This window comes from Coregonus clupeaformis, chromosome 26 (assembly GCF_020615455.1).
Source record: "Coregonus clupeaformis isolate EN_2021a chromosome 26, ASM2061545v1, whole genome shotgun sequence".
NCBI classification, from domain to species: Eukaryota; Metazoa; Chordata; class Actinopteri; order Salmoniformes; family Salmonidae; genus Coregonus; species Coregonus clupeaformis.
The window spans coordinates 4973994-5046082 of NC_059217.1; positions in this window are offsets into that span (position 1 = coordinate 4973994).

Sequence of the window (72089 nt, forward strand, 5' to 3'; positions counted from 1 at the left end):
GTTAACCCTAACCCTTTTCACAACCTTTACTTAATTCTGCTAACCTGCCACGTTAATTATCCTAACCTGCTGCTTAAGTTCTCCTAACCTGTGCTACGAAAAGTAACTGCTGCTAGTCAAAACCGGCAAACCTGCCTTGAGAACTGTCTTAGTTTCCACTAATGTGATACAGCCCCGGGTTCACGTCTCATCCGAGCAGCCCAGCTATAGCACAACTTAGCTAGCAAGTGAGCTAACTCGTTTAACCTTGACAACATTAACCCTCAACATACTCTTTTGTTCAATGATCTCAGCCATATTCACAATTAAATTCAACTAACAAGCATGAGCTCAGATCGGCTACAAACGTTCATATTTTTGCATCAAATCGACATCTCCACCGTAGCTAGCTAGTTAGGTAGCTACGTTAGTTAATTAAACCAATGCTCAAATTACAAACAATACTATAATTCCGTGACAGTATCATCAAACAGAAGTAGAACATTATAGCTGTCTATTCGTTTTTGACCTAGCACTACACAGCCATTTCAAATGATCAACTTATCAGCAAGTGTTTGAATCTGGTGTGCAGTGCTAATGCAAAAACAGTATACAGTGCATTTGGAAAGTATTCAGACACCTGCACTTTTCCCACACTTTTCCCACAATTCTCAGCAACCAACGCAAAACACTCCATACAAAGTGAAAACAGGTTTAAATAAAATCAATAAAAATACCTTATTTACACTAGTATTCAGACCCTTAGCTATGAGACTCGAAATTGAGCTCAGGTGCATCCTGTTTCCATTTATCATCCTTGAGGTGTTTCTACAACTTGATTGGAGTTCACCTGTTGTAAATTAAATTGAGTGGACATGATTTGGAAAGGCACACACTTGTCTATATAACGTCCCACAGTTGACAGTGCATGTCAGAACAAAAACCAAGCCATGAGGTCTAAGGAATTGTCCGTAGAGCTCTGAGACAGGATTATGTCGAGGCACAGATCTGGGGAAGTGTACCAAACAGTGGCCTCCATCATTCTTAAATGGAAGAAGTTTGGAACCACCAAGACTTCCTAGAGCTGGCCGCACGGCCAAACTGAGCAATCGGGGGAGAAGGGCCTTGGTCAGGGAGGAGCCTGCTTGGAGTTTGCCAAGACTCTCAGACCATGAGAAACAAGACTCTCAGGTCTGATGAAACCAAGATTGAACTCTTTGGCCTGAATGCCAAGCGTCACGTATGGAGGAAACCTGGCACCATACCTACGGTGAAGAATGGTGGTGGCAGCATCATGCTGTGTGGATGTTTTTCAGCGGCAGGGACTGAGAGACTAGTCAGGATCGAGGGAAAGATGAATGGAGCAAAGTACAGAGAGATCCTTGATGAAAACCTGCTCCAGAGCGCTCAGGACCTCAGACTGGGGCAAAGGTTCACCTTCCAACAGGACAACGACCCTAAGCACACAGCCAATACAGAAGTGGCTTCGGGACAAGTGTCTGAATGTGCTTGAGTGGCCCAGCCAGAGCCCGGACTTGAACCCGATCGAATATCTCTGGAGAGACCTGAAAATAGTTGTGCAGCGACGCTCGCCATCCAACCTGACAGGGCTTGAGAGGATCTGCAGAGAAGAATGGGAGAAACTCCCCAAATACAGGTGTGCCAAGCTTGTAGCGTCATACCCAAGAAGACTTGAGGCTGTAATCATTGCAAAAGGTGCTTCAACAAAGTACTGAGTAAAGGGTCTGAATACTTATGCAATTGAATATTTCTGGTGGGGGGCGTTTATTAAATCTGCAAAAACATCTAATAGTCAAAACAGTCAAACTGTTTTTGCTTTGTCATTATAGGGTATTATGTGTAGATTGATGAAGATACATTTTTATTTATTTTTATTTTAGAATAAGGCTGTAACATACCAAAATGTGGAGAAAGTCAAGGGGGTCTGAATACTTTCCAAATACTCTGTATCTTCCCGCAATGTCTCTGTCCCACACTGGGCTCGAATCAGTGATCCTCTGCTCGCAAACACACATGACAGTTGTCCTTGACAAGGTACCAACGATTTGAGCTATCCAAAAGGTACCAATTGGATGTCGCCGTCCTCGAAATTTCAAGGCAAACTGTGGAGTCAGCCTACGGCACATTCTTAAAGGATAAGTTTAAAAAATGTACAACAAAATTCACTATGTTTGACGTAAATGGTATGTTATAGAAGGGTCCAGACACCTTTTTTTGTGATTTCACATGTTTTTGAGAAACCTACCTGTTATGATGAGTTTCAAGGGTATCAAGTGATTAATAATCCAAACCCCCCCCAAAAATTATCCTTTAACTCTGTTACACGTTTGTATGTGATCATGTATTAGTGTATGTCTGTGATTCCTCTCTTGACCCACCTGCCCTCGGCACTACTCATTTATGTCACCCCTCTCTCTTAGACCTTGGTACTGTACTTGTACTCCTCAGTCTTACCTTCATTGTTCTTCAGTGAGACGAGGTGGTGGTATTGGGGGTTGCCCTCGGTCTCATTCATCCGAGGCAGCCTCTCCAGAGGAACACTGAGGGGGGAGAGAGTGATAGATGGGAAGGAGGGAAAATTGACATGGTCTTGTCAGTAAGGTATACCGGTATACATACAGGTATGCTGGTTAGAAATAGGGTGCTTGTCGAGGCAAATAATGCATTACTAAACCTTCTAAAAAGAGATTGAAGAGCAATTGAGGATCTGAGGGAGTTGACTCCGCACGTCTCCTAGTTGAACATCTCACTGGCATCTCAGCCATTCAACTAACAGAGAGAGCAATACAAGGTAATGGTGGTCAGTGTGTGTTTCACAGTGTGTGTCTCACTGTGTCTGTCACGAGAGTGGTATACAACAAAGCAAGCTAGATCTACTCAGGGTTTTCTAAAGCTAGCCAATGCTGAAACATCAATCCATTGGTTTGTCAGTGCCACATTTTAATTTGTGCCGAAATCAAAATGAAATTAAAGTTATCTTGCATATTCAGCAGGTTATGGTGTGAAATAGGCTTTTAGAAGTGCCGTCTTTATCTTATCCATTATTGTTAATGTCATATTTGGTGTGCTTATCAAAGTATGAGCATCTTTTTCCCACGCCTATTGCTCCTTGTGGAACAGCTTGTTGCGCTGTTGCCATAGACATAGGGTTTTGGAACCTCTATCCCTGGCAATTTGATTGTTAAACTCATGGGTAAACTAGCAATGGCTGCCAATCTTGATTTGAATGGGAACTGGCATCTATGAATTATATGTCTATGGTTGGTTGCGGCTGTCAGTTTGCCTTTCGCAAATTTCTAAATATAATGGCACAAATAATGTACCATTGGGAAAGCAAATGATGTCCTTACTAAATGTGTAATGTGATAGCAATTTTAACATAATGTTTTTACACACAAAAAACACATTTGATTAATAAAATATTGAGTCATTCGTCTTCCTCAAATGAAGGGGATCATGACACAATCTTTGTGGGAGGGAAGGGAGGAAATCTGATTTCATTGGTCCTCAACTCGTGGCTCAGACACTTCATTCAGGATAAATGGAGTTATCCATGAGTTAACCTGCCCCGCAGCAGGTTATTTCTGAAAGACTCGTTGCCATAGAAATGTATCTGGCTAAAAGGTGAGCCAGTTTCATGGTACCGGTTATCCCGAGTTGAACTCAGAGTTGACCAAAGTTACCTCGCTATCTCCTCAAACCTGATTTGTAGTATAGGGCTCAGGACGAAGCCCTCTCTGTTGCCGTCTCCAATATCCCATTGATACAGCACTGTGCTCCCAGTTCACACCCAACAAGCTGATCGCTGTGTCTGTGAATGAATCCATCTACACACACACACACACACAGAGAGACAGAGGAGACATAAAACTAACACTACCTACAAACAATTAACAAACCAATCAGTAATTAAGATTGATGAATCATCATAATGAGATGGTGAGTACTGAATGACTCAAACCACTCAAGGCCTTTGAAGACTGTACGATTTTAGCCAATGTATGCCATGATTTTGCCGTCCCAGACAAATGTTGAAGTCGTGGGCAAATGCTTAGGTCATAAATGATTGTCGGAAGTCTTGGCTCGTCAGTGTGACCGAGTATAGGTCTGCCGATTAAGTATCACTACGTGGTAGGCTCCAACAAAGTTCTGGCAGTGTCAGATTTATTTTGCCTTTACTGTGTAGTGTGGCTGGTGTTACGAGCCGGTCCCGGTCACTGACCAATAGGAACACGGCCGGCACTGAGTATGCATACAATAATACGATTATTGTGAATAGTCACATTTGATTTAAACATTTACATGCTGTTCAAGAAGAACGATTTCCCTAATAATCTTGTTTACATGGCACATCTGAAATCAGGCTACCTGATGGGATTTTGATAAATGCTCAAAATCGGCAATCAAAATAAACATTCTACCACAGCGACCATGTTATTTCAGGGAAGGCTATTTGATTCTGAGTTCGGACACAAAAAGTTTGTATGTGAAAACTATTTCTAAGATGCATAGGCCTACTTTCAGTTTTTCCAAACTCACTTCACTCACACATAAGCACAGAGAGGCTTGTGCTGCTGGTGCTGGCACAAGCGCAGAACAAATACACAGCTGAAGTTAACGTTGCCTACGTTGGCTGATGGAGCTTCGCAAGCCAATCGCAGAATCTGTCCAGGTTGATATCAAGATTTTAATTTGGTAACATCTCACGGTGAGACGTGATAATCGTAAGACTGAATCCGATGTACAGTCTGCAAAGGCCGTTAGCATCACTGAGATAGAGTTGTACCATAGCATGAGGTCATAAAGACAGATAGAGACGTGTTCACCTCTATTGTGCCTTGCTGTACCTCTTTCTTCCATTTTTTTACTTTTCTTTTCTGGTACCCACTCCTCAAAGAGAGATTTCATTAGACTCCATTGAACAACAAGGCAGACCGGTCCATTATATTACCCTCCAGCAGTCTCTAATGGTCACATTGTTGGACCTGTCACGACTTCCTCCGAGGCTGCCTCCTCTCGTTGTTCGGGCAGGCTTCGGCGTTCATCGTCACCATCCTTCTAGCCACTGCCGCTCCTCATCTCATCATGCCATTTGTTTTGTCTTGTTTATTACACACACCTGGTTCATATCCCCTCATCAGTACCTGTATAAGTGTTCCATCAGCCCCCTTCTCTTTGTGTGTGATTGTTTATTGTGGAGGAGAGAGAAACTCGGTGGAGCTCCGTGTATTTTGTTTCGCCGGGAATATTCCCAATGTGCCTTGTATTTTGGAGTGTTTTTACGCATTACTGCGTAACTCTGTGGTTCAGAATCAATCCTGTTATTCTGTGATTTACCCTCCTGCGCCTGACTCCTTCAAAATCACCTCATCACAGGACCATACACTAATATTATACAGTCTGCTACATTAGCTTGTAACACTGTTCACTACATTAGGCAATCTCTGACAATAAAAAAGGGGCTGAAGTCTACAACATCCCATATTACAGTACACTCCAATAGACTCTCTAATGTTTTACGTCATATCAGGTATGGTATGACTGCCAGAAACAAATAACGCTTAATCATAGGACAGGATGGTTTCAAATACTAACGTTAATTAGCTAGTCATCAAGGCCTTTTAAAATAGGAAGTCAACTCAGATCTTTAAAGCTAGCGTTAGACAACTAGCTAGGAATCGTAGATAGGTAAGAACTGAATGTCTCTCTGGTTGATACCGTAAACTAGTTAGCTAGCTAGCTAGCTAGGTCAAAGCAATGTATAGCCAGACATTAGTATTTCTGGCATAGTCATAAATACCTAGCAAGCTAAATAACTGGGTAGGTATCTAACGTCATAACTTTTAGAACCTAGACATGTTCGCTGACAGGAAAGATTATTATTGGTAACATCAGCTAACAGGATAGCCTCTTCGCTCCGGGAACTAGCTACTTATAAATTTTCAAATGTTTCTAACATAGATAGTTATCTAGCTAACGTAGCTAGCTAGGTCGCTAGCTAGTACATATGTTCGAAGTCTAACGTTGTTAGACACAAACAAAACGATGAATGATTTGCAGAAAAAGGCACACAAGGAAACGTTAACCAAATTCCCCTTTGGTCTGTTTAAACTAACGTTAGCTAGCACGCTAACATTAGCTAGTACACTACCATTAACTAGCTAACAACCTCACTGCCCAGCGACAGTTTCAACAAACAAAGCAACAACTTTTACCTCAAATAATTATCATATTAACATACTAGCTAGTTAGCTATTCCAGTTTGGACATTCATCACTTTTACAATAATCCAATCTCTTACGATGATGTCCCTATGATGTCCCTATGCAAAAGGTCTCCCTGTCATCTCTACTGTACTGGAATGGGTAGTCAATCACACAGTAAATACTAAATTAATAAAGAAGCAAACTAAACCCTTCTACCTATTCCTATACTACTAAGAAAATATAAAAGAGCCCTACTAACGTCTAACAAACCCTCCCCCAAATCCCTTCCACAGTGCTTGACTTTGTGCCGGTACTGTTTGTATTTAGGTGCAGGAGCTGCACAATATGTTTGAGCTGATATTCTATAAGAGGAAGAGGAGCTCAAGCAGCAGAAAATGTAAGGTGCCGGTACTCCGCTCCGTTGAGCTCCTGCCCAAGTCAAGCACTGCCCTTCCACCCCCCATTCCCGTCCAACCTCAATAACCCTACACATCAATCTTTCCCTCTGTTCCACATACCGGTACTTACAACAACAACACATCAACACATGCTTCACTCTACACACAAACCATTCACATGCTTGCCAACCAGATGTACTGTAATGACAAGTTCAATGTCCTAGGCGCAACCAAGCAAACACCACCTCTTCCTTCCTAATCTGACATTTGAACCCAGACGAGATGAGACAATTTTTTCTGAGCCAGGCAAAATCACGCATCAACGTCATTATTAAGGATATATCCAAGTAAATGCCAATAGAAAAAAAGCTAAAACAAATGAAAATGCTAGTGTGCTGTCATTCCAGGTGCAATGTTTGACGTCACTGAGTTAGCTTAAGTTGGCTAGCTAGCTAGCAAGTGACAAGAACGTTATTCTGCCTGCATAACAACCAGTTTGTTTACAATGGACAACAGTCATTTTAGCATAGATTATCATGATTTTAATATTCTGAAGGGTCATATACAGTAACTAGCAACAATGACAAGAAGCAGCCTTGTGGGGTATTGTAGGTGGCTCGTTTCAGCTCGTTGTATCTTGTTATTGATACCGTATCTTGTTTTGAGGTATTTTGACTGATTTCACGTCTATGCTAATATGGCTAAAATTTTCTAGCTATCTAACCAACAACTGTAACAATGTAATTGAGAGACAACAAGTGCTCATTGTGCAAATGTATTAATTTTTTCAAGAAACATTTGGAGACTAAATATAGGTTACATTTTGTCAACCGTCTAAGCCAAACCCGTCTGTTTTGCCCCATAGTTGCACACACCTCGGTTTTGTTGCTAAACAACCAACCTGTCTATAGCAACTATGTAAAAATAATTAACGACTGGGTCGCGTCTGTATCAAAATGATGAAAATAACTAACAAACTGATTTTGTCCAGACTATATGTACTGTTGGAACAATTAAATTGTAAGAATTTACATATCAAAATAGTGTTTGAATGAAAATATGTAATTAATTGTTATTTTAATATGTTGGTAACCGTTTTATAAAAGCAAGGCACGTGAGGCAGTTACATTTAGCTGTGACTCTATTCATAAAATCCATAATGGGGGAATTTAGGTACTGTGGTAAATGTATTCCTTTTATGCAAATGTAGTACATTATAATAATGATATAGTTCATCAACTAGTTATGTAATTGTAAGACCTTTTTACAGTTGGTATAATGTCTGTTGCTTAAACTGTTAAAGAGCCCTACAATTTTGAAAACCAACCATTGACAGTCATGTTGTTTTAATAATGTTTGGTGGCAAGACTTGTGCTATTATCAGACCAGGGGGAAAAAAAACGTGAAATTAATACAGAAAAACAGTTTGAAGTGAAATAATAGTTTTGGCTGTAGCCGAAAGGACAGCAAATTCAAAAGCTAATTTGACCTATGCACTAACAAGGCTTTTCAGCATAAGCAGCTTGACTACTGCTGGAGTTCTGTAGCTTTATTGATCTACTGTCCTTCAACAACAGATGTACTCACGTTGTATGGGTTGATTAGGATTGAAACCTTCTCTCAAACTGCCTAATACATACTCTTGGAGTAGGTTTACAGTTAAAACAGTAACAGAGGTTAACGGCTGTGATAAGAGATAACTGAGGATGGATCAACAACACTGTAGTTACTCCAAAATACTAACATAAATGACAAAGTTACATAAACATATTCCAAAACATGCATCCTGTTTTCAAAAAGAAATTAACTTTTTGTTCTGAATACAAAGCGTTATGTTTGGGGCAAATCCAACACGACACATCACTGAGTACCACTCTTCATATTTTCATGCATGGTGGTGGCTGCATCATGTTATAGGTATACTTGTCATCGGCAAGGACTAGGGAGGATTTCTTAGGATAAAAATAAACAGAATAGAGCTAAAAACAGGCAGAATCCTACAGGAAAACTTGGTTCAGTCTGCTTTCCAACAGACACTGGGAGACAAATTAAACTTTCAGCAGTACAATTACCTAAAACACAAGGCCAAATAGTTGCTTACCAATATGAAATTGAATGTTCCTGAGAGGCCTATTTACAGTTTTGAATTAAATCGGCTTGAAAATGGCTGTCAAGTAATGATCAACAACCAACTTGACAGAGCTTGAATAATGTATTTAAGAAGTCAAGGACAGGGGTCCAAATACATACACTAAACAATGATTTAGATTTATTAAGAACAAGTTGATTGGCAAAGTCATTCAAAACTGGCAGAATTAGTAGAATGAGGGTTACCACTAGAAGCATAATTGTGACGCAAAACAAATTACAATTTTGAATTACTCTGCCATTTTTATTCATGTCCCCCCTGTCCTTGACTTTTCCTAAGTAAGTCTATATAACTCACTATCATTGTTAGAATCTTAATATCACAAACAGAACGGGTGTTATAACCCGTTTTAGGAGGACATACCATTTTTTAAATGGTTTTCCCCCACTGCACCTTCTACTCCTGCCAGTTGAAGGTGTCCTGCCCAGTTGATAATCACCCAGACAATTGCCTCCAAACTGAACCTAAACTATACTGAAACCAATTTCACACATATAAGAACATATTGAATAAATTAAATATATTATGATGGGGGAGAATGGGTGAGTTGATGAGTGAGGGGAAGCAAATAATTGTTACGTGAATGGTGATGCATTGCACTTCCGCGTTGTTTCCGTACTGCTGATCTGTTTGTTGCTACTTGGCTACCTGCCAAACTTTTTCGCTTTTTACTCTTAATAGCGATTTATTCAAACTCTGTATTTAACAAGTTGACCAAGGTTTTTGTTTTGTCCTCACACAACTTTTTTCATTCAACTATTTCAACCCGGACGCTTTTTCTGGACATAGATCTGCCGGACCTCATGGCCCTCTTTCTGGGACCAAGCCTGGCCTGCTGAGGAGTGACGGACTCCATCCAAACTGGATGGGTGCTCTCATCTTATCTATAAACATAGACAGGGCTCTAACTCCTCTAGCTCCACATTGAGATAGGGTGCAGGCCAGGCAGCAGGCTGTTAGCCAGCATGCCAGCATAGTGGAGTCTGCCACTAGCACAGTCAGTGTAGTCAGCTTTCCCCATTGAGACCGTGTCTGTGCCTCGATCTAGGTTGGGCAAAACTAAACATGGCGGTGTTCGCCTTTGCAATCTCACTGGAATAAAGACCTCCTCCATTCCTGTCATTATTTAAATAGATTGTGATAATATCTCACATCTCGAAATATGACTTCTTAGATCCCTCACTTCCAAGGCAGTCATAGTCAATTAACTAATCACTGATCATAACCTTGATGTGATTGGCCTGACTGAAACAGGCTCAAGCCTGATACATTTACTGTGTTAAATGAGGCCTCTCCTCCTGGTTACACTAGTGACCATATCTTACGCGCATCCCACAAAGGCGGAGGTGTTGCTAACATTTACGACAGCAAATTACAATTGACACCAAAAAAGAGGACTGCGTTTTTGTCTTTTGAGATTCTAGTCATGAAATCTATGCAGCCTACTCACTATTTATAGCTACTGTTTACTGGCCTCCTATGCTATATACAGCATTCCTCACTGAATTTCCTGAATTTCTATCAGACCTCGTAGTCATGGCAGATAATATTCCAATCTTTGGTGACTTCAATATTCACATGGAAAAGTCCACAGAACCACTCCAGAAGGCTTTTGGAGCCATCATCGACTCAGTGTGGGTTTTGTCCAACATGTCTCCGAACCTACACAGTCATACCCTGGATCTAGTTTTGTCCCGTGGAATAAATATTGAGGATCTAAATATTTTTCCTCATAATCCTGTACTATCGGACCACCATCTTAATACATTTGAAATCACAACAACTAATCTGCTCAAACCAACGATTATCAAAAGCTGTGCTATAAATTCTTGGACAACCCAAAGATTCCCATATACCCTTCTAGACTCCCTCCACCTACCCAGGACGTCAGAGTACAAAAATCAGTTAACCACCTAACCGAGGATCTACATTTAAACTTGCATAATACCCTAGATGCAGTCACACCTCTAAAAATAAAAAATATTTCTCACAAGAAATTAGCTCAAGCCCTGAAGCAAGCTTCCAGAAATTGGAATAGAAATGTCGCTCCACCAAACTGGAAGTCTTCCGACTAGCTTGGAAAGACAGTATATATGCAATATCGAAGAGCCCTCACTGCAGCTCGATCAGCCTACTTTTCCAACCTGATTGAGAACATAAAAACAATCCAAAATATATGTTTGATACTGTCGCAACGCTAACTAAAAAGCAGCATTCCCCAAGTGAGGATGGCCTTCACTTCAGCAGTGATGAATTCATGAACTTCTTCAATGAAAAGATCATGAACATTAGAAAGCAAATTACGGACTACTCTTTCAATCTGCATATTTCTCCAAAACTCAGTTGTCCTGAGCCTGCACAAAACTGCCAGGACCTAGGATCAATGGAGACACTTGAGTTTTTATCCTGTATCTCTCAACACATTCACCAAAATAGTCATGGCCTCTAAACCTTCTAGCTGCCTACTGGACCCTATTCCAACTAAACTACTGAAAGAGCTACTTCCTGTGCTTGGCCCTCCTATGTTGAACATAACAAACGGCTCCCTGTCCTCCAGATGTGTACCAAACTCACTAAAAGTGTGTTTGACCCAGAAAATTTAAAAACTATCGGCCTATATCGAATCTTCCATTCCTCTCAAAAATGTTAGAAAAAGCTGTTGCTCAACTGCCTTCCTGAAGACAAATAATGTATACCAAATGCTCCAGTCTGGTTTTAGAACCCATCATAGTACTGAGACTGGTAAATGACCTTTTAGTAGCGTCAGACTAAGGCTATGCATCTGTCCTCGTCCTCCTAGACCTTAGTGCCGCTTTTGACACCATCGATCACCACATTCTTTTGGAGGGATTGGAAACCCTAATTGGTCTAAGCGGACAAGTTCTTGCCTGGTTTAGAGCTTATTTGTCGGAAAGATATCAGTTTGTCTCTGTGGATGGTTTGTCCTCTGACAAATCAATAGTGCGTTTCGGTGTTCCTCAAGGTTCTATTTTAGGACCACTATTGTTTTCACTATATATTCTAACTGTTGATGATGTAATTCGGAAACACAATGTCAACTTTCACTGCTCTGCGGACAACACACGGCTGTACATTTTGAGGAAACATGGTGACCCCAAAATACCCTGGAAGCCTGTGTTTCAGACATAAGGAAGTGGATGGCGGCAAACGTTTCACTTTTAAACTCGGACAAAACAGATATGCTAGTTTTAGATACCAAGAAACACAGAGATCCGCTGTTTGATCTGATAATTAATCTTGATGGTTGTACAGTCGTCTCAAATAAAACTGTGAAGGACCTTGGCATTACTCTGGACGAACATATCATGAATATTTAAAGGGCAGCCTTTTCCATCTTCGTAACATTGCAAAAACCTGAACCTTTTTGTCCAAAAATTATGGAGAAGAGCTAATCCATGCTTTTGTCACTTCTAGATTAGACTACTGCAATGCTCTACTCACCGGCTACCTGGATAAAGCACTAAATAAACTTTGGTTAGTGCTAAATACGGCTGCTAGAATCTTGACTAGAACCAACAAATTAGACCATATTACTCCAGTGCTAGCCTCTGGCTTCCTGTTAAGGCTAGGGCTGATTTACATTTTTTACTGCTAACCTACAAAGCATTACATGGACTTGCTCCTACCTACAGTCACAAGACGCAGGCCTCCTTATTGTCCCTAGAATTTCTAAGCAAACAGCTGGAGGCAGGGCTTTCTCCTATAGAGCTCCATTTTTATGGAATGGTCTGCCTATCCAAGTGAGAGACGCAGACTCGGTCTCGACCTGTAAGTCTTTGCTGAACACTCACCTATTCAGTAGGCCCCATGATTGAGTGTAGTCTGGCCCAGGTGTGCGAATGGCAAGGCATTGGAGTGACGAACTGCCCTTGCTGTCTCTGCCTGGCCGGCTCCCCTCTCTCCACTGGGATTCTCTGCCTTTAACCCTATTACGGGGGCTGACTCACTGGCCTACTAGTGCTCTTCCATGCTGTCCCTAGGTGGGGTCCCTGACGTCGTGGCAGGCTTTTTTTGCTATACTCACCTTGAGACGGTTGAGTCACTGACGTCATCTTCCTGTCCGGTTTTGCGTCCCCCTCGGGTTTATGCGGTGGAGGAGATCTTCATGGGCTATACTCAGCCTTGTCTCAGGGTAGTAAGTTGGTGGTCTGTTGATATCCCTCTAGTGGTGTGGGGGCTGTGCTTTGGCAAAGTGGGTGGGGATATATCCTGCCTGGTTGGCCCTGTCCGGGGGTATAGTTGGACAGGGCCACAGTGTCCCCCGACCCCCCCTGTCTCAGCCTCCAGTATCTATGCTGCAATAGTCTATGTGCCGGGGGCCCAGGGTCAGTCTGTCCTATCTGGTGTCCTGTTTAAACTTAAGCATGCTCCCTCTAATTATCCCATCTCTCTCTCTCCTTAATGGCCATGTACTCTTACAATCTCCACCCGGCACGGCCAAAAGAGGACTGGCCACCCCTCAGAGCCTGTTTCCTCTATAGCAGGGTTCTTCTATTCCGGTCCTGGAGGGCCCAAACACTTCTGTTTTTTATTTCTACCTGGTAGTTAATTGCACTCACCTGGTGTCCCAGGTCTGAATTAGCCCCTGATTAGAAGGAGAGGATGAAAAACAGAGGTGTTTCGGCCCTCCAGGACCGAAATTGAAGAACCCTGCTCTATAGGTTTCTTCCTAGGTTCCTACCTTTCTAGGGATTTTTCCTAGCCACCGTGCTTCTACATCTGCATTGCTTGCTGTTTGGGGTTTTAGAGTGGGTTTCCGTATAAGCACTTTGTGACATCTGCTTATGTAAAAAGGACTTCATAAATACAATTGATTGATTGATTGATCGTGAATGAAGAACAGCCATTCTATTGTATTTATATATTTTAATTATAATCTCAAAATAGTATGTACCCTATATCAGTCCAACAATATAATTAAGCATGAGTCTGGCACATGGGCTATGTGAGCGACATACGAGGGCCAAGGCAGCAGCAAATATTCCATGCTAGCCGTTGCGCAAGCCAAATTGCCCACAGCTCCCCACAAGGAGGGCAGATGCACTCGGAACAGAACCCAAGACACCTGTGTCACCTGCAAGTGACTTGTTTGTGGGAAGTGTTTCAAGCAAGTAAAAGTGACAAAGAATTGTTTAAGGTGCGGTAGGTAGTCCAGCGGCTAAGGAGTTGGACCTGTAGCTGAAAGGTGGCAGGTTCGATTCCCATGCCAGGCGCTGGAAAAAGGGCAACTGGAGGGCTGCTGGGTTCACATCCTCAAGACATTCCCCTACCGTTGGGCCCTTGAGCAAGGCCCTTAACCCCACAACATGTTCTCCATCCAGGGGATCCAGCTTGACCCTGTGCTCGTCTCAACTGTATGTGTGCTGTCTGAGGGGGTGGGAACGGAGCAGAAGACACATTTCTGTTGTTCGCTGTAACATATGAACAACAAAGTTGTATTGTATTTGTCTTGAGCTAAATGCGATACAACTGATGCCACTGTGTGACGACGCACGCCATACTGTAAGCACGAATATGGTCACAAATATTGTGTCCAATAACTGACAATAATGGACTATTTTTTATGGCTGTCATATCGACACTTATATTCATTATAATGGCATTATTGCTTTTGTGCTGAATTTCACTATCTATCAAGCACAGTTGGCCCTTATACTGATGTTAAGGCTACTGATATTTTCTTCATTTGACTGCGCATCTTGCTGACCATAGTTTGGGTATTTTTATTTGTTTTGTCGTTATAAAAATAAGCTGTTACTGTGTTCCAATGCACATGCTTTCTGTTTCATAGTTGTAACAAAGGCACTCCACAAATAAAATTGATTTAACACTTGAAATTCTTTGTTTTTATTAGTTGTTTTTTTTACGTATAGCATACAGTAACATAAACTAATGAAAATGCTATTATGTTCTTTGAAATATATTTGTTTTCGTATTCTAATGTTACAAAAGACCTTCATAAACACGACCAAATTATTATTTTCAAATAGCATATATGAAATGTATTTATTAGACTGTAAGAATGTTGACATCTAAAAGACGCATCTGTCACGACTTCCGCCGAGGCTGCCTCCCCTCCTTGTTCGGGCAGGCTTCGGCGTTCGTCGTCACTGGAGTACCAACCACTGCCGCCCCAATCATCATCACAATTGTCTTGTCAATCACACACACCTGGTTCTATTCCCCTAATTAGTCTGTGTATAAGTGTTCCCTCTGCCCCCTTGTCCTTGTGGGTGATTGTTTATTTGTGGAGGTTAGTGAAGCTCGGTGGAGCTCATGTATTGTGTATCGACTGGAGTATTTTTCCTGTATGCCTTTTATTTTCCAGTGCTCCTGTTATGTGACCTGGAGTGTGTTTGACGCATTACTGCGTACATTTACATTTACATTTTAGTCATTTAGCAGACGCTCTTATCCAGAGTGACTTACAGTTAGTGAATACATATTTTTTTATACTGCCCCCCCGTGGGAATCGAACCCACAACCCTGGCGTTGCAAACGCCATGCTCTATCAACTGAGCTACATCCCTGCCGGCCATTCCCTCCCCTACCCTGGACAAATTGTGCGCCGCCCATGATTCTCCCGGTCGCGGCCGGCTGCGACAGAGCCTGGATTCGAACCAGGATCTCTAGTGGCACAGTTAGCACTGCGATGCAGTGCCTTAGACCACTGCGCCACTGCGCCACTCAGTAAACCTGTATTTTGCGGATTAAAGCCTGTTATTCTGTGATTTACCCTCCTGCTCCTGACTCCTTCATCACCACCTCATCACAGCATCATTGGCTCAAAGTGGGGTCCCTTGAGGCCCGGCCTTTCTAAAGGGAACACACTGCAGTGACTTTGAACGGGGACGCTGTGTGGAACACGTAACAAGTGGTGGTTCTTGTTCAATTGAAATTTAAAGAAAAATGGATTTGTAGCCTACTTGGTGGCAGAATTAATGTTTAACAATTATAGACAAGAAACCCCTCTGTGTTTAACTACACTGAACAAAAATATAAACACAACATGCAACAATTTCAAAGATTTTACTGAGTTACAGTTCATATAAGGAAATCAGCCAACTGAAATCAATTAATTAGGCCCTAATCTATGGATTCCACATGACTGGGAATACAGATATGCATATGTTGGTCACAGACATCTTTAAAGAAAAAAGGTAGGGGTGTGGATCAGAAAACCAGTCAGTATCGGTTGTGACCACCATTTGCCCCATGCAGTGCGACACATCTCCTTCGCTTCGAGTTGATCAGGCTGTTGATTGTGACCTGTGAAATGTTGTCCCACTCCTTGTCTGTGCGAAGTTGCTGGATATTGGCGGGAACTGGAACACGTCGATCCAGGTGACATGTCTGGTGAGTATGCAGGCCATGGAAGAACAAATTCCAGGAATTGTGTACAGATCCTTGTGACATGGGGCTGTGCATTATCATGCTGAAATATGAGGTAATGGCAGCGGATGAATGGCACGACAATGGGCCTCAGGATCTCATCACGATATCTCTGTGCATTCAAATTGCCATCAATAAAATGCAATTGTGTTTGTTGTCCATAGTTTATAGCTGGCCATACCAAACATTTTTAGCCCACAACCCCGTTTTGATATCTGAAAATTCTCAGGACCCCAACCATGTAAAATAATTGTAATTAACAGCCAACGTTTACTTTTTTATTTGGGGCTATGTCAGTCAATTGACAAACTTTCTAACAGTATTTCTGATTGTTTTCTCAACTCACCATCACATCCTTTTAATGTGGGGCTATGACAGTCAATTGCAAATTAGTCTGACATAATGTCTCTTATCTCACCACCACTAATGAGATGGGTGTGCTTGATGCATGTCGCGTCAGAGCTTCTCAAAGTCAGGGGGCGTGGTCGACAGTGTGCACCTCATCTCTGCTGTCACATCCAACCTGGATTGATATTTGGTTTTAAAGCAGACGAGAATACTGCTTCACACAGACATGAGCTGGCGAAGGGTAGCCTACCATGAGTTTTAAGGCGCTTTGAAGACAACTGGGAACTCGAAACAATATGCAGTCAAATCATGACGTCAGAGATCTTTAGGTCGGAAAGTCAGAGCCTGAGTTTCCGAATTGGAATTCCGAGTTGGATGACCGTTGAAAACGATTTTTCCCAGTTGGAGCTAATTTCTTTCCAAGTTCCCAGTTCCCCGTTGTTTTGAACGTGGCATTAATGCTCAGAGGGAGACGGCAGGAACCAAAACTCCTCCGTAGTGACCCATGAATGCGTTGTCTGCAGCATTCGGCCACATGGCAGTTCAATCAGCTGTTCGATTTCACTTACCGCCATGTCAACTGAGCCAGGATCACAGTCAAATGGATTAGGAAGTAGATCCCAAAGTGCTCTTCCAAGCGTTGGAGGTGAGCAGTAATCACTCGTGTGGGACACTTACTGATGCTGTTTTCTGTTATTTTATTTTCATTACACAGAAAGTTAACCAAGTCTGTTTTTTTTTACATCCATTGTGAATGACAACAGTTCCTCTCTCAATGCGAAAAATCTTCCCAACACTCCCCCTCGATAACCACCAAGTCTCGGTGTGAAGTAGAACATTGTCATGATTTGATTCCATATCTCCACATAGTTTTGCGAACAGGGGTGTGCACAGTGGATGTGGTTTATGTAGTTTACAATCAAAGTTACCTGCTACAGTATATCTCTGAGTTCTGTCCTCAGCTCTTTTGCCACCAGTTGCTCTCGGTGTATCATACAATGCGTTCATATGGTAGAGGGAGACACTTTCATAACTAGAGTGCAGAGGCCTGCCCGCCGTCCCACCATAGATGGAGCCCTATCTGTGCAAAAGCCCACTATTCAATCCCATATGAAATCAGTTTTCATCAATATAGCCACGCAGCACACTATGCCGTTTCATGCTCGGGAATCGTGAGACAGAACAATATGTCCTTGTGAATAGCATCCACCTACATGTTTAGCGAACCAAAGTCAATGCATGGGCATCTCGGACCTCACAGCTAACGTCCCTTTGGTTGAGAGCATAAGCTGGAGAATTTGAGTCGTTCAGTCAGAGCATAAATTCTTAATTGAACAGTGTTATCTGACAAAGATATTGATGTGAATGTATGTGCCTCTGCCTTCCCACATATTTTCACCATATCAATTGCGGCCCGTAATATCAAAGTCTCTGCAGTAGTGTATGGCTTCATAGCGTAGCGGACCTAGCCATTCATCGTGGGAATGATTCAAGTGCAACGGTCAAGTGCAGGCTTTTCCCATGATCTAAGTGCGCTCTCTCGTTGAATTTTATCTTTTAGATTTGAATAATTTTCATTTAGATTTTTAAGGTTAAGCACATTACAATGATTTTGAGATACAAAGTCGATATTATAATATACAGTGGGGAGAACAAGTATTCGATACACTGCCGATTTTGCAGGTTTTCCTACTTACAAAGCATGTAGAGGTCTGTAATATTTATCATAGGTACACTTCAACTGTGAGAGACGGAATCTAGAAATCTAGAAAATCACATTGTATGATTTTTAAGTAATTAATTTGCATTTTATTGCATGACATAAGTATTTGATACATCAGAAAAGCAGAACTTAATATTTGGTACAGAAACCTTTGTTTGCAATTACAGAGATCATATGTTTCCTGTAGGTCTTGACCAGGTCTGCACACACTGCTGCAGGGATTTTGGCCCACTCCACCATACAGACCTTCTCCAGATCCTTCAGGTTTCGGGGCTGTCGCTGGGCAATACGGACTTTCAGCTCCCTCCAAATATGTTCTATTGGGTTCAGGTCTGGAGACTGGCTAGGCCACTCCAGGACCTTGAGATGCTTCTTACGGAGCCACTCCTTAGTTGCCCTGGCTGTGTGTTTCGGGTCATTGTCATGCTGGAAGACCCAGCCACGACCCATCTTCAATACTCTTACTGAGGGAAGGAGGTTGTTGGCCAAGATCTTGCGATACATGGCCCCATCCATCCTCCCCTCAATACGGTGCAGTCGTCCTGTCCCCTTTGCAGAAAAGCCTCCCCAAAGAATGATGTTTCCACCTCCATGCTTCACGGTTGGGATGGTGTTCTTGGGGTTGTACTCATCCTTCTTCTTCCACCAAACATGGCGAGTGGAGTTTAGACCAAAAAGCTCTATTTTGTCTCATCAGACCACATGACCTTCTCCCATTCCTCCTCTGGATCATCCAGATGGTCATTGGCAAACTTCAGACGGGCCTGGACATGCACTGGCTTGAGCAGGGGGACCTTGCGTGCGCTGCAGGATTTTAATCCATGATGGCATAGTGTGTTACTAATGGTTTTATTTGAGACTGTGGTCCCAGCTCTCTTCAGGTCATTGACGAGGTCCTGCCGTTTAGTTCTGGGCTGATCCCTCACCTTCCTCATGATCATTGATGCCCCACGAGGTGAGATCGTGCATGGAGCCCCAGACCGAGGTTGATTGACCGTCATCTTGAACTTCTTCCATTTTCGAATAATTGCGCCAACAGTTGTTGCCTTCACACCAAGCTGCTTGCCTATTGTCCTGTAGCCCATCCCAGCCTTGTGCAGGTCTACAATTGTATCCCTGATGTCCTTACACAGCTCTCTGGTCTTGGCCATTGTGGAAAGGTTGGAGTCTGTTTGATTGAGGGTGTGGACAGGTGTCTTTTATACAGGTAACGAGTTCAAACAGGTGCAGTTAATACAGGTAATGAGTGGAGAACAGGAGGGCTTCTTAAAAAAACACTAACAGGTCTGTGAGAGCCGGAATTCTTACTGGTTGGTAGGTGATCAAATACTTATGTCATGCAATAAAATGCAAATGAATTACTTAAAAATCATATAATATGATTTTCTGTATTTTTGTTTTAGATTCCGTCTCTCACAGTTGAAGTGTACCTATGATAGAAATTACAGACCTCTACATGCTTTGTAAGTAGTAAAATCTGCAAAATCGGCAGTGTATCAAATACTTGTTCTCCCCACTGTATATGTTTTAGCATATATTTTTTTTATTGGGGGGGGGGGGGGTGATTTAGAAAATTATCCCGCAACCTCATTTTCATATCAGGAGACCGCTGCCATAACCCCACCGCCACCATGGGGCACTCTGTTCACAACGTTGACATCAGCAAATCGCTTGCCCACATGACGCCATCTGCCCGGTACAGTTGAAACCGGGATTCATTTGTGAAGAGCACACTTCTCCAGCGTGCCAGTGGCCATCGAAGGTGAGTATTTGCCCACTGAAGTCGGTTACGACACCGAACTGCAGTCAGGTCAAGACCCTGGTGAGGACAGCAAGCGCGCAGATGAGATTCCCTGAGACGATTTCTGACCATTTGTGCAGAAATTTTTAGGTTGTGCAAACCCACAGTTTCATCAGCCGTCTGGGTGGCTTGTCTCAGACGATCCTGCAGGTGAAGAAGCCGGATGTGGAGGTTCTGGGCTGGAGTAGTTACACGTGGTCTGCAGTTGTGAGGCCGGTTGGACATACTGCCAAATTCTCTAAAATGATGTTGGAGGCGGCTTATGGTAGAGAAATTAACATTCAATTCTCTGGCAACGGCTTTGGTGGACATTCCTGCAGTCAGCATGCCAATTGCACACTTGATACATCTGTGGCATTGTGTTGTGTGACAAAACTGCACATTTTAGAGTGGCCTTTTATTGTCCCCAGCGCAAGGTGCACCTGTGTAATGATCATGCTGTTTAACCAGCTTCTTGATATGCCACACCTGTCAGGTGGATGGATTATCTTGGCAAAGGAGAAATGCTTACTAACAAGGATGTAAACTAATTTGTGGACAACATTTGAGAGAAATAAGCTTTTTTGGAACATTTTGGGGATCTTTTATTTCAGCTCATGAAACATGGGACCAACACTTTACATGTTGTGTTTATATTTTTGTTCAGTATATTTGATTGTGGTAGAGATTGTACTGTAGTGCTAGAGAGTGTACTTGAATGGATTGAAAAAGGAATATTGGGCAATTTTATGTAATTTATTTTCTACTTAAAGCCCCCATGCAGTCTGTTTCTTTTTAGAGCATTACTTTGTCAAATAAATCACCTGTGTGTGTTAATTATTTTAATGTCACTCCAAAATATGTTTTCATAATTGATTTCCCTGAGCCTCCTTGAGCCACTGAAATGCTCAGTCTGACTGTTTGGGCGTGGGGATTTGAATATATTTACATATACAACCCTGATTGGCTAATATAATCACATAGAGACCACCCCATTACCCCTTCAAAATACAACAACAAAGGCACATGGTATTCAACCTGTCAGTTAGAGCTGGAGTTGGACCCTGAAAGCATCAAACTTCCACAGGTGTGTAGGCTACTTTGTTTTGTCATCAAAACAAAAGGCACACATCACGCATCTTCATTTGCTATATCATTGTTGTACTGTGTTCAATAGGTCACCAGAAGATGCAGTAGATCACCAGAAGATGCTGGATCAGAACAGCCTGTATGCATGGTGGACCATCCTGGCCTATACCCTGTCAGGGCAGACCATTGGCCTCTGCATCTCAGAGTACTTAGTATTACTTGATGTGTTAGGCCTCTGAGACACAGAGGCCAATTGTATAATCTTCAGTATCATCACAAAGTCTATTTTGTCATTTTGTGAAATAAACTGAGTAGTAAACACTCTTGAATTAAACCTTTTGGAATGTTTTATGTTATTGAAAGTATATAAAGAAACCAGACTGCAATAAAAGGTTGTCTTTATTCATTATCTTGTCAGTTATTTACATAACATAATAAACAAATCGTAAACAAGGTTATAATGAAAGTCAAGGTCATGGCATCTAAGTATCTTCTCAGTTATTGTTTTACAACTCAAGCTCTAGAAGGTATAACTCGTTTACAGTAAAAGGTATTTCTATTCTATATACAGTGGGGAGAACAAGTATTTGATACACTGCCGATTTTGCAGGTTTTCCTACTTACAAAGCATGTAGAGGTCTGTAATTTTTGTCATAGGTACAAAAATTGTAAAATCATGTAATATATTATTATTAAAACAATACTTTTGTTGAAAGAATAAGGTTAGGGGAATACATTGTCTCATTCAAACCTGAAAACAAAGTGCAAGTTAGGGCCTACATCACTATCATAACCATACCATCTTACACAAACGCTTGCACTTTCATTCAGGTGCCACACAACAAACCACGTCATATTCTCCTTTTTATCTTTCCTGTAACAAAGCAAACAATTTTTTAGAGATGTCCTCAAGTACACTGAAGTTTCACTCTTTCTCTTCTGAAAATCAGCCAAATTCGTCTTCGATCTGTTTGTGCTATATAGCCAACTCCTATGGTATCATGGCATGACAACTATCAGACATTAAGAGTTAAGCAAGAGAGCATAAACATATCTGGGACCAGGCTAGAGCATTTCTACGACCTGCCCCACCAGCTTGGTATGTACAGCAGCCACCTCCACCAGCATCATGAGCACTGCGTCGTCGATGGCACCAGTTGAATTCAGGGCAACACATTATTGAAAGCTTCACTTTGCATGTTGTCCATGATGAAAATATGAGTGATCCAAAGACCTGTCATTATTCAAATATCCACGTGGTAATATTAGCTAGCTAGCAAGTAGCCTAGGACAGGAAGTGTTTTTGACAGAAGAAGCCTCTCTCTCATTCTACGGTAGGACATATGCAATTACCAGATGAATATGCAAATACCAGATCAATGATCATTGGTCCATCAGATTGTTGTGGGACGTTATGCAGCGGCCCAAAACTCCATACCGACCCAACAGGCTGAAATTCCATGAATTTCTTCCAAACAGCTCTTACACAAAAAGGGCATTATCATAATTTTCTCAATTTCAGAGTGTTATGTAGACCTTATAATTGTTTACTGTGCTGGGCCTTTATGATTTACCAGGTGCTCATAGGTAGAGCTTTTTTTTTTTAAAGCTGAATGTCCTTTTCAAAATATGCAATTACCTTCTCCCACACACCTAATAATGGTCTTGTTATTTTACAAATGTTGTAGTACTGTAGCATTGTAGCACTGTAGTATTGTAAGGTCCATAAACACAATCCTGAATGTTTCTCTACTGCTTGGAGGTGTACTTGGTGTTCACTATTCATGCATGCAAGTATTTGTGTGATCTACAAGGTGTTGACAAGGTTAATTCTGTTTACACTCACAAAGCAGTCTGACTGGAGTATCTATCTTTCATCAGACAGGAAAAAATACTTTCCTTCGATGTTTGATTTTCCAGGAAGTCCCATCCAAAAACTAAAAGAGTGGCCTCAATGTAATCTGACAATTACAGTGGGGAAAAAAGTATTTAGTCAGCCACCAATTGTGCAAGTTCTCCCACTTAAAAAGATGAGAGAGGCCTGTAATTTTCATCATAGGTACACGTCAACTATGACAGACAAAATGAGAAGAAAAAAAATCCAGAAAATCACATTTTAGGATTTTTAATGAATTTATTTGCAAATTATGGTGGAAAATAAGTATTTGGTCAATAACAACAGTTTCTCAATACTTTGTTATATACCCTTTGTTGGCAATGACACAGGTCAAACGTTTTCTGTAAGTCTTCACAAGGTTTTCACACACTGTTGCTGGTATTTTGGCCCATTCCTCCATGCAGATCTCCTCTAGAGCAGTGATGTTTTGGGGCTGTCGCTGGGCAACACGGACTTTCAACTCCCTCCAAAGATTTTCTATGGGGTTGAGATCTGGAGACTGGCTAGGCCACTCCAGGACCTTGAAATGCTTCTTACGAAGCCACTCCTTCGTTGCCCGGGCGGTGTGTTTGGGATCATTGTCATGCTGAAAGACCCAGCCACGTTTCATCTTCAATGCCCTTGATGATGGAAGGAGGTTTTCACTCAAAATCTCACGATACATGGCCCCATTCATTCTTTCCTTTACACGGATCAGTCGTCCCTGGTGCCTTTGCAGAAAAACAGCCCCAAAGCATGATGTTTCCACCCCCATGCTTCACAGTAGGTATGGTGTTCTTTGGATGCAACTCAGCATTCTTTGTCCTCCAAACACGACGAGTTGAGTTTTTACCAAAAAGTTCTATTTTGGTTTCATCTGACCATATGACATTCTCCCAATCCTCTTCTGGATCATCCAAATGCACTCTAGCAAACTTCAGACGGGCCTGGACATGTACTGGCTTAAGCAGGGGGACACGTCTGGCACTGCAGGATTTGAGTCCCTGGCGGCGTAGTGTGTTACTGATGGTAGGCTTTGTTACTTTGGTCCCAGCTCTCTGCAGGTCATTCACTAGGTCCCCCCATGTGGTTCTGGGATTTTTGCTCACCGTTCTTGTGATCATTTTGACCCCACGGGGTGAGATCTTGCGTGGAGCCCCAGATCGAGGGAGATTATCAGTGGTCTTGTATGTCTTCCATTTCCTAATAATTGCTCCCACAGTTGATTTCTTCAAACCAAGCTGCCTACCTATTGCAGATTCAGTGTTCCCAGCCTGGTGCAGGTCTACAATTTTGTTTCTGGTGTCCTTTGACAGCTCTTTGGTCTTGGCCATAGTGGAGTTTGGAGTGTGACTGTTTGAGGTTGTGGACAGGTGTCTTTTATACTGATAACAAGTTCAAACAGGTGCCATTAATACAGGTAATGAGTGGAGGACAGAGGAGCCTCTTAAAGAAGAAGTTACAGGTCTGTGAGAGCCAGAAATCTTGCTTGTTTGTAGGTGACCAAATACTTATTTTCCACCATAATTTGCAAATAAATTCATAAAAAATCATACAATGTGATATTCTGGATTAGTTTTTCTCAATTTGTCTGTCATAGTTGACGTGTACCTATGATGAAAATTACAGGCCTCTCTCATCTTTTTAAGTGGGAGAACTTGCACAATTGGTGGCTGACCAAATACTTTTTTTCCCCACTGTATATAGAAACAGGACCATGGTTACACCATTTGTTATTGTACTATAACCCATTTCACTCAATTAGTTGCTTTAACCCTCTGTTCATGTTAAAAAAAAGGACAGACCTATTGTTGAATTGGCCGATAATTCAACCGTAATTAGGTAACTTTTGAAAGACGCGTCTCGACTTACCTTCCACTGACCAGAGGAGAGGAGGGGGACTGTGGTCATTGCACAGGGTGAACACAAGGGTGAGCATCTGTCTGTACTGTAGATTTCTGTAGATTTCAGACAACCAATATGTGACAGCTCAGATTCTATCTTTAGGTGCAGCAGTCTAAAGACTCCTCCTCTCCTCTTCTCTATTCCAGAACAGATCTGAACAATGAGATGCACAGAGATGCCAATTTTGTAGACTTTCACCTAATGTAGGTATACATGTATGTATACAGCAGATTCGTCATTTTACTGTATGGATTTGCAAAGGTAAACAATCCCCACTCAAACCTTACTCATTAATTCCTATAAACAGCGAGTTCTGTCACACTAGCTCATGTCACTCTCCCTGCCACCCATAATGCCAACTGGAACAAGCTCAGTGTAAGAGGCCACACCAGCAGTCATGAGTCATGACCGCAGTCAAATTTCACGTGACAGTTGAGTCACGGTAACTAGGTTTCTCCAAAACTGTGCTCTGATGCCGCTGATGGTCATTAGCAGCCTACCAAACTTGCTAACGGCCAGTCGCTAAAGGCCGGTACTCAGCACTGTATTGTCCCTCTAATCACTCTGACATCAATGCAAATGCAATCGAGAATCAAATCAAACACTTAATGAGAGCCCTGGCATTCAGAGTTTGATCGGAATCGGATCACAGTGAGAGCCAGCTCCTCATAGGTGGAATTAAGTATTACTATAAACCCATGTTGCACAACATTTCTATAGGCTACGCTATGCAATTGCGTGAGAAAACAGTTTTGATGGCCTCTATTAAAAAGAGGAAGATCCCATCAGCTTTCTGTAGGCTAAACCTACTATATTTATTTATCAACTTTCCTAATATCAAAGATTATGGATATAGGCTACTGACAAGATACGTGTCTCTCCGCCCTAACAATGGGAGTCACAGGAGGTTGGTGGCACCTTAATTGGGGAGAACGGGCTCGGGGTAATGACTGGATCAGAATCAGTGGAACGGTATCAAATAGATCAAACACATGGTTTCCAGGTGTTTGATGCCATTCCATTTGCTCCGTTCCGGACATTATTATGAGCCGTTCTCCCCTCAGCAGCCTCCACTGATGGGAGTAGTTGTCCACAAAGCTGCACAGTGGGCTGTCAGCCTCATGACATGAATATGCATAGTACATTGCTTTGCTTTACAACTGGAGTAGCCTACCTGGCTAGCATGAAAATGAACTGCGGGAACAGCGTCCCCCATTCGCTATTCAAGTGCATACGGATGTCGTCTTTTTTTACACCAACCCTGTTTTGACAGGTGCATGATAATGGCTCATTCTAAATCTAAACTACTAAACTAAACTTTTTTTGTATATGTTAAGTCAAGATTATATTGTGAATAGTCTGATGGGTGAGAATATTATCACTTGTGAATAATGCCCAGCCTGTGCAGTCTTAGGCAAGAAACATATAATCCTGAGTGGCGCAGTGGTCTAAGGCACTGCATCGCAGTGCTAACTGTGCCACTAGAGATCCTGGTTCGAATCCAGGCTCTGTCGCAGCCGGCCGCAACCGGGAGACTCATAGGCAGCGCACAATTGGCCCAGCGTCGTCCAGGGTAGGGGAGGGAATGGCCGGCAGGGATGTAGCTCAGTTGATAGAGCATGGCGTTTGCAACGCCAGGGTTGTGGGTTCGATTCCCACGGGGGGCCAGTATAAAAAAAATAATGTATTCACTAACTGTAAGTCGCTCTGGATAAGAGCGTCTGCTAAATGACTAAAATGTAAATGTAAACAGCGCTTGCATTTTTCTGTGACTTTTTCAGATGAGAGTCGCATGCATCATGTAGCCTAACTCATAGGCCTATATGTTTTTATAAGGTTTGTATCACAACTAAAGTAGCCAAATAACTCCAAACGTAGCCTTTAGGCCCAATACCCCAGGATCACGATTGGAGAGCCCATAGCCTACAGAGCCTAGTCAATGCGTGTGAAAACAGAGTTTTGACTGGCCATTATTTAAAAGATTAAAAGAGGATTCCAGCTTTCTCGTGCTGCTATATTTATTGCAAAATTCTTAAAATTAAGCACATTAATTTGCTTTACAAACGGTGTGGCCTATCTGGCATATAAAACATGTAACTGCATGTAAACCTCCATTCGCTATTCGCTCTGATTATTATTACTTTTTTTGTGGGCCGTTCTAAATAAAAAATAATTTCACACATATATTATATTAGAATAGTCTGATGGATGACAATATTATCAACATCTTTTCAAGTGCTTGTGAAATTGAGACTGATGAAGTGTGTGCAGCCTGCGCAAGAAACAGAGCAGCTTGCATTTCATCACTAGAGTTGCATCATGCAGCCTTAGAATGTAGAATTAGAAACCTAAACACATATCCTAATGTTGTATCACAACTAAAGTTGTGTAAATAACTCTAAATTAAGCATATAGGAGGACCTGTTTCTTTGTTAACTGCTCAACACAGTATAGCCGCATGTGTACACTACCTCAGAAATTGTTTGGGGAAAATATCCTTTCTATTTTATTCAGCTATGTTCAATTGTATTGTTCTTACTATAAAATAATATAAAATAATCCCACAGGAATTATAAGCACATCTTGCCTGTTAAATGAACTAGTGCAGCCCACAGCCATATGGCATAGCCAGATCAGGGCCAAACATAAGGATGACTCAGAATATGCTATTTTGTTCTTCTGAAATAGGCTACATTTTCTTCTTATCATAATGTTTTTTTAGACCTGCCTAAAATAAATAATGGATCTATTGTGATTGTGTAGGCTATATTAAATTGACTTATTTATGTATTTTGTTATGTAGATGTTCAATGGTCTGGCTACATTTTCTTCTTATCATAATGTTTCTTTAGACCTGCCTAAAATAAATAATGGATCTATTGTGATTGTGTAGGCTATATTAAATTGACTTATTTATGTATTTTGTTATGTAGATGTTCAATGGTCTGCATCAGTGGCTTGTAGGCTGTGAGTGGAAGCCGGAGATACTAAACGTGTTTCTGTTAATTATTGGGTCAATTACCGTGAGACCGGCAGTTATTTGCATGACAATCACCAGCTGACAAAATGTCATGGCTGCCACAGCCCTACATCTGCTCAATGCAAATAATAAGCTGTTCTATCACAACACTCTTCAGTTCCAGAGTACAGACAAATCTGTAAGAACCTCACACTAGGTTTATGATAACATTTGTTTAAATCACCCCCCAAAAAATTGTGTTGATCAGCTTTAATATTGCAGATAGATTGTGGGTTATATCAATGTAATTGTCTGCATCATTTCCAATCCCCAATATATTTATTAAATATTGAAAAATATATTTGTTCCTTATTTATTATTTTCCCCTAACCCTAGCACCTCTCCCCTAACTGGAGTAAACTAATGTACACCAATACTTAGGCTTCTACTTCCAGATTATACACACTATACACAATTTTACATTAGTTCTCTTTTTTTATTTGTTTTTATTCCCACCCTTCAGCTACCCTCAACCCCTCCCATATATCTCTAAAATCCATTCAGTTTTGATTTCTAATTGCCATATATTTTTCAACTGTGCTGTAATGTTTCACAAATGTTCTGAACCTTTCTATTCTAATAGTTTATTCAGATTGTAAATTAAAGATTACCATTTTACTAAGAGTATTATTATATTATTGATCAAATGACTATGGCTTTAAGTCACCCAGCAGTGCTATTTGCAGATTTAGCTCCAGGTAAATTTTGCAATTCTTCAGCCATTCCTGAACCTGTGACCAAAAACAAGCTACATATGGGCAGTACCAAAACAAGTGATCTAATGTTTCTGTCTCTTTGTAGCAAACTCTGCAGAGCTGGGATGGTTGTATCCCCCATATACAGCTGAAGTCGGAAATTTACATACACCTTAGCCAAAAACATTTAAACTCAGTTTTTCACAATTACTGACATTTAATCCTAGTAAAAATTCCATTTTAGGTCAGTTAGGATCACCACTTTATTTTAAGAATGTGAAATGTCAGAATAATAGTAGAGAGAATGATTTATTTCAGGAGAGGATTGGGAAACCCTGGTCTATGGTGTATTGTATTCCATAAAAAGTTATGGTTAACAAGGTCTTTCCCTTTGCAGGAGAACAGTATTGTTCTGAATGGGTCGGTGATGGTGAGCGTCACTCGCATGCCTAACTCCTCAGTGGGAGCCAACGTGTATTTCGATGAAGGTCTGTTGAGGGACAAGCTGTGTATGTGTGCAGACGGCACTCTGTTCCGTGTCCAGGTGAAGTATCAGAACATGGGCTGCCAGACCACAGACAACCCCTGTGGAACGGCCCACTAAAGGGACTGGAACACAAACTGAGGTTACACCATCCATCCTGTCCTACAATCAATAGATGGTCAAGTATGGCCAACCAGTGTTGACATACCCTAGAACTACAGTTGAAGTCGGAAGTTTACATACACCTTAGCCAAATACATTTAAAAACTCAGTTTTTCACAATTACTGACATTTAATCCTAGTAAAAATGCCATCTTAGGTCAGTTACGATCACCACTTTATTTTAAGAATGTGAAATGCACAATAATAGTAGAGAGAATGATTTATTTAATCACATTCCCAGTGGGTCAGAAGTTTACATACCATCAATTAGTATTTGGTAGCATTGCCTTTAAATTGTCTAACTTGGGTCAAACGTTTCGGGTAGCCTTCCACAAGCTTCCCACAATAAGTTGGGTACATTTTGGCCCATTCCTCCTGACAGAGCTGGTGTAACTGAGTCAGGTTTTTAGGCCTCCTTGCTCACACACGCTTTTTCAGTTCTGCCCACATATTTTCTATAGGATTGAGGTCAGGGCTTTGTGATGGCCACTCCAATACCATGACTTTGTTGTCCTTAAGCCATTTTGCCACAACTTTGGAAGTATGCTAGGGGTCATTGTCCATTTGGAAGACCCATTTGCGACCAAGCTTTAACTTCCTGACTGATGTCTTGAGATGTTGCTTCAATATATCCACATAATTTTCCTTCCTCATGATGCCCTCTATTTTGTGAAGTGCACCAGTCCCTCCTGCAGCAAAGCACCCCCACAGCATTACATTACATTACATTTACGTCATTTAGCAGACGCTCTTATCCAGAGCGACTTACAAATTGGTGCATTCACCTTATAGCCAGTGGGATAACCACTTTACAATATGTTTTATTTTTCTTTCTTTGGGGTGGGGTAAGGGGGGGTAGAAGGAATAGCCTTTCAGGTTATGTCGATATAGGACTCGTTTTACTGTGGATATAGATACTTTTGTACCTGTTTCCTCCAGCATCTTCACAAGGTCCTTTGCTGTTGTTCAGGGATTGATTTGCAACTTTTCACACCAAAGTACGTTCATCTCTAGGAGACAGAACGCGTCTCCTTCCTGAGCGGTATAATGTCTGCGTGGTCCCATTATGTTTATACTTGCGTAATATTGTTTCTACAGATGAACGTTGTACCTTCAGGCATTTGGAAATTGCTCCCAAGATGACCCAGACTTGTGGAGGTCTACCATTTTTTTTCTAAGGTCTTGGCTGATTTCTTTTGATTTTCCCATGATGTCAAGCAAAGAGGCACTGAGTCTGAAGATAGGCCTTGAAATACATCAACAGGTACACCTCCAATTGACTCAAATGATGTCAATTAGCCTATCAGAAGCTTCTAAAGCCATGACGTCATTTTCTGGAATTTTCCAAGCTGTTTAAAGCATAGTCAACTTAGTGTATGTTGTAAACTTCTGACCCAATGGAATTGAAATACAGTGAATTATAAGTGAAATAATCTGTCTGTAAACAATTGTTGGAAAAATTACTTGTGTCATAAACAAAGTAGATGTCCTAACCGACTTGCCAAAACTATAGTTTGTTAACAAGAAATGTGTGGAGTGGTTGAAAAACAAGTTTTAATGACTCCAACCTAAGTGTATGTGAACTTCCAACTTCAACTGTACATAACATTCTATTGGTTGCAAGAACTTTCTATAATAATTCTAATGGAAAAACTGTATTTCAATGTTTAAGGCTATTTGTATTGAGAAGAAGTCGAACCCGAAAGGGAAATCAGTGTCATTATTAATGGCATTATAACTCTTTCCTCAGAATTGACATTGGGCAAACATGCTGTATGGAGTATTGAACATATAAGCCCAATTGGTATGGCTGTGAATGTATATCATTTGATTTGTAATTCGATACATTTAGGATTTTTAGACAGGATAATGATCTTCATTGGAAAGCACTTTTCAGCGCCTTGATAATAGGCTTGCTTCTCTGGACCACTAATATTCAGTTATTTTAACAGCTAATGATGATGCACTGCAATTAGCCTTTAATTTCCTCCACATAGGACGTAACTCACACCAGGCCAAATATCATTCCTCACACTGCCTTTCAGGCATCATCAATCAAGAATGGATCAATATGCTTCCACTCCGGCCCTGGAGGAATTAAATGGAGCAAGGAGGGACAATCTAAAAGCCTGTGTACTGCAGGCAGGTAGTAACTGAAGTGGCATGTAAATATTCTTCACTATTCTTTGTATTAATGGCCGTCATTCTATTTCACAAGCACCTCATTGACAGCTGAGGCACTCAGCATCTGACTGTCACTTCCAATGTTCTCACCTTCAGAGTGGCATCGGTGGAAGGTAATGTGTGGATAGGAAGGAACATCTGGTCAGGGTTGAGGGGGAGTCGACAGCCATGACTCAGGCCAAGTGACCATGGCAGGAACTTGGCTTGGAGGTGCCGTGATGGCACTAATCATATAACACTCAGACACCCGAGGTCTAACATACAGGCAAGCCTATGACTTCAGCCAGGCTGCTTGTTACGGGTGGCAGGTGGGCGATGGAGGTTTACATCAAAGTGATGAGCATCCGTCCATGGAGCTTCGTGTTTTTACTGGCTAGGAAACAGTGTGTATGTGGTTAGCAGCCTTCTTGGAAATATAGTAGTTTTTTATTCTTAAATAAAAAGAACTGTGTATTTAAAGGGTAGAAAACATTAGTTTTTATGCACCAAAAAGTAACAACACATCATGGAGTGCTCACGATCTGGTTACCTATAACTACAAACATAATTATGTTTGGGGGTTTTTACATACAGTACCAGTCAAAAGTTTGGACACACTACTCATTCAAGGGTTTTTCTTTATTTTTACTATTTTCTATATTGTAGAATAATAGTGAAGACATCAAAACTATGAAATAACACATATGGAATCATGTAGTAACCAAAAAAGTGCTAAACAAATCAAAATATATTTTAGATTTTAGATTCTTCAAAGCAGCCACCCTTTGCCTTGATGACAGCTTTGCACACTCTTGGCATTCTCTCAACCAGCTTCATGAGGAATGCTTTTCAAACAGTCTTGAAGGAGTTCCCGCATATGCTGAGCACTTGTTGGCTGCTTTTCCTTCACTCTGTGGTCCAACTCATCCCAAACCATCTCAATTGGGTTGAGGATCGGGTGATTGTGGAGGCCAGGTCATCTGATGCAGCACTCCATCACTCTCCTTGGTCAAATAGCCCTTACACAGCCTGGAGGTGTGTTTTGGGTCATTGTCCTGTTGAAAAACAAATGAGAGTCCTACTAAGCGCAACCCAGATGGGATGGCGCATCGCCGCAGAATGCTGTGGTAGCCATGCTGGTTAAGTGTGCCTTGAATTCTAAATAATACACAGACTGTGTCACCAGCAAAGCACCCCCACATCATCACACCTCCTCCTCCATGCTTCACGGTGGGAACCACACATGCGGAGATCAACCGTTCACCTACTCTGCGTCTCACAAAACACGGTGGTTGGAACCAAAAATCTCACATTTGGACACATCAGACCAAAGGACAGATTTCACCGGTCTAATGTCCATTGCTCATGTTTCTTGGCCCAAGCAAGTCTCTTCTTACTAATGGTGTCCTTTTGTAGTGGTTTCTTTGCAGCAATTCGACAATGAAGGCCTGATTCACGCAGTCTACTCTGAACAGTTGATGTTGAGATGTGTCTGTTACTTGAACTATGTGAAGCATTTATTAGGGCTGCAATCTGAGGTGCAGTTAATTGGTGATTTCTGAGGCTGGTAACTCTAATGAACTTATCCTCTGCAGCAGAGGTAACACTGGGTCTTCCATTCCTGTGGCGGTCCTCATGAGAGCCACGTTCATCATAGCGCTTTATGGTTTTGCGACTGCACTTGAAGAAACTTTCAAAGGTCTTGAAATTTTCCGGATTGACTGACCTTCATGTCTTTAAGTAATGATGGACTGTCGTTTCTCTTTGCCTATTAGAGCTGTTCTTGCCATAATATGGATTTGGTATTTTACCAAATAGGGCTATCTTCTGTATACCAACCCTACCTTGTCACAACACAACTGATTGGCTCAAATGCATTAAGAAGGAAATAAATTCCACAAATTCCAGGTGACTACCTCATGAAGCTGGTTGAGAGGATGCCAAGAGTGTGCAAAGCTGTCATCAAGGCAAAAAGGGTGGCTACTATTTGTTTAACAATTATTTGGTTACTACATGATTCCATATGTGTTATTTCATAGTTTTGATGTCTTCACTATTATTATACTATGTTGAAAATTGTAAAAATGAAGAAAAACCCTGGATGAGTAGGTGTGTCCAAACTTTTGACTGGTACTGTATTTATTAGTAACTTATTTCCATATATTTCTGGAACTATCCACAATGCACTATTTCTCAACGTTATATGGATGATCTACTCTGTGCTACTGAGTTCATATGCTAGCTCGGTAGCTAGCTCAAGCTGGCTAACGTTAGCCACACCTTATGCACTTCATGGACTTTGTGGCTGTGTTATCTAGTGGGAGTGCAGGCTCTGGTGCCTTCTTGCAATGGGCTCAAAACAAAAGAGAAAATCATACCTGCTTGCTCTAATTGTGTAACGGTGGTACCTTGTCTGTTCTCCTTTTTGTTTTGTCAACCTTTCAGCATGTTCTCTGTGAAGTAGGCTACGGAGTTTTGTAACTTTTCCCACCTTGGCTTAGTGCTAGCACGCTAGCTGACTGACATCTGGAATATATCTATTTGGGATTTTTCTCACTATAGCTATTGGATTTTCACTGACTCTTACCATTCGATGGGCCCCAGCCATCAATCTGTAAGTCTCTGCTCTTTTGATCTGCGGTTATGTTTTAGTTGTGTTAGTTGTGTTCTAACTGGTCTCCAGTAGTTGGGCTCTAACATGCCAACCATAGCCGAGCTGGTTGGCTAGGCTGGCTAGGCTAATAGCTAACGTTAGTTGATATTTGGTTAAATGGCATTATGCATTTCCAAAACTTTGGTTTTCTTTAATTCAGCTGTAATCTAGGTGTTCATAGCAACTTGCTGACTCATTCAGTGCTAATGTAATGTTTGTTTGCTGGTAGGGCTAACATTAGCAGGCTAGTAGGGCTAACGTTAGCAGGCTAGATGATTTATAACAATACATTCATAAAGTATTTGCTTGTAAATTGGCTTCAAATTTAATTGAAACCAGTAGTTATGATTGCAAACGTTTTTATTTTATTTTAAGTTATACATGTAAGGTTATTTCTGTTGGAGTTTACATTATAGGGAATAGGCTGGCTGGCCGGGCACTCCATATTACATCACAATTTGCCGACATGACTTCGGTATTCTTCGGAATTCTGAACGGTTTTATGTAGGAACTCAAAAATAGAAAAGTGAGGTGTAACTTTGCATTGGGACTTTTGATATGTATACTAATGCAAATCCATGTTACATGTGGTAACGTTTATGCTACCTACCCATTAAGCAGAACTTTGGGAGAACATCTCTTGCGTAATGAGCTGTGGAAGTCTTTAGGGCTTGTAAACGGAGTAAATATCTACTTGCTTAGCAGTGAGTCACAACTAGGGTGTCTAAGAGAGTTTAACTACTTGTATATTATGTATTTAGTCTTTTGTTACAGGAGGGGGTCGCAGTTCCGGAGCGACCCACTAGGTGCCATCCTCCGACAACCTTACGCACCTCCTCACTCACAGTCTGGACTAATTATTATCCTATTGGTGTCACCTGTTCACCTGTGTATTTATGCCCTCACTTCCCTGTGTTCCATTGCTCTGTTTTCTCTGCTAGTTTCTCGACGCCAAACAGTACTAATCAGTGTCTGATCACGAGACATATGTACAGGTACTTGAGAAGTGTTCTCCCTGTTTCATTGTTGTTTAGAGTCGTAGTTAGTATTTTGTATGTTTGCTGTCAGCCTGTTTTTGGAGACCAATTTGCTCCTCCTTTAAGTCCATTATTTTGTATCTTGGTTTTGGGACCACCAGTAACGATCCTTGTTTCACCATCTCTGCCTACTGCCTACTGTCTATCCTGCACCGCACCTGGGACACACCTCACACCAACCCTTACAGTCTTTCTCATGTTCTTTAATGATGGTATTTACATTGAATGCATCTCTGAAGGACAGAGTAATTGTTTGGCAGTACAGGACAACAGTACTCTTTTTGTGGTTTAGCTGATCGACAGTTGGATAATCAGTATATATAGTTTACGGTAAAAAAGCATTACTTTGATCAATTTTTATACACTTGACCAGACTCAAAGATAGGCACATGGACTACATCTCATGGTAAATTGAACTGCTTTATTTCCTGTTTTATAGCCTTGAGTCCCTTAAGGCCGCATGGGCAACTCCCTATAGAACTAACCCATCACTCAGGTTACCACATCCCTCCACCCATAGTCCAAACATACTTAACGGAGCCCAAAGAAACATAAAAGGGAGGGGGGAATGCCTTTTTAACTAGTCAGAGTCAAAAGGGGGGAACTAACCAGTTCTGGCAATAATGCAGGAATTGGGCAGAAGTATATTGAACTGTATGTAATGACAGTGCCCTTCATAATTATTGGGACAGTGACAAATCTTTTGTTGTTTTGGCACTGTACTCCAGCACTTTGGATTTGAAATGATACAACAACTATGAGGTTAAAGTGCAGACTGTCAGCATTAATTTGAGGGTATTTAAATTCACTTAAATGTGTATTAAAGTTGTAAAAAGTTTAGCATTTAGTCACATATTCCTAGCAGGCAATGATTACATCAAGCTTGTGACTACAAAGGTTTGGGATGCATTTGCTGCTGTTTGTTTTGGTTGTGTTTCAGATTATTGTGTGCACAATGAAAATAAATGGTAAATAATGTATTGTGTCATTTTGGAGTCACTTTTATTGTAAATAAGAATAGAATATTTTTCTAAACACTTCTACATTAATGTGGATGCTACCATGATTACGGATAGTCCTGAATGAATGTAAATAATGATGAGTCCCAATAATAACGGAGGGCACTGTAAACAGTGCCTTCGGGAAGTATTCAGAACCCTTGACTTTTTCCACATTTTGTTACGTTACAGCCTTTCTCTAAAATTGATTATTATTTTTAAAATCCTTCATCAATCTACACACAATACCCCATAATGACAAAGCAAAAAGAGGTTTTTAGAAATTTTTGAAAATTTCTAAAAGAAAAAAAACTGAAATATCACAATTACCTAAGTATTCAGACCCTTTACTCAGTACTTTGTTGAAGCACATTTGGCAGCGATTACAGCCTCGAGTTTTCTTGGGTATGATGCTACAAGCTTGGCACACCTGTATTTGGGGAGTATCTCCCATTCTTCTCTGGAGATTCTCTCAAGCTCTGTCAGGTTGGATGGGGAGTGTTGCTGCACAGCTATTTTCAGGTCTCTCCAGAGATGTTTGATCGGGTTCAAGTCCGGGCTCTGGCTGTGCCACTCAAGGACATGTAGAGACTTGTCCCGAAGCCACTCCTGCGTTGTCTTGGCTGTGTGCTTAGGGTCGTTGTCCTGTTGGAAGGTGAACCTTAGCCCCAGTCTGAGGTCCTGAGCGCTCTGGAGCAGGTTTTCATCAATGATATCTCTGTACTTTGCTCCCTTCATCTTTCCCTCGATCCTGACTAGTCTCCCAGTCCCTGCCGCTGAAAAACATCCCCACAGCATGATGCTGCCACCACCATGCTTCACCGTAGGGATGGTGCCAGGTTTCCTACAGATGTGACGCTTGGCACTCAGGCCAAAGAGTTCAATCTTGGTTTCATCAGACCAGAGAATCTTTTTTTTACACCTTTAGATGTCTTTTGGCAAACTCCAAGCATGCTGTCATATGCATTTTACTGAGGAGTGGCTTCTGTCTTGCCACTATGCCATAAAGGCTTGATTTGTGGAGTGCTGCAGAGATGGTTGTCCTTCTGGAAGGTTCCCCCATTTCCACAGAGGAAATCTGGAGTTCTATCAAAGTGACCCACAGTTTCTTGGTCACCTCCCTGACCAAGGCCCTTCTCCTCGATTGTTCAGTTTGGCTGGGCGGCCAGCTCTAAAAAGTTCCAAACTCTGAAGGTTCCAAACTTCTTCCATTTAAGAATCATGGAGGCCACTGTGTTCTTGGGGACCTTCAATGCTGCAGACATGTTTTGGTATCGTTCCCCAGATCTGTGCCTCGACACAATCAATCAATTTCAATCAATTTTATTTTATATAGCCCTTCTTACATCAGCTAATATCTCGAAGTGCTGTACAGAAACCCAGCCTAAAACCCCAAACAGCTAGTAATGCAGGTGTAGAAGCACGGTGGCTAGGAAAAACTCCCTAGAAAGGCAAAACCTAGGAAGAAACCTAGAGAGGAACCAGGCTATGAGGGGTGGCCAGTCCTCTTCTGGCTGTGCCGGGTGGAGATTATAACAGAACCATGCCAAGATGTTCAAAAATGTTCATAAGTGACAAGCATGGTCAAATAATAATCAGGAATAAATCTCAGTTGGCTTTTCATAGCCGATCATTAGAGTTTAAAACAGCAGGTCTGGGACAGGTAGGGGTTCCATAACCGCAGGCAGAACAGTTTAAACTGGAATAGCAGCAAGGCCAGGCGGACTGGGGACAGCAAGGAGTCACCACGGCCGGTAGTCCCGACGTATGGTCCTAGGGCTCAGGTCTCTCAGTTGGCTTTTCATAGCCGATCATTTAGAGTTGAAAACAGCAGGTCTGGGACAGGTAGGGGTTTCGTAGCCGCAGGCAGAACAGTTGAAACTGGAATAGCAGCAAGGCCAGGCGGACTGGGGACAGCAAGGTGTCATCATGCCCGGTAGTCCTGACGTATGGTCCTAGGGCTCAGGTTCTCAGAGAGAAAGAGAGAACGAGAGAATTAGAGAGAGCATACTTAAATTCACACAGGACACTGGATAAGACAGGAGAAGTACTCCAGGTATAACCAACTAACCCCAGCCCCCGACACATAAACTACTGCAGCATAAATACTGGAGGCTGAGACAGGAGCGGTCCGGAGACACTGTGGCCCCATCCGAAGAAACCCCGGACAGGGCCAAACAGGAAGGATATAACCCCACCCACTCCGCCAAAGCACAGCCCCGCACCACTAGAGGGATATCCCCAACCACCAACTTACAATCCTGAGACAAGGCCGAGTATAGCCCACAGAGGTCTCCACCACAGCACAAACCAAGGGGGGGCGCCAACCCAGACAGGAAGATCACGTCAGTAACTCAACCCACTCAAGTGACGCACCCCTCCCAGGGACGGCATGAAAGAGCACCAGCAAGCCAGTGACTCAGCCCCTGCAACAGGGTTAGAGGCAGAGAACCCCAGTGGAGAGGGGAACCGGCCCGGCAGAGACAGCAAGGGCTGTTCGTTGCTCCAGCCTTTCCGTTCACCTTCACACTCCTGGGCCAGACTACACTCAATCATATGACCTACTGAAGAGATAAGTCTTCAGTAAAGACTTAAAGGTTGAGACCGAGTCTGCGTCTCTCTCACATGGGTAGGCAGACTGTTCCATAAAAATGGAGATCTATAGGAGAAAGCCCTGCCTCCCGCTGTTTGCTTAGAAATTCTAGGGACAATTAGGAGGCCTGCGTCTTGTGACCGTAGCGTACGTATTGGTATGTACGGCAGGACCAACTCGGAAAGATAGGTAGGAGCAAGCCCATGTAACGCTTTATAGGTTAACAGTAAAACCTTGAAATCAGCCCTTGCCTTAACAGGAAGCCAGTGTAGGGAAGCTAGCACTGGAGTAATATGATCAAATTTCTTGGTTCTAGTCAGGATTCTAGCAGCCGTATTTAGCACTAACTGAAGTTTATTTAGTGCTTTATCCGGGTAGCCGGAAAATAGAGCATTGCAGTAGTCTAATCTAGAAGTAACAAATGCATGGATTAATTTTTCTGCATCATTTTTGGACAGAAAATTTCAGATTTTTGCAATGTTACGTAGATGGAAAAAAGCTGTCCTTGAAACAGTCTTGATATGTTCGTCAAAAGAGAGATCAGGGTCAAGAGTAACGCCTAGGTCCTTCACAGTTTTATTTGAGACGACTTTACAACCATCAAGATGAATTGTCAGATTTAACAGAAGATCTCTTTGTTTCTTGGGACCTAGTACAAGCATCTCTGTTTTGTCCGAGTTTAAAAGTAAAAATGTCTCCTGTCTCAGAGCTCTATGGACAATTCCTTCGACCTCATGGCTTGGTTTTTGCTCTGAAATGCACTGTCAACTGTGGGACCTTTATATTGGCAGGTGTGTGCCTTTCCAAATAATGTCCAATCAATTGAATTTACCACAGGTGGACTCCAATCAAGTTGTAGAAACATCAAGGGATGATCAATGGAAAGAGGATTTACCTGAACTCAATTTTAAGTCTCATAGCAAAGGGTTTGAATACTTATGTAAATAAGTTATTTATGTTTCTTATTTTTAATAAATGTGCAACAATTTATAAAAACCTGTTTTCACTTTGTCATTATGGGGTATTGTGTGTATATTGATGAGGATTTTCTTTTATTAAATCCATTCTAGAATAAGGCTAATATGTGGAAAAAGGAAGGGGTCTAAATACTTTCCGAATGCACTATGTATATATATCTCTACAGTGAGGGGAAACAGTATTTGATCCCCTGCTGATTTTGTACGTTTGCCCACTGACAAAGAAATGATCAGTCTATCATTTTAATGGTAGGTTTATTTGAACAGTGAGAGACAGAAAAACAACAAAGAAATTCAGAAAAATGTATGTCAAAAATGTTATAAATTAATTTGCATTTTAATGAGGGAAATAAGTATTTGACCCCCTCTCAATCAGAAAGATTTCTGGCTCCCAGGTGTCTTTTATACAGGTATTGAGCTGAGATTAGGAGCACACTCTTAAAGGGAGTGCTCCTAATCTCAGCTTGTTACCTGTATAAAAGACACCTGTCCACAGAAGCAATCAATCAATCAGATTCCAAACTCTCCACCATGGCCAAGACCAAAGAGCTCTCCAAGGATGTCAGGGACAAGATTGTAGACCTACACAAGGCTGGAATGGGCTACAAGACCATCGCCAAGCAGCTTGGTGAGAAGGTGACAGCAGTTGGTGCGATTATTCGCAAATGGAAGAAACACAAAATAACTGTCAATCTCCCTTGGTCCATGCAAGATCTCACCTCGTGTAGTTGCAAAGATCATGAGAACGGTGAGGAATCAGCCCAGAACTACACGGGAGGATCTTGTCAATGCAGCTGGGACCATTGTCACCAAGAAAACAATAGGTAACACACTACGCCGTGAAGAACTTAAATCCTGCAGCGCCCGCAAGGTCCCCCTGCTCAAGAAAGCACATATACCTGCCCGTCTGAAGTTTGCCAATGAACATCTGAATGATTCAGAGGAGAACTAGGTGAAAGTGTTGTTGTCAGATGAGACCAAAATCGAGCTCTTTGGCATCAACTCAACTCGCCGTGTTTGGAGGAGGAGGAATGCTGCCTATGACCCCAAGAACATGGAGGTGGAAACATTATGCTTTGGGGGTGTTTTTCTGCTAAGGGGACAGGACAACTTCACCGCATCAAACGGACGATGGACGGGGCCATGTACCGTCAAATCTTGGGTGAGAACCTCCTTCCCTCAGCCAGGGCATTGAAAATAGGTCGTGGATGGGTATTACAGCATGACAATGACCCAAAACACACGGCCAAGGCAACAATGGAGTGGCTCAAGAAGAAGCACATTAAGGTCCTGGAGTGGCCTAGCCAGTCTCCAGACCTTAATTCCATAGAAAATCTGTGGAGGGCACTGAAGGTTCGAGTTGCCAAACGTCAGCCTCGAAACCTTAATGACTTGGGGAAGATCTGCAAAGAGGAGTGGGACAAAATCCCTCCTGAGATATGTGCAAACCTGGTGGCCAACTACAAGAAACGTCTGACCACTGTGATTGCCAACAAGTGTTTTGCCACCAAGTACTAAGTCATAATAATAATAACACGCAATGACTACATCAAGCTTGTGACTCTACATACTTGTTGAATGCATTTGCAGTTTGTTTTGGTTGTGTTTTGGATTATGAATGGTAAATATAGTCTATTGTGCCATTTTGGAGTCACTTTTATTGTAAATAAGAATATGTTATGTTTCTGAATCTTTGTACCTTAACCTTTTACTGCAGTGGGCACAAGCAGGGTCATACTGTGTTTCTATGTAGTCTTAAACAAATCTACTTTAAAACAAAAGTCTACACCTCACACACATGGTTATGGGCTAAAAAAAAAATAGAAAACACCTGTACCATGTCAGATATAGAATATCTGTATTCAATTTTGAGTTTGCATTCCAATATTACACTTTATATACATCACAAAAGAAACAATGGTTTTTTATACAGCATATGTTCCAAAAGATCTTCCACTTAGTAATGATAACTACTGTGCAGGGAAAGATATAATTTGTATGGCATAGTTCTGCAGTTTGATGATTGCATAAATACACTTTAAACACAAAACGGCAATTAGAGACAAAGTATTAAAGATACACTCTCAAACTTTTGTATAATTTCAGCAAGCAGTTTTGAAAGTGGTGCTCACAAGCCAAAAGTGATCCACGTTTTTTTGTGTACTATGTCATCCATTTCATATGCTACGAATCAAATTTGTGCAATATGTTACGAATTTCTTGTGCTTAAGATTCCGGAGTGTATCTTTTAAGATGTAGTATAGATTACAAAATAGATGTAATTGAATAGTGATTCATAAATGCCTCCACTTTAGACACAGAGTTTAAATGGGTTATGTAGCCACTGCTAAAACCAATTAGCTGTGAAAAGCGTGAAATACAAGGACCATCCCCATTCAAAGTCTCTAATCACCACACACTGTTCTGAGTGTGTTAGTCAGGATGAATCATTCTCTGGTTTATCTCACCTGTCAAACCATTGGAATTGCCATTATGTTGACTCAGCATTGTGTTGCTATTTGACAAAAAGGTCAATCTTGTATAAGCCTAGTTAATATCTGGTGCTAACAAGCACCCTTTTTCCTGATTGCGTTCACATCCTGATTGTGCCCACATTTGTAGACAGGTGTAGTCGACCACATTGTTGATCTGATCTTCCTGAACACCTCTGGAGGTAGACAGTCACGCATTGTGTCTGGATATCTTACAAATGTAGATGGATCTGGACAGTGGAAACATTTAAATCATCATTATTCCACCTTCTACAATCATTGACAGGTGGCACCATTGACTTATGACATCAATATGTGTCTTAAAATAAATAAATGAATATTATTTTGAAAGCATATGTGTCAAATAATTTTAATAAAGGGATGGACCAGAAAATCTGGTCACAGTGCAGACACAGTGGATGAAGAAGAGACAAATTTTAACATCATGTGTAGAAGCATATATGAAAATGAGGGGCACAATCAGAACGTGCACAAGATCAAGACCAAGGATGCATGTTAGCGCCATGTATAAACGAGACTGAAGACACTGGACCAATTGAAGTGATATTGGTCAGAAAATAGCTTTTAAAAAATTTCACCCATTTAATGAGATTATTATTTACTATGGAAAGGGACAGATCCTCTCTCTCTCTCTAATTCCTTCCCACTCAGAGTTGTCCTGCATGCAGCCATCAATTTGAAAGACTAAAGAAATATTATCACTGCTAATGAAATAATGCTTAGCCCACTCAAATGCTCAGATGGCCCCTCAGGGCAGAATGTTTCAAATCACTCTGGAAGATGACAATTAAGACAAACTATACTATCATGTTATGATGGAAATTATAATTCACAGTGCAGAGGTCCTATACGGAATACAAATTAACTTTTGAACATTTTGTCTCAAGACACTTAGACAATAATAGCCCACTAATGAGTTACCGATGTCAGTACAGTTTCTCACATTACAGTCATTGATATTAAGAAATACATTACATTCGGTGCTTGAAGTGCTCTTTTAATGGCAATGACTGAATTAAGAACAGAATAGGACAATGATATGACTCAATCTATTAAAAGGTAGAATCTTGATAAGAGATCAAACGTAGCTGCTTCTTCATCCAATTAATACTGGAGCTCTGTGTGACATTTCAAAGGCCAACTGAATATGTTGTCTAAAGATGACAATACACAAAATAGCCATTATGCCGTAACTGTCACGGTCGTTTAAGGATGGGTCAGACCAAGGCGCAGCGTGAAATGCGTACATGTTTATTACAACGATAAACACACGAACAAAACAACGAACCGTGAAGTCCTAAGGCTAAACACAAAACAAGCCTCCACACGGAACAAGATCCCACAACCACTGATTGCCAACAGGCAAGTATGATATTGATATACTTAAGTATGATCAACCATCAGTGACAACGAGCGACAGCTGCCTCTGATTGGGAATCACACCCGGCCAAACATAGAAACACACAACCCCCTAGAAATAGCATTTGACCTCGTGGGGACTAACAAAATCTCCCCGTTTGTTTAAACACGTCCACACACACACACACACACATACACACCCACACACGGCTTGTGACTCAGAGAATATGAAATGTCATGCAGTTTGTGGTAGTGGAAATGGTAAGATAGAATCCCAGTGGGAAATAGTTAATATACTCACGTGGATGTGACCTTTTGTGGTGATTTTTGTTACTTGTATTATGTGTTTTGCATCAATAATGTAATAATAGGGTTATTAATGGAGTAATAATTCCTTAACATTTTTTAAACTTCATTTAACTGTTGAACTAACTGATGGAATAGTTTGTTGTACACTCATTCTTCAATTAGATATATGCAGATACTATGAGTATACACAATAAGAGATTACCTTAACTAAACTAATATAGGTGTGTCTTGGTGAATCAGATTAGGACAAGGATTAATAAATGAGTCACGTCCTAGGTATATACTGTAGTGTGTGCACACAGCATTATGGCTCTCCAGTTTATTATTTAGCAGACTCTTATTCAGAGCGACTTACAGGAGCAAATAGGGTTAAGTGTCTTGCTCAAGGGCTAAGACAGATTTTTCACCTAGTCACCTCTGTCACACTTACAGTATGTCTTGTTTGTCAACAATTGGCTATTGATTGATAATTTATTATTTCGTCCGTTGGGTTGGTGATCACTCTAGTTGATTGACCATTGTTGTTAGCAATGAATGCCCCTCAACTCAATTGAAGGTGATTATGAATAAAACTTTTATGGCTAGCATCTACTTTATTTACTTTACCCAAATCAGTCTTTCTACATCCATATTCTATCATTCTCCTGTGAATCGAACCAATAATGTCACCAGCAGCAGCTCTAATTTCTCCCAGTAGAGAGGTGCGGTGGAGGATGTCCCTGCCTTACTAATGAGGAGGTTCTGCTCATTGTTAACACAGTTAGGCCTCAGAGGGAACCGTGTATTTCGTGCAGCTAGAGATTTTTTTAGCTGATTTTTTTTTTACTAGAAAGACCCAATTAGCAGAGAGCAAACTGGCGGGGAAAAAGCAAATAGTCCGGGTAGCCATTTGATTAGCTGTTCAGGAGTCTCATGGCTTGGGGGTAGAAGCTGTTAAGAAGCCTTTTGGACCTACACTTGGTGCTCCGGTACAACTTGCCGTGAGGTAGCAGAGAGAACAGTCTATTACTAGGGCCTTCCTCTGACACCGCCTGGTATCGAGGTCATTGGTTGGCAGGAAGCTTGGCCCCAGTGATGTACTGGGCCGTACGCACTACCCTCTGTAGTGCCTTGCAGTCGGAGGCTGAGCAGTTGCCATATCAGGCGGTGATGCAACCAGTCAGGATGCTCTCGATGGTGCAGCTGTATAACTTTTTGAGGATCTGAGGACCCATGCCAAATCTTTTCAGTCTCCTGAGGGGTAATAGGCTTTGTCGTGCCCTCTTCACGACTATCTTGGTGTGTTTGGACTATGATAGTTTGTTGGTGATGTGGACAACCAAGGAACTTGTAGCTCTCACCCTGTTCCACTACAGCCCCGTCGATGAGAATGGGGGTGTGCTCAGTCCTCTTCCCCAATGAATAGCATTCTCACATAGGTGTTCCTTTTGTCCAGGTGGGAAAGGGCAGTGTGGAGTGCAATAGAGATTGCATCATCTGAGGATCTGTTGGGGCGGTATGCAAATTGGAGTGTGTCTAGGGTTTCCGGGATAACGGTGTTGATGTGAGCCATGACCAGCCTTTCAAAGCACTTCATGGCTACAGACGTGAGTGCTACGGGTCGGTAGTCATTTAGGCAGGTTACCTTAGTGTTCTTGGGCACAGGGACTATGGTGGTCTGCTTGAATCAAATAGGGTGATTGGTGATGATGAGCCTCATCTCTGGCCTCTAATGAAAATACTTGTTACTGCTGCTACTGTGTTGTATTGTTGCGTTGTTTACATTTCGGGTTGTGGCAGTTAGGGCACGATAATAAAAAAAGATTGAAATCAGAGGAGGTTTCTGTGACCAATAGATTACATTGATACAAAACTAGAAAGAGCCTGATAATCCACTCCTGCTTGACCTTAGCATCCATATTCTAACCCCACATTGTTATCCCTATCACCTAAGCTAACATATGGAATTGTTTTAAGATGATTATACCATGGATTATTTTGCTATTTGATTTTGAATTTTAGGACCCCTTTAGGTATAAAAATATATATATATATATATATATATATATATATATATATATATATATATATAAATATAAAATATTTGATAAAATATTGAATTTGGCCTTTACTACTATAGCCTATAGAAACACATTGAATAACACATTCAAAATCGCAAAAAAAGACAGTCAAAACATAAATCATAAGGAATAAGGTTTTAAAGTGTCTGTCCTATATGAGATATAAGAACGCTCATGAAATATTTTAGTTTTTTTGGACACATACCCCTTATTTTTGTTGGCACAAAACTTACTTCCATTCGTTTGTATGGGTTACCTTCAGACGAGTTCGGTGACATTTGTGAGGGTCGTAGAGCAAAATGGAGAGCATCATCGTGTCCCTGAGAGTCTCCCTTTTCCATAATAGTATGTAGGCCAAACCGTTCGGACGCTACAGACGTTTTCGTGAGAAGACCGGATTTTCGGGATGTCTCAAGGTCTGAGAAACACGACTGTAGCTCGGCCACCTTCCACAGTAGATGTGGACGGCCGACATAAGCAGAAGTGGTGGATTTAGACACAGCCCATGCAGAAAAACTGATATCTCTAGCTTAAACTGACTGATTTTTATGTTTAATAGATTGACTCACGGGTGCATCAATAGACTCTTAAGGAATTTATTAATGTAATCTAGAGTTCTCAGAATATACACTGCTCAAAAAAATTAAGGGAAAACTTAAACAACACATCCTAGATCTGAATGAATAAAATAATCTTATTAAATACTTTTTTCTTTACATAGTTGAATGTGCTGACAACAAAATCACACAAAAATTATCAATGGAAATCAAATGTATCAACCCATGGAGGTCTGGATTTGGAGTCACCCTCAAAATTAAAGTGGAAAACCACACTACATGCTGATCCAACTTTGATGTAATGTCCTTAAAACTAGTCAAAATGAGGCTCAGTTGTGTGTGTGGCCTCCATGTGCCTGTATGACCTCCCTACAACGCCTGGGCATGCTCCTGATGAGGTGGCGGATGGTCTCCTGAGGGATCTCCTCCCAGACCTGGACTAAAGCATCCGCCAACTCCTGGACAGTCTGTGGTGCAACGTGGTGTTGGTGGATGGAGCGAGACATGATGTCCCAGATGTGCTCAATCGGATTCAGGTCTGGGGAACGGGTGGGCCAGTCCATAGCATCAATGCCTTCCTCTTGCAGGAACTGCTGACACACTCCAGCCACATGAGGTCTAGCATTGTCTTGCATTAGGAGGAACCCAGGGCCAACCGCACCAGCATATGGTCTCACAGGGGGTCTGAGGATCTCATCTCGGTACCTAATGGCAGTCAGGCTACCTCTGGCGAGCACATGGAGGCCTGTGCGGCCCCCCAAAGAAATGCCACCCCACACCATGACTGACCTACCGCCAAACCGGTCATGCTGGAGGATGTTGCAGGCAGCAGAACGTTCTCCACGGCGTCTCCAGACTCTGTCACATGTGCTCAGTGTGAACCTGCTTTCATCTGTGAAGAGCACAGGGCGCCAGTGGCGAATTTGCCAATCTTGGTGTTCTCTGGCAAATGCCAAACATCCTGCACGGTGTTGGGCTGTAAGCACAACCCCCACCTGTGGACGTCGGGCCCTCATACCACCCTCATGGAGTCTGTTTCTGACCGTTTGAGCAGACACATGCACATTTGTGGCCTGCTGGAGGTCATTTTGCAGGGCTCTGGCAGTGCTCCTCCTGCTCCTCCTTGCACAAAGGCGGAGGTAGCGGTACTGCTGCTGGGTTGTTGCCCTCCTACGGCCTCCTCCACGTCTCCTGATGTACTGGCCTGTCTCCTGGTAGCGCCTCCATGCTCTGGACACTATGCTGACAGACACAGCAAACCTTCTTGCCACAGCTCGCATTGATGTCCCATCCTGGATGAGCTGCACTACCTGAGCCACTTGTGTGGGTTGTAGACTCCGTCTCATGCTACCACTAGAGTGAAAGCACCGCCAGCATTCAAAAGTGACCAAAACATCAGCCAGGAAGCATAGGAACTGAGAAGTGGTCTGTGGTCACCACCTGCAGAAACACTTCTTTATTGGGGGTGTCTTGCTAATTGCCTATAATTTCCACCTGTTGTCTATTCCATTTGCGCAACAGCATGTGAAATGTATTGTCAATCAGTGTTGTTTCCTAAGTGGACAGTTTGATTTCACAGAAGTATGATTGACTTGGAGTTACATTGTGTTGTTTAAGTGTTCCCTTTAATTTTTTTGAGCAGTGTATTATAGTTACAGGCCACCTCCCCTACAGAATATAATCTAAGTAAATATGAGTAAATAGGCATGCAGTGAAAGACAACAGAGAACATTCTCCACACACAGAGAAACTAGGCCAGTGGCCAAGCCTGGAGATGTGGCAGCCTGGGCCGGGTGGCCGGATGACAGTTTACTGCAGATTAGAGCTTGGCTTGCGCATTCTGGGCCACTTCCTCCTGTTCCAGCTCTAACCTCACACAACTTCTTCATTTTTATTTATCCTCTGGCACTTATTACAGGTTTTCCTTTCCTGCTCTGACACAAAAACACTGTCTGCTTGGGAACAATTATTGCTGGATTGTTGTTCGCCTCTTTTCTCGCCTCTGGTGTATGCATACATAAAGGTCAGTGAAGGCGTTTATGGTCTTGTTCCTCCATTACTCATTGTAAGTGTGCTGTTTGACACTGGTGTCCCTCAAGGCCCCAGGGAACTCATTTTTCCTCAGAAGAGAAGAGATGCATGGATGCAAACCTGGCTTTTAACTCGCCGCCGAGCAAAGCAATACACTGACTGAAGACCAAATGGTTCCATTACATCCGGACCGTTGGTGGTGGTGCTAGCCTCTAGCATGCTAGCATGTCTGAGCATCAATGTCATTTTTTATGGAGGTATTTTGGGGGAAAGGAAGGTAGGCGGCATGTAGCTGTTGTTTGTTGTTTGTTTGAAAAATGTCTGGCCTACAGAGATGCTGTGGTGCAATATGACTCATTCAACAGCCTCCACACCACAGCAAAATGAAGTTGTTTTGCAACTTGTCTGTTGCAACTTGAAGTTGTTTATGAAAAGTATATATGAACATACACTGCCTCCATTGTCTTTCCACTGATGACAGCATAGTGCATTGTTTGTGCCAAGGGACAATTAATGTAGCATTATATGGTACACTATAGAAGAAGTTTACATATTGTATTACCGAATATGTACATTTATAATTGTCACAACACAGAATACGTGCTTGATCTCAAATGGTAGGATATAATTAGTCACAAATACAAAGTCCAATGAGTGTTGTGATGCCCAAATCATTTCATTTCCCTATTATAAGCAATCAAATCACTTATACTCAGTGTAATGGTACGTAGCAGATTTTACATGCTGCATTGCATTATTCATTTATAACATCATGAATCAGAACAGTGTTTCTCTCCCATCTCGTTGAGTCATATCTAGATTCTGACAGATAAAACAACACCAATAATAGGGTATCCAAAGTTTTCAAAAAGCATGAGACCTCTCCATTGCGTCAGCGCATTAAAGAGTGACTGCCTTTTAAAAAGCAATGAATCCCTTTGACAATTGTCTATGTTTCAGCGATATGAGTCAAAAAGTTTTATTTTAGTGTCAAAATTGACTACAAAGTGTAAATAGGATAATTTCGGTCATAAAGTCAGTCTGTCTAAAACGGAGTTCGGAACATCCATGAGTCACAACTTTTAAACGAAGGTTGGGTTTTGATTTGACGATGTCCATTTGCCCACTAACATGGGGTGAACAGCTGTGGTGATTGCTCTCTATCCAATAGCATAGACAGTGCGACAGACCTGCTCAGCAGCTCCGACTGTTTACAAAAGAGAAATTATTTTGTAAAAGAGAAAGAACAGTGTGCAAAGCTGTCATCAAGGCAAAGGGTGGCTACTTTGAAGAATCTCATATCAAATGTATTTTTATTTGTTTAACACTTTTTTGGTAACTACATGATTTCATATGTGTTATTTCATAGTTTTGATGTCTTCAGTATTATTCTACAATGTAGAAAATAGAAAAAAATAACGAAAAACCCTTGAATGAGTAGGTTAGTCCAAACTTTTGACTGGTACTGTATTTTTCAACTGTACTGTGCTGTTTCACATACATTCTGAACCTGTCTAATTGCATAGTATCTACAGATTGTAAGTTTAAGATAAATATTTTTACAAAGTATTATTCTATTGTTGATTGATTGACTATGGTTTTTCCAAATCTCCCAACAGTGCTATTTGTAAAAAAAATGTTTTGTGATTTTTCTGCCATTCCTGAACCTGTGACCAGAAACAGGAATCCAAGATGGCGTAGCAGTGCAGTCCTGTTTTTGTTGTGTGTCTGTAAATAGCCTGTAAATACCCTGTTTTTTTTTGTATTTTTCGTACATATTTCCCTATCAGACTTTTCATCCGTCTACAAAATATACTTTCCTGCAACCCGCCTCACTCAATGTGGAACGGATTCTATTATTGACTTACCTTCTATCTAGAATCTCCAGTTGAAACTAGCTAGCCAGCTAACTAGCTACTTGCTATTAGCCACAGTTAGCGGTATTTCACCCAGAACATTGGATTTTTCTGCCGGAATAATTTAATCACTGGACATTAATCACCGGATCGCAACTAGCTAGCCGCAACCGAATGGATGTTGCTGTTTGGTTAATCACCACTGCCCCCGATGCAAGCACCAGTTAGCCTCGAGCTAGCCTAGAGCCAGGCCCATATCCCGGCTATCTACCTCTCGGTCTACCGGACGGGAGTAGCCAGCTAACTAGCTACTTGCTATTAGCTACCGTTAGTGGTTTTTCACCATTGTCCGTGGCCTGCACCACCTACCAGCCAGCTCTAGCCTGGACTATTATTCGGCCAGTCTGCACTGTCTGCACAGCGCATTATCGACCCAGAACATATCAGTTTTTCTGCCGGAATCACTGAATCACTGGACCTTTAACTCCGGATTCATCGCTACCAGCTAGCTGCAACAAAATGGACGTTGTGGTTTGGCTAATCATCCTGAGCTAGGCCCATCTCCCAGCTATCTACCTCTCTGTCAACCGGACGGGACCACCTAGTGTTGACACAGAGCCCCGCCGATCCAACACGACTGGTCTGCCGACGGAATCGTCTGATGTGGTTACAACAGGCTTCCCGTTACGACGTCGACCACAAAGATTCCATCTGCTAGCCCCGGCCCGCTAGCACACGCTAGCCATGGCCTCTTGCTCGCTAGTGCTTTAGCAGCCCCCAAACTACCTCCGAACTATCCTATTGCTGTTCACCGGACCTTTTGATAACTCAGCTATACAGCTGATGCCTGCTGGACTGTTCCTTTTTACGGTACCGTATCCTGTTTAGCCTCAGCCCAAACTGTGTCGCCATTACCAGCTGTTGTCTTAGCTCTCTCAAATTACACCTGTGATTGCTTTATGCCTCTCTCCCATGTCAATATGGTTTGCTTATTGCTGTTTCGGTTATTTCTTATTGTACTATTTCACTGTAGATCCCCCAGCCCAGCTAAACCTGCCTTAGATAGCTCCTTTGTCCCAACCCCCATACACGCGGAGACCGACTCAATCGGTGCCTCCAGTGACGCTATCTCTTTCTTTATTACCCAACGCTTAGGTTTACCTCCACTTTACTCATATCCTTCCATATCCTTGTCTGTACATAATGCCCTGAATCTTTTCTACAACGCCCGGAAATCTGCCCCCTTTATTCTATGTACCCAACGCACTAGAAGACCAGTTCTTAAAGCCTTTAGCCGTATCCTTATTCTAGTCCTCCTCTGTTCCTCTGGTGATGTAGAGGCTAACCCAGGCCCTGCAGCCCTCAGTATCACTCCTACTCCCCAGGCGCTATCATTTATTGACTTCTGTAACCGTAAAAACCTTGGTTTCTTGCATGTTAATATCAGCAGTCTCCTTCCTAAGTTTGAGTTATTCACTGCGTTAGCACACTCCGCCAACCCTGATGTTCTAGCAGTGTCTGAATCCTGGCTTAGGAAGGCCACCAAAAATTCTGAAATTTCCATCCCCAACTATAACATTTTCCATCTAGATAGAACTGCCAAAGGAGGTGGAGTTGCAATCTACTGTAGAGATAGCCTGCAGAGCTCTATCATACTATCCAGGTCTGTGCCCAAACAGTTTGAGCTTCTACTTCTAAAAATCCACCTTTCCAGAAATAAGTCTCTCACTGTTGCCGCTTGCTACAGACCCCCCTCAGCCCCCAGCTGTGCCCTGGACACCATATGTGAATTGATTGCCCCCCATATGTGAATTGATTGCCCCCCATTTATCCTCAGAGTTCGTACTGCTTGGTGACCTAAATTGGGATATGCTTAACACCCCGGCCATCCTACAATCCAAACTAGATGCCCTCAATCTCACACAAATGATCAACGAACCTACCAGGTACAACCCTAAATCCGTAAACATGGGTACCCTCATAGATATCATCCTGACTAACTTACCCTCTAAATACACCTCCGCTGTCTTCAACCAGGATCTCAGCAATCACTGCCTTATTGCCTGCGTCCGTAATGGGTCCGCGGTCAAACGACCACCCCTCATCAATGTCAAACGCTCCCTAAAACACTTTAGCGAGCAGACCTTCCTAATTGACCTGGCCCAGGTATCCTGTATGGATATAGATCTCATTCCATCAGTAGAGGATGCCTGGTTGTTCTTTAAAAGTAATTTCCTCTCAATCTTAAATAAACATGCCCCATTCAAAAAATACAGAACTAAGAACAGATATAGCCCCTGGTTCTCCTCAGACTTGACTGCCCTTGACCAGCACAAAAACATCCTTTGGCATACTGCATTAGCATCAAATAGCCCCCGCGATATGCAACTTTTCAGGGAAGTTAGGAACCAATAAATACACAAGCAGTCAGGAAAGCAAAGGCTAACTTTTTCAAACATAGAGAATAAGAGCACTTCCTCCCAGCTGCCCACTGCACTGAGGCTAGGAAACACTATCACCACCGATAAATCTACAATAATTGAGAATTTCATCAAGCATTTTGCTACGGCTGGCTATGCTTTCCACCTGGCTACCACTACCCCGGCCACCAACTCTGCACCCTCCGCTGCAACTTGCCCATGCCCCCCCGCTTCTCCTTCACACAAATTCAGACAGCTGATGTTCTGAAAGAGCTGAAAAATCTGGACCCCTACAAATCAGCTGGGCTATACAATCTGGACCCTTTCTTTCTAAAATTAGCCGCCGAAATTGTCGCAACCCCTATTACTAGCCTGTTCAACCTCTCTTTCGTAACGTCTGAGATCTCCAGAGATTGGAAAGCTGCCGCGGTCATCCCCCTCGTCAAAGGGGGTGACACTCTAGATCCAAACTGTTACAGACCTATATCCATCCTGCCCTGCCTTTCGAAAGTATTTGAAAGGCAAGTTAACAAACAGATCACCGACCAGTTCGAATCCCACCGTACCTTCTCCGCTATGCAATACGGTTTCCGAGCTGGTCATGGGTGCACTTCAGCCACGCTCAAGGTCCTAAACAATATTATAACAGCGATCGATAATAGACCGTACTGTGCAGCCGTCTTCATCGACCTGGCCAAGGCTTTCGACTCTGTCAACCACCGCATTCTTATTGGCAGACTAAATAGCCTTGGTTTCTCAAATGACTGCCTCGCCTGGTTCACCAACTACTTCTCAGATAGAGTTCAATGTATCAAATCGGAGGGCCTGTTGTCTGGACCTATGGCAGTCTCTATGGGGGGTGCCACAGGGTTCAATTCTTGGGCAGACTCTTTTCTCTTTGTATATCAATGATGTCGCTCTTGCTGCTGGTGACTCTCAGATCCACCTCTACGCAGACGACACCATTTTGTATACATCTGGCCCTTCATTGGACACTGTGTTAACAAACCTCCAAACGAGCTTCAATGCCATACAACACTCCTTCCGTGGCCTCCAACTGCTCTTAAACACTAGTAAAACTTAATGCATGCTCTTTAATCGAACGCTGCTGGCACCCGCCCACCCGACTAGAATCACTACTCTCGATGGGTCTGACCTAGAGTATGTGGACAACTACAAATACCTAGGCGTCTGGTTAGACTGTAAACTCTCCTTCCAGACTCACATTAAGAATCTCCAATCCAAAGTTAAATCTAGAATCGGCTTCCTATTTCGCAAAACAAAGCCTCCTTCAATAATAATAATAATAATATGCCATTTAGCAGACGCTTTTATCCAAAGCGACTTCACTCATGCTGCCAAACATGCCCTCGTAAAACTGACTATCCTACCGATCCTTGACTTCGGCGATGTCATTTACAAAATAGCCTCCAACACTAAATTGGATGTAGTCTATCACAGTGCCATCCGTTTTGTCTCCAAAGCCCCATACACTACCCACCACTGTGACCTGTACGCTCTTGTTGGCTGGTCCTCACTACATGTTCGTTGTCAAACCCACTGGCTCCAGGCCATCTATAAATCACTGCTAGGCAAATCCCCACCTTATCTTAGCTCATTGGTCACCATAGCAGCACCCACCCGTGGTCTGCGCTCCAGCAGGTATTTCTCACTGGTCATCCCCAAAGCCAACACCTCCTTTGGCCGCCATTCCTTCCAGTTCTCTGCTGCCAATGACTGGAACAAATTGCAAAAATCTCTGAAGCTGGAGACTCTTATCTCCCTCACTAACTTTAAGCATCAGTTGTCAGAGCACCTTACCGATCACTGCACCTGTACACAGCCCATCTGAAATTAGCCCACCCAACTACCTCATCCCTATATTGTTATTTATTTTGCTCTTTTGCACCCCAGTATCTCTATTTGCACATAATCTCTTGCACATCTAGCATTCCAGTGTTAATACTAATTGTAATTATTTTGCACTATAGCCTATTTATTGCCTTACCTCCATAACTTGCTACATTTGCACACACTGTATATATATTTTCTGTTGTATTTTTTGACTTTATGTTTTTTTACCCCATATGCAACTCCGTGTTGTTGTTTTTATCGCACTGCTTTGCTTTATCTTGGCCAGGTCGCAGTTGTAAATGAGAACTTGTTCTCAACTGGCTTACCTGGTTAAATAAAGGTGAAATAAAAATGTATTAAAAATAAAAATAAAACTTACATACAGTTGGTGAAATACCAAAATATGGGATCTAATGATTATGTCTCTTCATAGCAAAATGCCCCATATACATAACATTCTGTTTGTGGCAAGAATGTTGTATTATAATTTAAATTGAACATCTCTAAGTTTTGAATCAAGCGTTGTTTTGCGTATCATGGTCATTTAATTTGTAATTGATTCAATGTCAATATTTCTCAGTGTTTTAGAATTAGTTGCTTACTAGGCTATACAGTACATTCGGAAAGTATTCACACCCCTTTACTTGTTCCTCATTTTGTTACGTTACAGCCTTATTCTAAAATGGATATATTTTTTAATCCTCATCAATCTACAGACAATAACCCATAATGACAAAGCAAACACAGGTTTTTAGAAATTGTTGCAAATTCATAATAAATGAAAAAACATTTACATAAGTATTCAGACCCTTTACTCAGTACTTTGTTGAAGCACCTTTGGCAGAGATTACAGCCTTGAGTCTTCTTGGGTATGACGCTACAAGCTTGGAAAACCTGTATTTATGGAGTTTCTCCCATTCTTCTCTGCAGATCTTCTCAAGCTCTGTCAAGCTGGATGGGGAGCGTCGCTGCACAGCTATTTTCAGGTCTCTCCAGAGCTGTTTGATCGGGTTCAAGTCCGGGCTCGGGCTGGGCCACACAAGGACATGAAGAGAATTGTCCCGAAGCCACTCCTGCGTTGTCTTGGCTGTGTGCTTAGGGTCGTTGTCCTGTTGGAAGGTGAACCTTAGCCCCAGTCTGAGGTCCTGAGCGCTCTGGAGCAGGTTTTCATCAATGATATCTCTGTACTTTGCTCCCTTCATCTTTCCCTCGATCCTGACTAGTCTCCCAGTCCCTGCCGCTGAAAAACATCCCCACAGCATGATGCTGCCACCACCATGGTTCGCCGTAGGGATGGTGCAAGGTTTCCTCCAGACGTGACGCTTGGCATTCAGGCCAATGAGTTCAATCTTGGTTTCATCAGACCAGAGAATCTTGTTTTACATGGTCTGAGAGTCTTTAGGTGCTTTTTGGCAAACTCCAAGTGGGCTGTCATATGCCTTTTACTGAGGAGTGGCTTCCGTCTGGAAACTCTACCATAAAGGCCTGATTGGTGGAGTTCTGCAGAGATGGTTGTCCTTCTGGAAGGTTCTCCCATCTCCACAGAGGAACTCTGGAGCTCTGTCAGAGTGACCATCGGGTTCTTGGTCACTTCCCTGACCAAGGCCCTTCTCCCCCGATTTCTCAGTTTGGGCTGGTGGCCAGCTCTAGGAAGAGTCTTGGTGGTTCCAAACTTCTTCCATTTAAGAATGATGGAGGCCACTGTGATCTTGGGGACCTTCAATACTGGAAAAAAAATGGTACCCTTCCCCAGATCTGTGCCTCGACACAATCCTGTCTCGGAGCTCTACGGACAATTCCTTTGACCTCTTGGCTTGGTTTTTGCTCGCTCTGACATGCACTGTGTCGTGACTTGACTTTTAACATTAATTTGATGACTGTTATTTCTCTAATTAACTATCTATGATTTAAATCGGGTAACAATTAAACAATCATGTAACAATTAACTCATTAGGATTTGCAGCACAACGAGAGCGGTTGCTTAAAGAGTTACCATCTCCCGAATTAAACTCTAGAAGGTCTATACCTATGACATTGATAAACAGTCAACGTATTAATCATAACCTCGTATCATATCATCATTCTGAACGTCGTAAACTCCTTGCATCTGCAAAAACCCCAGCGTTACTTATGATTTAGTACTACACAAATTGGTTTAAATATTTATTTACTATCTAACTAAATGGTAACACAGGATAACATACACACTTAATACATTAACAACAGGTCCATAGCGGACTGACAACAACCTGACTGCTTGTTACAAATGAGGGAGTGGTAGGGAGACAGGGACAGAGACACTTCACGTTGGTACATTTAGAAACTACTCTCACTTATATTTCTCCTATTATTTGCACACTAACCGCCGCCCGCTTGGAGTAAGAAATCATGAATGTATTTAAGTGAGGTGTAGCTCTCTCTCTTGGAACCGGGCTACCCTGGAAAGTCTTCTACTGTTGTGGTCCTCTGTAGTTGTCCGGTGACTTGTCATGTAGTCCTAAACAGAACTACAGAATAGATTTTCCTTCCACTCGTTCTGGAAGATTGGTTCTGTGAAGATGGGCTAGCCAGTCGTGTCGATGATTCCCTAGTGGGGTGATGAGAGTAGCTTAGTAGGATGGTTTGGATAAAGTGGTAGAATGGTCCCACTTAAATTCACTTCCGAAGATACTGTACATAGGACAGCTAAATCAGCCGTACCAGTGATTATCTGGGCGGGGAGTTTTCTTCTCCATCTTGTGTTGCAATTCAGAGTTCAAACCACTTTAAATAGCACAGCTGCAGCTAGGCGTCTTTCTGGTCTGATATGTTAATTCTTAACCCATCATTTTATACAGTTTGTTCAAAAGGGCGGTTCCGTCAGGCTCACATGCTCTCTGACCTCACTCAGGTGCGTGACTTGTCACTGTGCAAAGTTTATGTAAAACAATTATATCTTATGGTTCCTAAAATCACATCCCTCTCTTAACAAAAATAGTTTAATCATTTGTCATATTACATGCACAACACATCGTATGGAATCTTTGCATATATAGGGGGTATACTTTCCAAGTTACAGTATTTCAAAATAACAACCCAATTGACATTAGTGTTTTACAGATCACCTCTACCCATTCCAAACGTTCTATGTTAGAAATATTGTTCCAGTATTCGCTTTAGAACGTGTTAGAGTTTTGGCGGGAAAGGTCTGTGGAAACAAAGGCACATGCCTCTGGTGAACACTGTAGAGGGAGACCTGAATCTTATCTCGTCAGATTTACAACAGAGTGTGAGGTGTCAACCCCCCACCATTTTATTTAATCCATCTTAGAATAAGGCTGTAACGTAACAAAATGTGGAAAAGGTCAAAGGGTCTGAATACTTTCCGAATGCAATGTAACACTACTTCTTAATCATGACCTCGAAAATGGCCATAAGGCATACCTCCCTGGCAGTCACCTCCTTCTCCCACTCCTTCTCCAGCATCCACATCTGGACCCTTCTGGAAGCGAGAGCAGCCCACAGCTGCACCTAGGGAGGATGTGGAGAGAATGACCGGTGGCGTGATGGAGTGTCAGTCCCCCAGCGCCTCATTCATCACTGCATACCAATTCCAGGAAGCGGCTGTGGCCTCCCCCTCATACCACTCCCAGGATGCGGCTGTGGCCTCCCCTCCCTCCGTGCTGACTCCGGTGGGGGGAGCTTTAAACTCCTGAAAAATATGGAAAAACATAACATTCAGCATCAAGCATACTACATGTAAAGCCCTGTAAAAGGTATTATGCCAATTGCAGTACATTTCTCTGGAATACTTGCAACTTTTTAACATGTACAGTTGAAGTCGGAAGTTTACGTACACTTAGGTTGGAGTCATTAAAACTCGTTTTTCAACCACTCCACACATTTCTTGTTAACAAACTATAGTTTTGGCAAGTCGGTTAGGACATCTACTTTGTGCATGACACAAGTAATTTTTCCAACAATTGTTTACAGACAGACAATTTCACTTATAATTCACTGTATCACAATTCCAGTGGGTCAGAAGTTTACATACACTAAATTGACGGTGCCTTTAAACAGCTTGGAAAATTCCAGAAAATGATGTTATTGCTTTAGAAGCTTCTGATAGGCTAATTTACATAATTTGAGTAAATTGGAGGTGTACCTGTGGACATATTTCAAGGCCTACCTTCAAACTCAGTGCCTCTTTGATTGACATCAAAGAAATCAAAGAAATCAGCCAAGACCTCAGAAATTAAATTGTAGACCTCCACAATTCTGGTTCATCCTTGGGAGCAATTTCCAAACGCCTGAATGTACCACATTCATCTGTACAAACAATAGTACGCAAGTATAAACACCATGGGACCACGGAGCCATCATACCGCTCAGGAAGGAGACGCGTTCTGTCTCCTAGAGATGAACGTACTTTGGTGCGAAAAGTACAAATCAATCCCAGAACAACAGCAAAGGACGTTGTGAAGATGCTGGAGGAAACAGGTACAAAAGTATCTATATCCACAGTAAAACTAGTCCTATATCGACATAAACTGAAAGGCCGCTCAGCAAGGAAAAATCCACTGCTCCAAAACCACCATAGAAAAGCCAGACTACGGCTTGCTTTGCTTCCAAGTGGTTTTGTTGTTCACTTGAAGAGATCTAGCTATCAAAACACGCAGCCCCCCTCTTCCAATGCATTGTGGCTGTGAATTTCCTGAAAAGTGTGCAGCGAATTCTACTAGATGAAAAGCCAAAATTAGTATAACATCTTGGCATTTAAAGCATACTAGATTAGAGAAAATTCACATACTATAAAAAGTTGAAAATGTGTCATGCCCAATTGCATTGCTTCCCCCTATTCGTTGTTTTCAGGAGCGCATCCCCATAATTTTTTCACATACTCAAATGGCCCTATATTTAGGTCTCCTCACCTTTTAGACTAATACTTTTCCCATAATCTCCAAACTGTTCCCTTTGAATTCTTACCATGGTTATGCATATGCTTTCCATATTTATTCTGTAATAATCATTTCATGAGTGTAAGTGATTATATATGGTGTACCTTTTAATTATAACTTTCTCGACAGACTCACTAGAATATAGCGAGAACGGGTTCTGAATATTAGGGTTCAATGAAAGAAAGTCCTCAAAATATGGATATTCGTCTCCGTTTGATAGATTAAAAAATCTTGTCGATTATTTAGGGTTATGAAAGTATTTTTGAACATACCTAATTCACTTTTTTTTTTTTTTTTACTTTACGCACAAAATGTAGTGAATAAAAAATACTGTGGATTCTCCCCTTAGAGCGGACCCAATTCATTAGTATTTCAATTCCTCCTCAGCAAAACAAATGAACAGTGTTTGAGATATTATTAAATTAATTGGTCAACTGGCTGTGGGCTGTTATGCAGGGCAGGCTTTGCTGCTGTCACAGTGGCAATGTGATTTATGCGCTGTAAATGAAGAAGAATTACCATACCATGATTCTAATGCTCAGCTGGGCAAAGAGCATGTTGTACTCACAGCAATCTTTTCAGAATATTTGTTTTGCATTGTATGAAGCAATTTCATAGTTTAAAGAGCCACTGAATATGCCAATTGGCACGTGTTTTTCTGTTGATCATTAGAAAAATGAGATTTCCGTTTTGGAGGTGCGTTTCCTGACCAATTCCACGTTTGCTTAGGGAGTGAATGTTATTTACATTAACGGTTACATGGAGAAAATCAGACCTCTCTGAAATTAAAATGGATTGCCTTCCCTTCAGCTAAATATATTTGACCTAAACAATCCCTGAACACTATAAAATGGGACCTTCCCCTATACCCATAATAATAATAAAACAAAGTAGATAGTCACTGGCTTGAGTCACTGGCTTGCTGGTGCTCTTTCATGCCGTCCCTGGGAGGGGTGCGTCACTTGAGTGGGTTGAGTTACTGACGTGATCTTCCTGTCTGGGTTGGCGCCCCCCCTTGGTTTGTGCTGTGGTGGAGACCTCTGTGGGCTATACTCGGCCTTGTCTCAGGATTGTAAGTTGGTGGTTGAGGATATCCCTCTAGTGGTGCGGGGGCTGTGCTTTGGCAGAGTGGGTGGGGTTATATCCTTCCTGTTTGGCCCTGTCCGGGGTTTCTTCGGATGGGGCCACAGTGTCTCCGGACCGCTCCTGTCTCAGCCTCCAGTATTTATGCTGCAGTAGTTTATGTGTCGGGGGGCTGGGGTTAGTTGGTTATACCTGGAGTACTTCTCCTGTCTTATCCAGTGTCCTGTGTGAATTTAAGTATGCTCTCTCTAATTCTCTCGTTCTCTCTTTCTCTCTGAGAACCTGAGCCCTAGGACCATACGTCAGGACTACCGGGCATGATGACACCTTGCTGTCCCCAGTCCGCCTGGCCTTGCTGCTATTCCAGTTTCAACTGTTCTGCCTGCGGTTACGAAACCCCTACCTGTCCCAGACCTGCTGTTTTCAACTCTTAATGATCGGCTATGAAAAGCCAACTGAGAGACCTGAGCACCTAGGACCATACGTCGGGACTACCGGCCGTGGTGACTCCTTGCTGTCCCCAGTCCGCCTGGCCTTGCTGCTATTCCAGTTTCAACTGTTCTGCCTGCGGTTATGGAACCCCTACCTGTCCCAGACCTGCTGTTTTCAACTCTTAATGATCGGCTATGAAAAGCCAACTGAGATTTATTCCTGATTATTATTTGACCATGCTTGTCACTTATGAACATTTTTGAACATCTTGGCATGGTTCTGTTATAATCTTCACCCGGCACAGCCAGAAGAGGACTGGCCACCCCTCATAGCCTGGTTCCTCTCTAGGTTTCTTCCTAGGTTTTCGCCTTTCTAGGGAGTTTTTCCTAGCCACCGTGCTTCTACACCTGCATTACTAGCTGTTTGGGGTTTTAGGCTGGGTTTCTGTACAGCACTTCGAGATATTAGCTGATGTAAGAAGGGCTATATAAAATAAAATTGATTGATTGAGATAGCAGAGAACATGTCTACCATTTACCCTCACTTCTTGGACAGAGCAGAGCCTTAGATATGCAGTTTTAGAAAATGTTCTTCGTCCTGTAAGCATTAAATGGCAACACAGGAATTTTGATAGCACACAGGGCTGAGAGCCAGAAGGATGTGTGTTCGCAGACCACCATGGACAAGAGTAGGGGTGGAAAGATCTCCTTTATAGTAAAAGCATAATCGATCATCATATTTGCAGGTCTGAGAAAAAAATAGCCTTTTATAAAAATGTCATGCAATTCTACGTCATTTTACATATTTGCAGAATCTTTTTTAATACCGCACAAATTACTGAAATGACAGGCTAAGAATGGACAGAGAGATAGGCCTATGTGTTCATCTTATCATATTTCTCCAATGCCAAATCAATGTGTCTTGTTTGTGTTAGGTTCTGACAAATACATAGTAAGAATGCACAGACCTGCAAAATCGGCAGTGTATCAAATACTTGTTCTCCCCACTGTATATATTCCAATTTAGGTGAACTCCTCCTTCTCTCTAAACCTTACATGTTTTATTGCTAGGCATGAAGTTAAGTGATGCAGGCAGTAAACTGTTCCTTCTCACTTTTTCCTCCAGGTAGCCATTCTGTAAATTCCGATCCATCCTTAAGAGTGTCTGCTAAAAGGCTAAAATGTAAATGTAATAAACAAGCTGAGCAATCAGCTGTCAAGTAGTCACATCATTAGGTTGCAGGGTGGTTGTTGTTGTTAGTTTTTCCCCATGAGATGCTTCACTGATTAGAGTATAGGAGAGGTCAGATCGGTGAAGGAGAGAGGATAAGGGCAGAAGGCAGTGAGTATATTTCTGGAATAAAACACAGCCCAGTTCTGCCATGGAAGGATGGCAGAGACAGTGTGTCCATGTGCTGAGGTGGGCTAGCTAGCAGAAACTGTCTGTATGCCAGCCACATGGAAGTGTTGCAGAAATTAATGCCCAAAGTTGACAAATGGAAGGACACAAATTCAATTCCAGGTAGCATGAAAAACCGCCCCTCTCATAATTGACTCTGATTGGTTTGAAGTTGTGAACATGCCCAGGTGATGTAGCCTTTGGGGATTGTATCACTGTGTTGGACAGGAGGGCAGGGGTACCCAGGAGAACTTCTGACAACAGAGTACCTCATCGCCTAAGAGCACCTATTCTGTATTAAGATGACAATACAACAGCTAGGCTCCAACTGTCCTAAAGATACTTTTTTATATTGTCTCATTCATGGCCTCTGACCAAAAGGAACTTGCTATTGTTGTGTGGAAACCTTTCTATTCGTATTGCAAAAATTGTAAGCAAAGGCAGTAGACACGAAGCAATTGTGACACAGCTAGTAGTAGGAGTATATTTTCATTTGCCATCCTCAATTCAGTCACATTTTCCTCATTGTATTTTCCATTATGTTAGGTTCAACATGCTTGTCATGTTTAGGTTTGTTTAAATATCACTGCACAGCTCTTTGATTAAGACAAACAGTCATACAAGCACTCGGGCTCCCTCTAGGGGCCTCCTGTAAACACGTGAATGCTTGAGTCCTATCCAGAGTGGTGAATGCTCGGAGTGCTATCCAGAGCTGCTGGGACGATTAGCTTCCCAGCCAGAGAAATCTTAGGCCATCATGACGCCGGCAGAGACACACTGTCAAAGGCCACCGTCAGATTGAGGCTTGGGTAATTGTATCTGCTGTGAAGTTAATGACTTCTTATTTTTTGTATTTTTCTAATGACTTTTAAAGTGAAATGGCCGTCATTGTTCTTTACTCTGGCAGAGATATGTAAATGACCTTGTCACATACACTAATTGGTGAGTGAGATTGTGCCGTCTTTGTGGCTAAACAACGACCCCTGAGGATCTCTTGAGGAGAATGTGATGCCTTCGTGATGTGTTGAAGTTGTAAATGAAGCAGAATGCTGAATGCTATTTGTTTGTGACAGCAGCAGTGACTAGTACCGCAACTAGCATTAATGGTCTCACAGAACTTCTTAAGTTTAGTATCTCTTCTGATATGTTAATCTGTAGCTCAACATTATAATGATGTTGCTCGCTCTCTGCACAGTATGCTGTCATCATATTCACTGACACTACTTCTTTCACCTTTTGTCAACAGCTCTTCCCTTTTTTCTCTTGAAATGAGTTCCATATTTCCGTTCTAAGAATGTACTTATCATTCCGTGTGCTTGCTGGAGCAGATGAGTGGGCCTGACGCAACCTGGAACCCACGCTGAACCAATATGCGATACGCTCCCTCCTTCCCCATCCCCACACTGGTGACTCTGTGAGGTAATTATGCTTTCGCCCACCTGCGACAAAGGTTAGTTGCAACTTATTTCATTACGGGCACCATTTTAGCAATTATGTCGCGTTCCAGAGTGAGGTAGTCATTGCCAGCGCCTGTGAAAATGTCATCTGTCATTAGGACACACTCCATGAAATGCGACGCTCTGTTTTAGCTTCTGTTTCCTTCGGGGAGTCTCTGGGATCATTCAAGTTGACTAGGTCTGCAGGAAAACAGTAAAGTGTTTGTGCTGAGAAATTATTTGGCAGGGGCTGGATGTGCTGGAGGTGCTATGCCTGAGTTTCCCCTTCAAAGAGAATGTGTGAGAGAAATGTCACCCACAGCTCCTTGCTTTCCAGCTTGAAGGAATATGATTATTTTGTAAACAATAGATTAGAAAATCCATCGGGGTTGAAATCCAGAAGTGAATTTATTGTTTGGTAACCTTATGTTACCACACAATTGTTATGGGTTATGGGTTAATTCTATAGGGAGTTGCCCATACGGCCGTAAGGGACTCAACACTGTAAAATAGGAAATAAAGCAGTTCAGATTTACCTTGAGATGGAATCCATGTGCCTATCTTTGAGTCTGGTCAAGTGTATAATATTTGGCGATGAGGAAAAAGCTAAATTCTCAAAATAACAAAAGTAATCTGTGTGATGATAAGGGGTTACAGCTCCTTCCGACCAGCAGACCGTAGACACGACACTATGGAGGTGAAGTCACAGTTTCAGGCTAGCTAGCGAGTTTGTGAGTGAAGTAAATTAAGATATTTTAGCTGTGCCAGATGCACACAGTGTGGAGTAGTGCAGAGAGCAAACAGAACGTGAAGAAAGCACAGAAAATTACATTTCGCTTGTTAGACAGAAGTACAGTGCTAAAGGAGTCCCGTATGTGAACTACACTGAACAAAAATATAAAATGCAACATGCTACAATTTCAAAGATTTTACTGAGTTACAATTCACATGAGGAAATCAGTCAATTAAAATAAATTCTAAGGATTTCAAATGACTGGGAATAAAGATATGCATCTGTAGGTCACAGATATCTTAAAAAATAAGGTAGGGGCGTGGATCAAAAACCCAGTCAGATTCTGGTGTGACCACCATTTGCCTCCTGCGTCGTGACACATCTCCTTCGTATAGAGTTGATCAGGCTGTTGATTGTGGCCTGTGGAATGTTGTCCCACTCCTCTTCAATGGCTGTGCAAAGTTGTTGGATATTGGCAGGAACTGGAACACGCTGAACAAACACGTCGATCCAGAGCGTCCCAAACAAGCTCAATGTGTGCCATGTCTGTTGAGTATGCAGGCCATGGAAGAACTGGGACATTTTCAGATTCCAGGAATTGTGTACAGATCCTTGCGAAATGGGGATCTGGAGGTTTCAGGGAGGTTTCCAATGCCTCGCAAAGAAGGGCACTTATTGGTAGATGGGTAAAAATAATTTAAAAAGCAGACATTGAATATCCCTTTGAGCATGGTGAATTAATTAATTAATTACACTTTGGATGGTGTACCAATACACCCAGTCACTACAAAGATACAGGCATCCTTTCTAACTCAGTTGCCGGAGAGGAAGGAAACTGCTCAGGGATTTCATCATGATGCCAATGGTGACTTTACAACAGTTACAGAGTTTAATGGCTTGGATAGGAGAAAACTGAGGATGGATAAACAACATTGTACTTAATCCACAATACTAACCTAAATGACAGAGTGAAAACAAGGAAGCCTGTACAGAATACAAATATTCCAAAACATTTAGAATTTTGAAAAGATTGATGGGCAAATGTTGCACAATCCAGGTGTGGAAAGCACTTTGAGACTTACCCAGGAAGACTCACAGCTTGACCTTTTCACGTGTGAGTTCCAAATATCTCTAATGGTCGCCCCAGTTTTTTTAATGCGCGTAATGTCAGAATGCAGTCACTGTTCCTAAATGTGATTGTTACGCAACAGGACAGTTAAACAACGCTCCCCTCAAACCAAGGCATGCTTCCTGCTAATTATCTATAGGCTATGTTTTAACTCATAAATTTCTAATTATTTTCTAACAACTTTTATTTTCTAAAAACAGTTTGAATTGAGGTGTCCCATTTCACTGTTGCAGACAATTTATGTTTGAGGCTTTACTGAGCCGGACAAACGACAGCCCAAGCACTTCCCCAGTGTTTACCCAGATCAAGTATGAAGACATTGCGTATCTCTAGTCAGAACAGGTCTTGCACAAACCCTTTCCCCCTGGCACATTTTCTGGCTGGCGCCCGCATTGCCTTCATTGTTGTTTTCCTTACAAATAATAGCTCTGGGCATGTGTGTGTTCCAATCAAAGTAAGTGCTTTATTTTCTGTATATCGTGTTGTCGTTTCTACTGTAGCACACCATATGTATGTATGGATCATAATGTATTTATGGTTTTATTCACGTTTTCTGGTGACAAATCATGCATTCCAATTTTTGCATAGATTGTAATGGACACATTACACTTTTTTGAAGGTTGTACTGATTATGATGAACTAATGCTAAGCTATTTTCCAGCTATGTGTAGCGTCATGTTTGTTGACCTCATACAATGCATTCTGGTTGTCACATAAGCGTCTGTCAGACCAAAGATGTTATAACAAGGGATAGTTCACTCAACTGACTTATGGTGCTTTCAAGACAACTGGGAACTCGGAAAAATACTAGGTCAAAACATGACGTCATAACATCAGTGGATCATGAGATTCTGTTAATCAAACTAAGAGCCATGGGCTTTAACAACTTAGCAGTACAATGGGTTAGCTCTTATCTGCAAGGAAGGAAACAGATGGTGGATGTGGATGGGACAATGTCTAAACTCAAAATCTTAAACTCAATCTTGAACTTCTTGGCTCAAGAATAAGCACATGAAGGTCCTGGAGTGGCCTAGCCAGTCTCCAGACCTTAATCCCATAGAAAATCTGTGGAGGGAGCTGAAGGTTCGAGTTGCCAAAGGTCAGGCTCGAAACCTTAATGACTTGGAGAAGATCTGCAAAGAGGAGTGTGACAAAATCCCTCCTGAGATGTGTGCAAACCTGGTGGCCAACTAAAAGAAACGTCTGACCTCTGTGATTGCCAACAAGGGTTTTGCCACCAAGTACTAAGACATGTTTTGCAGAGGGGTCAAATACTTATTTCCCTCATTAAAATGCAAATCAATTTCTAAAAAAAATTACATTCATTTTTCTGGATTTTTTTGTTGTTATTCTGTCTCTCACTGTTCAAATAAATATACCATTAAAATAATAGACTGATCATGTCTTTGTCAGTGAGCAAACATACAAAATCAGCAGGGGATTAAATACTATTTTCCCTCACTGTACTTCCAAAGTTTTGGCAAAATGGCAAAAATATAGTGGTGATCCTAACTGACCTAAAACAATGAATTTTTACTAGGATTAAATGTCAGGAATTGTGAAAAACTGAGTTTAAATGTATTTGGCTAAGGTGTATGTAAACTTCCGACTTCAACTTCCATGCAAGATCTCACCTCGTGGAGTTGCAATGATCATGAGAATGGTGAGGAATCAGCACAGAACTACGTGGGAGGATCTTGTCAATGATCTCAAGGCAGCTGGGCCCATAGTCACCAAGAAAACAATTGGTAACACACTACGCCGTGAAGGACTGAGCTCAAGAAAGCACATTTACAGGCCCGTCTGAAGTTTGCCAGTGAACATCTGAATGATTCAGATGAGAACTGGGTGAAAGTGTTGTGGTCAGATGAGACCAAAATCGAGCTCTTTGGCATCAACTCAACGTGCCGTGTTTGGAGGAGGAGGAATGCTGCCTGTGACCCCAAGAACACCATCCCCACCGTCAAACATAGAGGTGGAAACATTATGCTTTGGGGGTGTTTTTCTGCTAAGGGGACAGGACAACTTTACCGCATCAAAGGGACGATGGACGGGGCCATGTACCGTCAAATCCGGGGTGAGAACCTCCTTCCCTCAGCCAGGGCATTGAAAATGGGTCGTGGATGGGTATTCCAGCATGACAATGACCCAAAACACACAGCCAAGGCAACAAAGGAGTGGCTCAAGAAGAAGCACATTAAGGTCCTGGAGTTGCCTAGCCAGTCTCCAGACCTTAATCCCATAGAAAATCTGTGGAGGGAGCTGAAGGTTCGAGTTGCCAAACATCAGCCTCGAAACCTTAATGACTTGGAGAACATCTGCAAAGAGATGAGTGGGACAAAATCCCTCCTGAGATGTGTGCAAACCTGGTGGCCAACTATGTATGTATATGTGTATATATATATATATATATATATATATATATATATATATATATATATATATATATACACACACACACATATGTATATACATGTACAGTGGGGGAAAAAAAGTATTTAGTCAGCCACCAATTGTGCAAGTTCTCCCACTTAAAAAGATGAGAGAGGCCTGTAATTTTCATCATAGGTACACGTCAACTATGACAGACAAATTGAGAAAAAAAATCCTGAAAATCAAATTGTAGGATTTTTAATGAATTTATTTGCAAATTATGGTGGAAAATAAGTATTTGGTCAATAACAAAAGTTTCTCAATACTTTGTTATATACCCTTTGTTGGCAATGACACAGGTCAAACGTTTTCTGTAAGTCTTCACAAGGTTTTCACACACTGTTGCTGGTATTTTGGCCCATTCCTCCATGCAGATCTCCTCTAGAGCAGTGATGTTTTGGGGCTGTCGCTGGGCAACACGGACTTTCAACTCCCTCCAAAGATTTTCTATGGGGTTGAGATCTGGAGACTGGCTAGGCCACTCCAGGACCTTGAAATGCTTCTTACGAAGCCACTCCATTGCCCGGGCAGTGTGTTTGGGATCATTGTCATGCTGAAAGACCCAGCCACGTTTCATCTTCAATGCCCTTGCTGATGGAAGGAGGTTTTCACTCAAAATCTCACGATACATGGCCCCATTCATTCTTTCCTTTACACGGATCAGTCGTCCTGGTCCCTTTGCAGAAAAACAGCCCCAAAGCATGATGTTTCCACCCCCATGCTTCACAGTAGGTATGGTGTTCTTTGGATGCAACTCAGTATTCTTTGTCCTCCAAACACGACGAGTTGAGTTTTTACCAAAAAGTTATATTTTGGTTTCATCTGACCATATGACATTCTCCCAATCCTCTTCTGGATCATTCAAATGCACTCTAGCAAACTTCAGACGGGCCTGGACATGTACTGGCTTAAGCAGGGGGACACATCTGGCACTGCAGGATTTGAGTCCCTGGCGGCGTAGTGTGTTACTGATGGTAGGCTTTGTTACTTTGGTCCCAGCTCTCTGCAGGTCATTCACTAGGTCTCCCCGTGTGGTTCTGGGATTTTTGCTCACCGTTCTTGTGATCATTTTGACCCCACGGGGTGAGATCTTGCGTGGAACACCAGATCAAGGGAGATTATCAGTGGTCTTGTATGTCTTCCATTTCCTAATAATTGCTCCCACAGTTGATTTCTTCAAACCAAGCTGCTTACCTATTGCAGATTCAGTCTTCCCAGCCTGGTGCAGGTCTACAATTTTGTTTCTGTTGTCCTTTGACAGCTCTTTGGTCTTGGCCATAGTGGTGTTTGGAACGTGACTGTTTGAGGTTGTGGACAGGTGTCTTTTATACTGATAACAAGTTCAAACAGGTGCCATTAATACAGGTAACGAGTGGAGGACAGAGGAGCCTCTTAAAGAAGAAGTTACAGGTCTGTGAGAGCCAGAAATCTTGCTTGTTTGTAGGTGACCAAATACTTATTTTCCACCATAATTTGCAAATAAATTCATTAAAAATCATTTTTTCTGGAGAAAAAAAATCTCAATTTGTCTGTCATAGTTGACGTGTACCTATGATGAAAATTACAGGCCTCTCTCATCTTTTTAAGTGGGAGAACTTGCACAATTGGTGGCTGACTAAATACTTTTTTCCCCCACTGTATAAAGGGTGGCTATTTGAAGAATATAAAATATATTTTGATTTGTTTAACACTTGTTTGGTTACTAATTAATTCCATATGTGTTAATTCATAGTTTTGATGTCTTCACTATTATTCAACAATGTAAAAAAATAGTAAAAATAAAGAAAACCCCTTGAATGAGTAGGTGTGTCCAGACTTTAGACTGGTAGTGTACTTACAGGGGTCCTAACACTCAAAATCAAATAGCTAAATGATCCTTGGTATGACCATCTTTAAAAAATGCCATATATGACAGACTGCCCCAATTCGGTCTTATGTAGCAAAATTTGAAATTGTGGTTTTTACATTGGATAAAAGTAGAGACTCAGAGCTGGTATATCATACACTGCAGTTGAGGAACAATGGGAAAGTAACCCCACTTTTGAGAAAATGGCCCTTGAATGTTTTGGTACACCTACTGGAGAGCTCTTCATTGTCTACACCCAATCAGCATCATTCACACCCTCTTAAGCCTTAGCCCCACCCTTCTCTTTAAAGATTGTGAGGCCATGTGGTAAACACACGCTATATGAAATAATATCTATGTTTATTTGTCACATCCACAGGATAAAGAAGGTGTAAACGGTACAGTGAAGTGCTTACTTGCAAATTAGCAATATCAAAAACAGAAAGTGTCCAGATAAAAATATTGTATAAATATTTGATCATTATTAGATGACGCTTACCCGACACACTTGTCTAAATTGATGGGCCATGTGAAGGAAATGCTATAACCACACCCCAGCCACATCTAGCTAAGTGGATGGGTCACTATTGTTTAGACATGTACACATGTTCATGAAATAAAATAGATGGCCGTATTCACCCTCAGACACACCTGGCTAATTTGATGGGTCATGTAATAATCTGTCCAAAGTGGAGTCTTTTGTTTAGACATGTAGCTAGCTGAACAATGAACCGGCATAATCCCAACTCATACTACTACCAATACAAACATTGTCATAACTGTAGTATGAATCTGCAGGTAGCTAAAGCTAACAAACTAGGTTCAATGTTAGCTAGCTAACATTAGGCTGTAGCTAGCAATGCAAATGAGTTTCTGATTTGAATAATATTACTACACAGATCATACACGTAACGTTAGCTAGCGAGCCAGCAAGCTAACGTTTGCTAGCTAACTGACAGTACGCTTTACCTTGCAATAAAAACAACTTTCTGACAAAATTAGAAACGTATATCTGAAAATGTAGCTAGACTCATATCCAGAGCGACTTACAAATTGGTGCATTCACCTTATAGCCAGTGGGATAACCACTTTACAATATGTAAAGTGGTTACTCGTATACATGGATGAACGCTTCATGGCAGACTGGAACCATTTAACTCTGTAGCTATATCTTGTTTGGCCAGCATTGTGTCAAGTCACTCTGGTTCATACTGACCGTGGTGTGTGCAGAAAGTAGCCCATCACTTTTTCCAACTGATCTGTTGATAGCGCCTACTAAATTCAGGGCATCAATGTTGTTGAGAAATGTAGCAAAACTTTTGTAGTTCTGGCTAACATTATATCTTTCAAAAATGGCGCGGTAGAAAGGACTGTCAACACATACTGAACAGCTCACATTATTGACATAAGCATGCTACATGGCAGACCAATCCAAATTAATTTCCCTGCATGTCCAGCCCATCCATTATCTCAGCCAATCATGGCTAGTGGGAAGGTTCCTGTCTTTTTCCGTGGCTAAACCAACTAGGCTCGTAGTTTAACAATTGTATTCGTAGTTATGGATGGAATACACGTTTGTTATTAAGGCACATGAAAGTTCACATGTTCCAGAAGACATTTCTGCCAAAAAACGCATTTTGATAAAAAAAAAAATGTTTACGTTCAAATGCTGCTCCTGTGAAGTAGTGACGTGCGACATACGCCTAGTTTCCTGAAACAAGTAACATATGTTAACTTAGTAGAAACCCAGCCCCGGGCACCTTAGACCTTAGGAGGATGCAGAATGTCACTTTTGGAAAAAGCAAGGCCATATGTCACGAACGTGTCTCCAGCGGTCTAGGGAGAAGAATTACCCACTCCAGACTACTAAAAGAAGTCAGGGCCCCGAGCCCACCAAGTCGCCGAATCCCGCTCATTCATCTGAGGAAGAAGAAGAGAAGGAGGTCTAGGATGCAGCCTATGTAATGGTGGTTAAAGAGAAACCTCCAAGCCCCCTCTGGTCAACAGTGAAGTTGGAGAACTGCCCAGTCATGTT